Source organism: Chlorocebus sabaeus, chromosome 1, assembly GCF_047675955.1.
Source record: "Chlorocebus sabaeus isolate Y175 chromosome 1, mChlSab1.0.hap1, whole genome shotgun sequence".
Taxonomy (NCBI): domain Eukaryota; kingdom Metazoa; phylum Chordata; class Mammalia; order Primates; family Cercopithecidae; genus Chlorocebus; species Chlorocebus sabaeus.
This window is the reverse complement of record NC_132904.1, coordinates 92,013,387-92,085,475: the sequence shown is the minus strand read 5'-3', so window position 1 is coordinate 92,085,475 and position 72,089 is coordinate 92,013,387.

Below are 72,089 nucleotides of genomic sequence, written 5' to 3'. Positions count from 1 at the left end.
CATACCAAGGAGTTGGCAAGAGCAAAACATGCTACTTCTTGCCTCAGGATGATAGAGTTAGATTTGCCACTGTGGCATCTGGCCAATTCTGTGAAGGATGCCCTTGAAAGTGCTCCTCCCCACAGAGAAGGAATGAAAGAGAACAAAAATAAATAGCACTAGGTGGACTCATAAAACTTGTCAAAATCTCTCAGGCATGGCATATTTGATGATTCATGGGGTTTACAAAGCATTACCAGATTAAAACAAGAAACGTCATGCAGAGCCATCATTCTATGGCTTCAGAACCCTGCATGGCAAAAAAAAAAAAAAAAAAAAAAAAAAAAATCCTAATATTGGAAGTACTGGTTAGGGGAACTGTGTGTACCTTCCTCACCACCCACACCATTCTAAGGCAGGACAATGCTCATCAGCAGAGCAGTGATAGTTACTGGTTCTCCTTTATTCTTTATCCAGAGACAAAGACTTTACATGCTCCCTCTGGAAATTTGTTGAGAAATAATTTGCTCAAATTTCTCTCCCTGAAGATTGAACCCATTTCCTCTCACACAGTCATCAGCGGGAAGGGAGAAGCACAGATTCATCAGCCCACTTATTCTAACCCTTCACAATTTCAGAGACAGTTGTGATAAAGCAATTTTCCTAGGACTGTCTCTTTTCTGTGATTTTAATGTTAACCCCTTTATTCGCACACAGTTAAAATACACTGCGTTTCCACTCTCTGCACATTCGCACTCAATATGATACTGCGCTTTTCTGATCTGTGACCAGCCATTGCACTTAATTAACCAGCAGAAAACAATAGGGCCTTTTCACACCCAGGCGCTGGACTGAGATGATTCCTGGAGAGACAGATTAATCAACCCATGAATTCAGCCTAATCAGCTGCTAGAGAAAGACTTATCACTCTGATGATTCCATGGCTGCCACATGGAGAGTTTATTATTAATTTACAACTGCATCCCTGACTATGAAGTCAGTGGGTGAAGCCTCTTCTGTGATTGCAATGCCTACAGCCAAACCCTTCGACCACAACCATTTTTTACAATGTTATTTTAAAAAGATTTTCTATTTTCCTTTCCTTTTAACAAGTATTTATTGCATATCTACAATATGCCAGACACTGTAGTAGGCACTGGAGAGAAAATGATGAACAAAACAGTCTCTGCCATTGATTATAGCCTACTGAAGGACACAGAGAGTAACCAAAGATCACAAACCTATTATGCATATATACTAGGGGATTAGACCTAGTAAGGACTAGCAGTAGAGTAGAGATCAGGAAAAGCTTTCTTAAAGAAATAATGACTTAGCTGAGCTCTGAAGGAGAAGAAGCTAATTAAGTAAAGGGAACGGGTTTGCTGAAAGATGAAACAAACTGTGTAAAGGTCCTGTGGTGGGCAGTGGCAAGGTGTGACAATACAAGATCACTGAAGTCCACATGCAGAAAGGAAAGGGAGACATTGCAAGGCCTTTGAATCCCTCTTAAGGATTTTGGTCTTAAACCCATGAGTAATGTGAAGCCATTGACATTTTTTAGGCAATAGGAGGCCAGTGGAATGCTTTACACTAAAATAGAAATTGACCACGCCCTTTTTCAACTCCAAACTATTAATAACTTATTATAGCCCACATAATGAACTTTTATTACTGTACTATTAAAATTCTCTGTGTTCTGTCCCCAGACTTTTTCCCTGCCTCGTATTCCCCAGTACTTTCCTACTTGCCTTCATACACAGTGGACCCTAGGTCTTAGCCATATTGTTCGCTGAACTTGCCACATACCTCTGGAACTCTGTACCTTTGCTTACATTGTATCTTCAGCCCAAGATGAATGTACTGCATGCCCTTTGAAGGCAGGAATGATGTCCTATTCACACATATCCTTGGTGCCTAGAACAGAGCCAGACATATAACAGGATCTTAAAAATGTTGGCAGAATGGGTGAATTAATGAATGCCTTTACTGCTTCATTCACCTGTTGATATTCTGCCCATGTTTAAAAAGCCTAACTCCACATTTACCTCTCCCATAAAATCTTATCTTATTCTGTAAGTTGGAATAAATTGGTCCTATCTTGCTGCTACTATAGGTCATTGTTTCTATTGGTTATACCACTGTTTTAACAATTGTGTCCTGTATGAAAGAACAGATGCAGGGAGACACAATCTGCAAAGCCATCTCAAGAACTTTGCAAAGGTGGATACTTTGAATGAGGGTCCTCAGGCAACTAGAGAGAAAGTAATGTGGCTAGAGACTTTGAAACTGTCAGACAGGTCCTTTGATACTAGTGAGGTTCTATCTAATCTCACTAGTCTTCTTAACCTTGACCTAAATTGTGTCTGGTAAGATTAAGACATGTCAAAGTATATTTGGCAGGTTGGATGGATGACTCTGCCAACAATCTATTTGCATGAAAGACTATGAGAGAACTTAGCCCAAGGGAAAAGTCAGACTGACAAACGGCCTCTAAGGCACTACAGGTAGAGAAGAGGGATAATTCTAAGAAGGTGATATTTCTCATAGGATTTATCTCCTGGCACAGTCCTCATGGCTCCTTTCTGAGTTCTATGGGGTGCAGGTTGTGAGGGAGTGTCAGATACTCAGATAATTAGGAAGAGTTGTTTCATGGATGTTTTGCAACGCACAGGGGTATGGAAGCTTGCTGTGTGGCTGGACCAAGAGCTACGGAGGTCTGTACGCCTGAGGTTACTCCTCTCTTAATTGTTCTGATCACCAACAAAAAGAGTCTAGCTCCAGACACGCTGAGGTTGAGGGAACTTTTTAAGTTGGAGTACAGGTAATAAAAGATATGGGACGGCACCTAAATCTGTTTGATTATTACTTTGGGCCTGGTAGGGACCTTAACGTCTCCCATGACAGATGCTTTGTTATAACGTCGTTGAGAAAAAAAAAAATCAATATCTGGTTGGCGCCAGTGTCTGTGTGGAATTTACAGGTTCCCACATTCTCCCCATGTCTGCCTGAATTTTCTCTAAGTACTCCAGTTTCCTACTACATCCCAAAGCTGTGCACATCAGGTTCACTGGTGTGTCTGAATGGTCCCAGTGTGAATGAGTGTGAGTGTGTGTGTGTGCGCCCTGTGAAGGAATGGCATCCTGTCTGAGTTGGTTCCCATCTTGCACCCTGAGCTGCTGGATAGGCTCCAGTCACCTGCTACCCTGAACTGGAAAAATTGGGTAAATAATTGTCTCGCTTGTTTTTATCAATCTTTCTTAAATGTATATATAATTCACATTTATTTCAATGTTTAATATTAGAAGTCTTTTGGTCTTTACTTAGAAGTCCAGTGACGTTTTTGTGACCAAAACTATGTCATAGGAATTAACTCTTGCTTTTATCAATTAGCCTATGATACAATGGGTTTTGTTACATGTCATCTTACTTAAAGTTACAGTTTCCAAGAGCCTGTGGATGACATGAAGTGAGGACTTACTGTAACTGAGAGTCCCTGAAGGAGCTTCCTGCAATTTTCCTTATAAGGATCTGTTAGCTGTAGTTACCACGTGATATCAGCTCAGTCCTTTCTCTTTGGCCCCAGTTCCCTTCTGTCCCCCACTGGCTGCTTGCAAAGCAGGAGGAAAAAGGTTTTCCACACTCATAGCCCGTCTTGAGAATGCCAGTGTCCACATCTGGACTACTTTCTTTACACTCTCCCAAACCTCCTGATCCTCCAGGTGCTAGAGTGTTTCTGGAGTTAATTGTACCTGGGGCCTGAGGTAGTGATATGGGGGTGGGAATGGAGCATACTACTCTTTGTCACAGTGTGTCACTCAGGTCCAGCAACAGCTGTGCTTGAATTCAGTTGCATGATGAAATTTCTCTTGAACAGTTAAATCAGCTGCTTTTCTGACTCCTCTCCACATGAGGTTCAAAACCCCCAAAGTGAGCCAGAGAAACCCCTCCTTTTTGGGAGGGCTGCTATGTTGAGCCTGTGAATAATTACTCCTTACTTAATTTTTTTCTAGACTGTTATAACAATAGAACTATGGATTGTTCTTTATTGCTACATGGCATAAGAATCGAAGGAAAAGGCTCTGTGAGATTTCTTTCCCTAGAAAGGAGGTTTTTGGTCAAGCCATTATTAGGGTTTAATGGCTGAGTTCAACACGTGCTTTTAAGCTTAACAGTGTTATCCACCCTTGTTCATATATTGAAAACACACGTACATGCATGTAAACACACACATATGCGCGTGCACACACACACTATCTGGCTCTGCCTTGTACAGAGGAAGAAGGGACACAATTCTATCCCCTTCATACTCTGCTTTCTTTCACTCCCCTGCCATCCCTGGCACAGCCATAAAGTTCCTTTCTCTTTCTCAGGTATAAAAGAGTGGCTCTTTTTTGCACATGTCTAAATAGTGATAAGTGGAAACTAGGGTAAGTATATGTTGGGTAGTGCTGCTTTTAAGTTCCTACTGATCCATACCAGATGCTCTGCATATACTTGTGTTTATGTGCATGTGTAAGGGGGAGGAGTGTCTATAGATGTTTGTTGAATTATGCATTATGGTTAGGAAATGGGTTAGGATGACTAAGAGTTGGGCAGATGTAGCTCAGTACAAAAGGCAATCTTTCACATCCTTCATAGTGTTTTTGGAGTTATAAAAGATATACTCCATAGGCAAAATCCCAGAACATTACATGGCATAAAGCAGGTGGTCAATAAACATTATTTCCCTTTCCTTTTCTCCTTTTAAATTTCCTCTAACTTCAAGGATCTTGGGGTTTCTTTACCCTCTCAAAAAAAAATAGCTCTCAAGAAAAAATATCTGATATTAATTCACATCTTTGTATGAATATGCACTACCCAGGCTCCCCCACTCTTGGTTTGCATTTTAAGTTTTATATAAAATTGCAGACTAGAGGACTTTATCTGGTGTTAAAGGAATTATAGAAGTCAGAACAAAGCTGGAGAAGTTATTTTGGGAACAGAAGGGCACTTCCTCCATGTTTCTAAATTATGCCAATGTAAGTGTCTCCTTCTTCCCCCATGCATACAAAAAGGAATTCTTCTGATGTGTGATGAATATGAATGTTTATGTATGCATTCCATGTGGGAACAAGACCTAGACACCCGTAGACAGCAGCATGCGGCTTAAAAGCACGTGGTATGCATCTTCCTTTCTGGGCTAATAAATGGCTTGGCCATAATCCTTCTCACTAAGGAAAGAAATCTCACAGAGCCTTTTCTGTCCATCCTGCTGCCAAGTAGAAAGAAGAACAATTCAGAGTTATTTTATATAAATGGTTTCGAAAGCCAAAATAAGAATTTTTCATATTGCTTGCAGATTCAACATGTCAATCCTTGAAAGAGTGAGCTTTCCATGAATTAATTAAAGATTGGAGTCACTTTTCAGTGAACTATCATACCTTTCCAAACATATTTGTAAAGGTTTCAAAACAATTATTATCTTAACAGCTTTCTTATGTATTTTTCTTTGGGAAGGAACTGCTTTTATACAGGAAAATACCTTAGTAAATCACTGGGGTTGAGAGGTTGAAAGTGTGGTCCATGGGCACATAGACTAGCAGGAGACAATCAAAAGGAGAAGAAACAAAGAAAAAAGAAAGAAAGAGAGAACGCATAATAAATCATCCATAGAAGTAGCTAAGATAGGAAAGGGGAAAGGGGAGGGTCTAGCAGCATGGTGGGAAGACAGTGTCCAAGTTGGAGGGTATTTAAAACTTTTTTAAGGGCAGATATAGCTGATAACAAAATTTCAGTTGTTTATGCTGCTTTATATTTATCTCTATGCCTTCACAAACCTTTAAAAAGGCCCACGTAAGCGGATTTTTTTAAAAATTAGAGAAGTTATCTTGCATACATGATTCAGAGTGAGGTCAGCTTAGGATTCATGAACTGAACTGAAATTGAGTGTAAATTGTTCAGCTCAAAGGTGGTCATGAGTGTATAAGGCCCCTGGGGATTTGCAGAAATCGTGGAAAGGCACTGAACTTTTCACAGAACACAGAATGTGGGAATCAAGTCAGTCATATCTAAATTACCTAAGTCATACCGTAAGTCATCATCTGAGTTACAAATCATTTGCGCAAAGTGAGGACCACATTGGTATTCTGAGTTCCTTGACCCTTAATTTGCATTGCCAGACTGACTCTCAATGGTCTTCCAATAAATCTCAAGGAGGCTCTTAGAAGAGCAATTGTGATTTTTAAAAAATAGTCCATCTTATACATACCAGAAAAATGTGCCTTTGAATGAATTTCTCTGATTAAAATTTATTTTCCAAGTCTCCTGAGGTTAGCAAATGGTTCTCTTTCTTTCTGGATCCTTTCAACTTTTACACACCACAAACAAATCAAGATCTGTCTCGTTCACTCCACAGATCCTCACATGAAGATTTTGAAAAAAGTGGGGGAGGAAAGGCAATGAAAAGGGAAGCCGAGACGGACTTATTCCTGCTTGATTTCAAGATGAAAAGACTGTTCATCCCTGAAAATTCCACGGGGAATCAGAGGGAGGGAGAGAAACGAGTCCTTGTTTGTACAGAACTGTTCACAAATGTTATATCACGGGGTCGGATTCACATACTGGATAAACCTTGAAGAAAAATTCCCAAGGGATTCCATAGGATGTGAAAGCAGACAAAAAACTTTGTTACTTGTCTTTTTGTCCCGTGAGACCTACACACCAACAGTTTTCAAACAGAAGAGGAGGATAGTTAGTACCTTTAAAGAGCCACTCCAAATGTCTAGGTTCAACTAAATTTGTCTACAAATCTCTATGGTTATTTATAGCTTCTTTTTCATAGCTTTAGGATCTTAAGTAAGGCTGAGACTTAAGGGGAGGTGTTTCAGATCCAGGAGAAATCACAGAAATGCGTACATGTTCCTACTAGTCTAATCCTATCCCCAAGGCCAAATAGGGTGGTGCAGTTTGAGTGGCTTATTTTTCATAGCTCCAGGAAGGACAAGTGAAGATTCAGGATGAAACAGAACTAAATCTGGCTAGGCTAGTGACAAATACTTAAATTACCTAAGTCGTAGATTAACTAGTAAAAAATGATTTCTGCTTACAGATCATACCTGCCAGAACCAGATGATAATGATGGTGATGATGATAATAATGATGATGATGTCAATATTTTTTGAGTATTTACTATACCAGGCACTACTCAAAAGACTTGACATATATTGTTTTATTAAATTCTCACAGTAATCTTATATGGTAGCCCTTGCTCTTCCTGTTGTAAAGATGAAGAAACAGAGGTTCAGTAAGTTCAATTAACTTATTCAAGGTGTTACAGCTAGTAGATAAGCCTGGAATGTGAATCCAAAAGGGTCTGACTTGACCATTGTCCTACAGTGCCTCTCTATTAGTAACCCAAATCAGGCCTCCTAGTTGAAGTGGAAAGTAAGGCTGGGGATAGAACAGAGGGTAACTCTCAATAAAATGATGCATTACATAAGGGAATAGCCAGCATTTCTCCATTTCATGAAAGTTCTTTCTCACAGTGGAGCAAGGATTCTCTTGTCCTTTCCACCTTTTGCCTGTCACCAAAACTGGCTGTCAAGGAAGAATTTAATATACTCATTCAAAGTAAGCAAACTGTAATAAAAATGGTGAACTGGCTCATGACAAGATTTGGAATCTCCACAGGGAGCAAAATCTTGAGTCCAACAAATTAATCCACAGCAGCAGATTTTCAGATTTGCAGAGTTAAGTGAGTAAAAGAGACATGTTTTCAACTTGGAATACAGGGAGTGGGTATGGGGGTGGTGGCTTTTTCCTCCTCAAATCAACTCAGTAGGTGAGCTCTTCATGCAACTGAAAGTGCACTGTGAGTTGAAAACCTCTAAAATATATCAGTATACCCATTCTGAGCTTCCAGCAGGCTGACTTTAAAAATTGCTCAACTTCTTTGCTAAGAAGGCAAAGAATGATTTGGATATGCCTGGGTACTGTCCTGCCTCACAACCTCTTCAAAGCAGCCTTTGAAATCTATTCGAAAGCATCAAAAAATGCCCTTCGGGGTACTAGGCCTGTTTATCTTGAAAAGTTCCTCTCAGACATCCTGGCAGGGGATGGGAAAATGGTTCAGCCACTCACAGTTCTTATACCCTTGGAATTCTAGCATTTGTATTTGTTTGGGTCTATTCTGCTCTGGATGTCTTCCTTAACTGGGCTTAAAGACCCATTCTCACAAAGCTATCCTTTTTTTCTCCTTCTTTTAGTTTTTACAATGATTTGTTTGGTTTTAGGTCATCAGCCAGAGAAGGGATAAATGCCCTGTAAATTAAATATGCAGAGAATACTTTCTTTCCTCATCTCCTCAATCTCAAGAAAAATCTTCAATCTTGAAAGAAAGAAAGAAAGAAAGAAAGAAAGAAAGAAAGAAAGAAAGAAAGAAAGAAAGAAAGGAAAGAAAGAAAGAAAGAAGAAAGAAAGAAAAAGAAAAGAGCTACTATTTCTGTGGGATCAAAGAAAAATAATTATGATTTCATAATGCCTTAAAGAAAACTTTGGGTCTTATGTATTTGTTCAAAAATTAAAACTCAAAGATCATTGATTGCACAATGCCACTGTTTTGTAAATAGCTTTAAGCCACTTTACAATTCTCCCAGTTCTAAATTTGTGCTCCTATCTTCCAAGACCCATCATTTTCATGAGTCACCAGTCGTGAGGAGTGCAAGTTTTTAAAGACTGAAATTCAGCCAAACAACGCCTGGACTCCTCAGTGTTTATACAGACAGCCCTGCCTACTCTAGTAATCATTGTCTTGTTTCCTTATAGGAAAAGCTAGAAACGTACAGGGTAAAGAGGCAGCAACTAATATACCCTGAGAATCTACTATGTGCTAAGCACACTGCTATGCATTTTAAAATTCAATCTTTGCCACAGTCCTATGTGGTAAATATTATTTCTCACATTTTTCACATGAAGAAACCAAGCTTTAGAGAGATGAGGTAATTCACCTAAGGAAACAAAGGCTAAGGGTAAAGTCAAGGTCACTATTCCTAAGCTTCCCTCATCCTAACCCATCACACTGCTTCCCCACACTGCGGAGCCTCAGCCAAAGATGGCTTTGGGAATAAATGAATCATTCGAAAGGCCTCTGCCTGGCCATGATCCTCATATTTCTGCAAGATCTAACCAGCTAATGATGCCCAGAGCATGTGTCAACTAAGCCCTGGCTCGGGATAATGTTTCTGGGCTTAGTTACAGTATGGAGTTCATTCTTGATTCATGAGCTGATGCTAAGCACTGTGTCCTCCAGGCTGGAGTTACCTCTGGAACCACAAGATCATTGCTCCTTCTTTCATCACTTGGACTCAGTGGTTACTAAATCCTTCTAAATGAAGCAATTAATTGAAGTCTATTAAAAGAAATTTCTAAAACCAGTGATTGCAAAATCCATTTACTGCACAAAATTTGGAGAGAGAGTTTCCTTCCATTACCTAACTGGAGTTCAAGTGGTAGAGACAAAATAATAGTAATAGTAATAATAATAATAAAGAAGAAGAAAGAAATTACAATAACCAAAACCCACTGAGTTATTTTCTTTACTCTACAACTTACAATAACCAAAAATGAATCAGCAACCCCAATATTCAAATCCCTAGAAGAGTGCCCTGTAAGAATCTATACAAAGCACATGTGAGATCTTCAGCTGCTACTAGGAGTGGGGGTGAGATGATATAAAACACTTCAATTTAAAAGACAACCGAGTTATGTCAGCTGCACTCATACTCAGCAGGTGACAAGGGAGAGGAGCAAGAACTGATACCAGTTTACTATGATCTAGGTATTATGCTGGGCAAGTTCATACATTTATGTTATTGTTAAATTCTCATAACAATCATCTAAGGCAGCTGTTAATACCTGCATTTTAGAGGACATGGATGATCACACAATTTTTTTTAAGTAACCTATTCCAGGATGAGTCCAATCACTTCAAGTTTTGTTGGTATCATACAGTTCTGAGCAAAAGAACCTTCCAGTCAATAACCTCATCTAGGTTAACAGAAGAAATAACTGGAGATCTATGTGATTCACATTCTGGATGGTTGAATGTTCCTATGTATCTATTGCCTCTTTTGCAGAGACTCTATTAAGGGTGTATTTTCAAAAAGCAAAACAGCCTCACACAACAAAATGAATAAGAGAGAGCCATGAGGGATTTTAATGCACGTGTAGAATTCAGAAGGTGGAAAGAGTAATGTCAAGTGATGAAGTAGAGGGGAGAAAGACACCACCTTGAAAAGTGGGAACTTCAAGCTTGAATGTGAGCAGGACACTGCAGCATAGGAAGTAGCTGACCTGCCTGGAAAAATGAAGAAGGGCTCTGGATTCAAAAAGGAGGGGAGAGAAAGGTAAGCTGAATTCGAAGATTTATATATAGAAACAGTTGGCCCTAATCACACCTTTCTGTCACCTCTACATGCCATATAAATCCAGGTCCTTGCCCATAAGCAAAATAATTGGAGAGTTCTCTAATGGAACAGAATGTACTGCTTGGGGAAGAACTAGTGTAGCCAATGTGGGTGTTAGTGACCCAGCATAAGGCCCTCCTCATTCATTCCCTGGGGCTCCCCATCATCAAGGCAGGTCCCACAGCACTCAGCTTGGAGAAAGCCTACCAGTGGACACATCTACAGGCATATACAGAGCTCCTGGGCAGTCTGCTTATTGCTCATTTTGATGTCTGGAGAGACAACAAAAAACCACCAGACATTTGAGAAAAACCTACAGCAAGAAAGAGAAATGTACAGATAAGCACACCAGCTATTCCCTAGAGGAAAAAGAGAACTTGGGAAATAGAAGAGAACTTACAGAACAAAATTAATTTAGTGTACTCAGAAGTACTGAAGAATCTGTGGCATGGATAAAACAAGAAGAGAATGTTTTATTTTTAAAAAACTATAATTGAAGAACAAAAAGGATTGCTTTAGAAATTAAAAATATCCTGAAAAAATTGGATATTCAGAGTAGATGGAGTACAAAGCCAAGTTGAGGAAAGCTTCTAGAAAATAGAACAAGGCAAAGTTAGGAAGAAACTATAAACAAAAAATAAGAGGCATTAATGATCAATCCTAGGAGATCTGACATTTTATTAACTATAATTTTAGAGATAACAGAAGGTAGGAAGTGATCAAAAACAAAATAAAAAAGAATTTCCTGGAGATGATGGGAAGGTATCTTTAAATATAAAGAGGTTACACAGTGCCCAGCATGATAAACAATGTATTATTCACAACAGTATGGTAAAATTTCAGAACACCAAAGATTAAGAGAATACCTTACACCTTGTCAGAGACAGAGAGATGGAGGAAAACAGGAGGTAAGTCCTCATAGACCATAGTGTGAAGCTATTAGCTAAAACTCAAAAGTCTACAACAGTTGCGACAACAATATAAGGATAATGAACAGAGGATCTAAAAACAGGCACCATTAAAAATTAGTTTTCTCTGAGGAGCAGGACTTAGGGATGTCAGTGGGCTATAGGGTGGGATTGTGAATTTTTTTTTTTTTTTTTTGAGACGGAGTCTCGTTCTGTCGCCCAGACTGGAGTGCAGTGGCCGGATCTCAGCTCACTGCAAGCTCCGCCTCCCGGGTTTCCGCCATTCTCCTGCCTCAGCCTCCCGAGTAGCTGGGACTACAGGCGCCCGCCACCTCGCCCGGCTAGTTTTTTGTATTTTTTTAGTAGAGATGGGGTTTCACCGTGTTAGCCAGGATGGTCTCGATCTCCTGACCTGGTGATCCGCCTGTCTCGGCCTCCCAAAGTGCTGGGATTACAGGCTTGAGCCGGGATTGTGAATTTTTATCGTCAGTGTGCAAGCATTACTTTGGATAAATATCTATGTCTATGTCATCTATATTTATATCCACACATATAAAATAAATAAAATAAAAATATGTATATAATATGTACCAGAGTTAATATATAATATAACCTATATATTACATAAAATACCATATATAGTTATATATATTACATATTATCTGTGTATGTGTCTTTAAAAGTAGTATTTGCAGGCCGTATGTTTATTACCTGTTGAGAATAAACCCATCAAGCAATGTCTCTTACATCAAACACCTAAACAAGGTTTAGTCCTGCCAATACATATTGCAGGACACTCATAATTTTTGAAGAATTTAATACAGAGTTATAAAATTATATCCTGAGAAGGTCTGCTAGTGGATGAGAAAATAAGCCTCCTACCAATACAACTTTCAAATAATCAGTGGCTCCTAGCACTTTAGGAGGCTGAGGCGGGTGGATTGCTTGAGTTCAGGAGTTCAGGACTAGCCTGGGCAACACAATAAAACCCCATCACTAGTAAAATACAAAAAATTAGTCGGGTGTGGCACTGTGCACCTGTAGTCCCAGCTACTCGGGAGGCTGAGGCACATCAATTGCTTGAACCCAGGAGGTGGAAGTTGCAGTGAGCTGAGATCATACCACTGCACTCCAGCCTGGGTGACAGAGCGAGACTCGGTTTCCAAATACACACACACACACACACACACACACACACACACAGAGTCAGTGGCTTAGGCTGAGCTAATAGACTGTAAAAATAGTTGATTGAAAAGTGAGAATGTCAAGCTGAAAGCACTTGTGATTTTCTGATCTTAACTGGAATGTTTTTAAAAACCTTAATTTCGGCAAACCTGTTTGTGTATATAGGGAGTGAGCCACAGGCACTGTTTGACTCTTCCTACTGCTAACCATGCTGGGAGAGAGAAGCTTCTGGAAGCTGCTTGAATTATTTTAAGCCATGACAAATTCCTTTACAAAAGGAAGGAGAAATAGTTTTCTAGTTGGTCCCTTTGCAGCATAAAGGGTCGGTCTCATATGGGAGATGCCACCAGGTAATGGATCAGAGTCCTTGCTTCACGGTAGAGACTGGAAAATTCTGATCTATGGGATCTAAAACATTTGGCCAAAACTAAAGACTATGATAAAGTGGAAAGAAGAGAGTTAAACAAATGCATGAGAGAGAAAAAAGCAGGAGTAAGAAATATTAGATTCCTTCTCAGTATGTGAGAAATGTAGATGTGCTATATAATCCCAGCGAGCACTGTATTCATTAGGCTGCACCAGCAGCTGTTTGGGGCTTAAGTTGCCATTAGTGTTTTTCTAAGCCTGCTACCTTTTCAACTGACTATGTGAAAAGCATTCCTCGGAGTTAGGGTACAGTGCAGACTATGCTAAATTGCAGAGGGTAATTTACCTGAAGGGAAATGAGCTGCAGAAAGATAAAACCAAGGACTCGTGAGAAAAAAGTATTAATGGAGAAATGAAGAGTACAAGGAGATGGAGTAGGCAGCGCTGGCCAGTAATGTAATAATTCAAAGACCGCAGGTAAAAAACAGCCTCCTGGGATGGTCCAGTTCATCATGCACTCAGTCAAGAAAGGAAAACAAGAAGCCAAATATTGTGGTGAAATTTAAATACAGATGCTTTGGGATAGAAGGAATAAGAGGCAAGAGAGCAAGCCTGGATTCCGAATGAGATGCAGATTCCAGCTCAAAGTATTACTCCCAGGTATTGAAGGGAAAACCACTAAGGCGATGGGAGCTTCTCATATAAATGTCTTCATGTTATAAGATGATTAATTCAAGCTTATGTGTCAGGTAGAATCATAGACTCAGTAATAGCATTGTCTTTTTGGTCTGAAGATTTTTCCCTAGGGGTGGAGGATAAGAATGTAATTAAGAGAAGAACATTACGGGGAGCCACCCCAGGCACAATTCTGAAGGTGGACAGACTTATGATGGCTCCCTAATTCCTGCCCCCTGGTGTTCACACCATGTATAATCCTCATCACTTATGTGTGGGTGGGACATACTCCCACCTGTGACTTGCTTCTAGGCAATAGACTCTGGGAAAGGTGGTGGTGCCACTCCCAGGATTAATTTAGGCTATTTACATAAGACTCCATCTTAGCAGACTGGAGCAAGAGGTTCTCCTTGCTGACTTGTTGAAGTAAGCAGTTGGCTTGTTGAAGGAACTACAGGTGATCTCCAGGAACTGTAAGGAAATTCTAGGACCCGAGGTCATACAGCCACAAGAAAATAAGTTCTGCCATCAAGAAGAATGAGCTTGGATGTGGAGTCCCCAGTTGAATTCCAAATGAGAACCCAGGCTGGTTGAACCCCTTTTCTGCAGCTTTGTGAGACCCTGAACCAGAGGACTCACTTAAGCCATGCCCAAACTCCTGTGTGCTGGTTTAAGTCACTAAATGTGTAGTACTTGGAAGCAGGTGAAAAAGAACGAAGTATGGCATCAGATAACCTCTAAACCACAAATAAGAAAGTGGTTATGATGCCAGGTGTCACTATTAAATTACATTAAGACTTCCCTGATGTTCACGGCCCAAGGCCCACCTAATGTTAAGCTCTTGTCACCTCTGAATGTTCCTACTTTCCTTGAGATAGAATCCGTTTGTTGTACTACTGACCAAAGGATGACAAAATGTGTTCCCAGTTTGTCAGTATGGAAAGTTGCCCTATGTAAAGTTGTGAAGTGGGAAAATTTGTTTTCCTATTCTTTTGATAGTTTCTGTTCTCATGCAGAATCTTTCTCCCAAAGGACATAAATAGCTTCTTCCTACCCCTTACCTGCCCTGCCCTATCCCATGCTCTGTGCTCTTTTGAATTATCTTCTTTAAATCCTGCCTGTTTCTGTATCCTATTTCTCAGATCCTGCCTGACATCAATGAATCCGTGCTTAGAGTAACCACAAGACACCAGCTTAATGAATCATCTCACTCTAATAGCATCTGTATTTTTTCACAGATGTCTTCAAAACTTTAATCATCAAGGAACTCAAGAAACTGATGAGCAGATGTATGGTCTAGGCAAGTCTTCCAGGACTCCACAAACCACACCACACAGGGACAACAGGAAACAGAGCTTTCTACTCTCTTACAGAAATCTGCCTTTCCTTTCCTTTCCTTCCCACTGGAGGCCTCTTGTTGGTTGGAGCCCATGCTAAGTGGCCATTGTGTATATTCCAGAAGCAGTAACAGCAGCATCTGTGTAGCGCCTGGCAGGTATCAGACTTTCCCCCATGTGGAAAGGGCATTGGACAACTTGTCTTATCACAACATATTACTCACATCTGAGTTTTTTTCAGAATTCACTACTAATGCATATAATTTCTGAGCTGCAGTGAAATGTGCCTTCCTTATGGAAACAATGGGAGAGAAGCCAGGCAGTAGTCCCCCATTACCCATGGGGGATACATTTCAAGACACCCCAGTGGATGCTTGAAACAGTTGGTAGTACCAAACCCTTATATATACTGTTTTTTCCTATACACACATACCTATGATCAAGTTGAATTTATAAATTAAGCATAGTACTCTTGTGCTTTGGGGCCATGATTAAGTAAAATAAGGGTGACTTGAACACAAGCACTGCTATACTGCACAATCAGTCTAATAACCAAGATGGCTGCTAAGTGGCTAATGGGCAGGTAGTGTATGTAGTGTGGATACACTGGACAAAGGGATGATTCATGCCCAGAGAGGATGAAGCAGGATGGAATGAGATTTCATCACACTACTCAAAATGGCATGCAATTTAAAATATATGAATTATTTATCTCTGGAACTTTCCATTTCATATTTTTGGGCCACAGTTGACTTTGGGCAATTGAAACCACAGAAAGTGAAACCACAGATAAGGCGAGGACTACTGTACGTGGAGCCCAACCACAGACTTGCCAGGCTTCCAGAAGGAAGTGGAATCTCCATACCAGGGAAAGCCCCCTGCTTCCTTCTCCAGGGAAGACTCAGAGAAGTTTTTTTGTCATACGAGGAGATTCAGAGAAGTTTTCCACGTAGACAATATTCTCTTGGTCTCCAAGCCCTGTGCAACACACTCTATCTGCCTGAAATGTTCTTCCCGTGGTCCTTTTGAATCCAGATTCAATTTAGGTGCATGTACACCCAGACCCTCGCCTTGACTGGCTCCAGGCTGGTTAGGGTGCTTAAATGAACACTCATAGAAGCTACACTAATGATATTTAATACTCTGTCTGAGAAGGACCTGAGTTGCCTTCTTTTTCTACCAAAACAGCAAGATTCTTGAAGATATGATCCATGCCATATTGTTTTTTGTTTTGAGACAGGGTCTTGCTCTGTCACCCAGGCTGGAGTGCAGTGGCAACATCCTAGATTACTGCAACCTAGAACTCCTGGGCTCAAGTGATCCTACTTCCTCAGCCTCCGAAAGTGCTGGGATTGCAGGTGTGAGCTACTATGCCCAGCTTATTGTTTTATCTTCAGAGCCTAGCATGGGCCTGGCACTAAATAAGTGGTTTATAGGTGAGAGAATGAATGGCCAGATAGGAAGTAAGGACCTGATCTCTTCAGACTCTGAAAATGAGGGGGAAAAAGGAAAAAGAAGATAATAATTCCACAACTTTTTTTCCAGAGTTGAAAAAGAGGTAATTTTATTAGGTGTTCTACATTAAAATCAACCCTCAACTCATCTATTCTATCCTGCCCCACATGATTATTGGGCAACTAAGCCATTTTATGACATTTTCCAAAAAGGAATGGGGGAACCAATCAGCTGAGGGCAGGAGGCCTGGATTTTATTCACAGAAATGTGGGCGAGAGAAAGTTTTATTAAATAGTAGTATAAGTGGGTAAAATCCACTTTATTATTATTTCATGGCAGTTTCTGACCTTTTTTACAGTTAAAATATGTTATAAATATTTATCTATTATATGCTTATACTTTGACGTTGGTAAGGCTTAGTTTTCCCCTCCATTTGACTTCGTGTAATATGTTATCATTTATGGCTATTAAATATGATGTTATGTGATCAATTCTATGTGTCTTATGCTACATACCTTTGGCAAATACTAAAGTTGTATTAAAATATAAGTAACTAGTGAGTGGTCACTTACTTTATTAAACAAAAAGAAATTTTCTTTCTCCCTCCTAGTTGCTTTGCCTTCACCGTATTACTGGAATAAGTGCATGGGAAAGGGCTACCCTCATCCCACCCCAGGTGAGCAGGACCCAAAGGCAGGGGGTGGGTGCCCTTCCAAAAATGGCTCTCCACAGCACTCTCCTTCCTTCTCACCTGCATCCTCCTCACACCCCTCCAAAGGACCAGGGCCTCTATCTGCACTAAAGTGTATACCCTATCCTTTCTTCCCAAGAAGTTCCTCCTGTTTGGCAAATATTTTTCTTACTCACAGGGACAGACACGCCTCAAAGGGCAGCACACACCAGCCTTTACATGGAAGATCATCTCTATTTCCCCTGGACACCAGCTCACTTTTCCTAGATCTCCAAGCCTCCTACACCAGTTTAAAGTCTAGAGTCTAAACTTTAGACTCACTGCCCCTGATCTTCTAGTTTATTCTGCAGAATTCTGAAATTTAACTTGTGCTCAAACCATGCATCTAAACCATTCTGTTTAAGGTTCGCAGTGAGCTCCTTCTCACGAAAGGCAGTGGCCAACATTTCCCCATTCGTTATTCTCCTCAATATCTGTCATGTTGAAGTGTGGATACCAGGGATCTGGGCCCCACATGCTCTCTAGGAAGACTGAGGTAGAGTTTTAAAAGTACGTCTATATTAGGAATCTTCCTTTGGTCCAAGCTCCCACTGCTTCTAGATTGGAGCCCTTCCTATCATTTCCAAGCACACTTCTGCCTTAGGGCCTTTGCACCAGCTGCTTCTTCTGTCTGGAATGCCCTTCCTTTAGATATCTGCATAGTTAACCATCTCACCTACTTCAAGTTTTTGCTGGCCCCATTTTCCATGGCAATGCTCTCTACTTGCTGTTGCTCACATCCCGGGGTTCAGTTTCCTGCTCTAATCCAACTTATTGCTTTCCATCTTTCACAAAGTGCTCACTGTTTCTGCTGCACTGAGAGTTACCCTTCTATTTTTTTGTTGTTGTTGTTTTTTGTTTTTTGTTTTTTTTTTTTTGGTCAGAGTCTTGCTCTGTTGCCAAGGCTGGAGTGCAATGGTGTGATCTCAGCTCACCACAACCTCCACCTCCTGGGTTCAAACGATTCTCCTGCCTCAGCCTCTCCAGTAGCTGGGATTACAGGCGCCCGCCACCACACCAGGCTAATTTTTGTATTCTTAGTAGAGACAGGGTTTCACCACGTTGGCCAGGATGGTCTCAAACTCCTGACCTCAAATGATCCACCCGCCTCAGCCTTCCAAAGCACTGGGGTTATAGGCGTATGCCACCGTGCCCGACCCCCTTCTATTTTTGAGAGCAGCGATACACATTTTTATTAATTCAAAAGTACCTCCGCTATAATTTCTATGGACTTAGTGTGAGAAAGAGCTTGTCATCTTGGAAATTGAGAAAAACTTGAAGAGAGGGTTAACTATGTGGATATCTAAAGGAATAACATTCCAGACAGAAGAAACAGCTGGTGCAAAGGCCCTGAGTTAGAACTGTGCTGGATAGGAACAGGCAGGGGCCCAAGGTTGGAACAGAGTCACCAAGGGAGGAAGATGAGCTCAGAGAGGGAAGGAGCCACCAGCTCTGAGGAGGGCTACAGCATGTGGAGTCTTGAGGCCTGTGTGTGTGTGTGTGTGTGTGTGTGTGTGTGTGTGGACTTTGGCTTTTACTCTAAGGAAGATCAGAAGTAATTGGATGATTTTGAGAAGAGAAGTAAGATGCTCTAAGTTAATATTTTCAGATAATAACTCTGACTGGTATGTTGGGAATAGACTCAAAGGAGAAGAATCAGGATGCTCATTCAGAAATCCGGTGTGAGATCTTGGTGGCTCAGACCACAATGGGAGCAACCGCCGAGGTGGGAAGTAGTTGGATTGTGGATTTACTTTGCTGGGGAAAGCAATAGGATTTCCTGACTGTTGGGGGAGGAGGGGGAGAGAAAGAAAGGCGTCCAGGATGATTCCAAGGTTTTTAGTCTGAACACTGGGTCAAGGAATTACAGATAAATTGGAAGTCGCTCTTGACTTTAAGGAAAACATTGGATAAAATATTGGCCATTGGATAAAATGGAGGCATCAATTAAGCAACTTTCCTGCAGCACAGAGTACCTCTATTTTCCCACCTGTAAATTGAGGGCAGGATGAAAAATGCTAAAGCTTTGAGGTCCTTTCAGGAAGGTGTTCTGTAATGCCAAGGTCTTATTAGAGGCCTTAAGAAGAAGGTAGCTTCCTTCTCCTGATTTCTGGGAAGGCGGCTACAAATGACTGGGATTTAATGAGTTAGCAAGACAGTGTGTTATTTAAAAAGCAATGAGATCAGTGCTTCCACATCAATAAATGTGTGTGATTGCCCCAGGAGAGATGTGCCAGCCTACATTCATCAGCCCATAAAGGTGATTATACAGGCACGGGGCTTGAGCTTAGGTCTCCTGACTTTTGACCCTGCTGTCAGAGCTGCAGAGACTGTCTCCTGGCTGCCTGACCTTGGGGCAGGTGGGATGAGCTGGAGTCCCTCCACCAGCATGGGTCCTCCTTCCAAGGCCCATGAATCTCTCCTGTGGGGTAGTGAGGTAATGCTTAGATCAGCGCACCAGGCTTCCTGACATGACCCCAGGCAGTAGGGTTATTCTGTACATAGAGGGCAGACAGCTCACTCTGTTAAAAAGCACTCTGGCTGCTGACTGATGGCTGGTGAGCAGGATGAATTCAATTCCTTGCCTCACACTTTCCACAGCTCCTCCAGCCAAGCTCTTGAGGCGTTGGAAGGAAAGGAGGGTCAACTGAACTAATTATTTTTTAAGAACTGTCTCCATTCTCCTTGCTCAGTGAATTTCAAAACTCAAGGCCACAAGTTCTCTAAGTTCAAGTGTGACTCCAATCAGATTCCTGAAAGGTGGCTACTGCAAGAGAAAACAAGGCAAATAGAACCAATCAGCTCTGGATCTGACAGGAAATCCAACACTCCCATCAAGATGTGGATGGACCTGGCCAACATGGTGAAATCCCATTTCTACTAAAAATACAAAAATTAGCCAAGCATGGTGGCACGCGCCTGTAATCCCAGCTACTGGGGAGGCTGAGGCAGGAAAATCGCTTGAACCCAGGAGGCGGAGGCTACAGTGAGCCAAGATTGCACCACTGCACTCCAGCCTGGGGTACAGAGTGAGACTCCATCTCAAACAAACAAACAAAAAAATCCAACACACAAATATTGATGGAGTAGAGGAATCCTTGTAAGCAAAGTCTCATTGTTAGCAAAAGTTCCACACACAGTCTTCACCCTTCTTATGGCAGCAATATAAGTTTCTATTTTTCTAATAATTGTTGTATAAAGGTCAAAACAAAACAAAACAAAAAAGGTATGGCTTAAGCTCTCAAGAGAATTACAGTGAGTGTCATGGAAGGATTATGAACTGGATGTCCTATGAGATAATTGTAACTTTGCCACTTAATTAGTTAGTTATTCTGGGCAACTTATCTAACCACTCCAAGCCCTGGTTTCTTTATCTGTTCAAAAGTGTGGTTCCTCCTTTATCATTCTTAGGTGTGTGATAGCTATTTATTAAATTATTTGCAGTTGGAGGGAAAAGCTAACTGGAGCATCAGCACTTAGAGGCCACATGCCCAAGATCAAATTGCATGTGGGGGAAAATCCATTTATTCATTCAACAACCATTTTTAGAGCATCTACTCTGTTCTAAGCAATGTGCTCAACATAAGGCATTTAACCACTCCAAGCCCTGGTTTCTTTATCTGCAAAATGTAAAACAATAGTGTATGACCTGGTATCCACCGTTTTCCAATTGACCCCCTACTGAAGGTCTTGATGCATAAGATCAGAACTAAATAGGCTTGTTAATTATCCTACCTATGTCTTTCCTTGTCTTGCATCTCTCTCTCAGTAAGAATGTAAGTTTCATGAGGGTATTAAATTATATAAGCAGTACACTATTAGCCTGAGGCTGTCTCTGTTCTTTGAGCTCCTACATAACGAACTGCAATCTAACTTAGTACATAAACAAACCAAAAGCTAACTTAGGAGTATTAAAAACAGCCAAGGTTCATCCGGTCACAGGCAGCTAACTCAGCACATCATGCCCAAACAAGGCAGATGCTGGCTGCAGACAATCAGGTGATTTCTCTACTGTGTTTCTGTATCTGGCCTATGAAAGCTCATCACTCATACTGCTGGGTGGAGCTGTCTGAACCTCTCCTGGTTCTGAGTGTTGCCTAATTCATGGATTGTTCTCTGCAGAAATAAATTCTTCTAAATTTAATTTATCTGAAGTTTCTCTTTTAACAAGGGCAAGGACTTGGCATGATTCACCTCCTTATCCTCAGCAACCAGAAAAGTAATACCTCCTCTTATTTTACTATTTAAAAATAATTTTAGTTAAATATTTTCCTCTTAATTAGAAAGAAAACCAAGGTATAGATGTTTATCAGTCATTTGTCTATCACTACAAATTACACAATAAAATAATTTGACACTCAGTAGATGTTAGCCAGTGGGGATATAGATATGTTGAGGGAGTGGAAGAAGGGACAAACTTTTGAACATGGATCAATTAAAGAGGAAAGGTAGGACTTTAAGCTGTAAAGGGCAGCATCAGTTTCTCAGATGACGAAAGAGAGGATGACTCAGGACACAGGATGGGGGCACTGAAAAGAGATAAATGGAGCCCAAAGATTCACCTTTTCTCCTTTGCTATTTTACTGGAAGTCCTGATAATGGTACATGGATGCCAACCAAATCATCCCATGTGCTTCCTTCAAAAGTGTGGTTCCTCCTTTATCATTCTTAGGTGCGTGACAGCTATTTATTAAATTATTTGCAGTTGGAGGGAAAAGCTAACTGGAGCATCATCACTGAGAGGCCACATGCTCAAGATTAAATTGCATGTGGGGGAAAATCCATTTATTCATTCAACAACCATTTTTAGAGCACCTACTCTGTTCTAAGCAATGTGCTCAACATAAGGCATGAGCAAATAAAGCCCAGTCCCAGCTTTTAAGGAACTCAGAGTCTGGAGAGGGGAAAAATGACAGATAAAATGAGTCATTGCAATGGTAGTACACACTCCTCTTCAACACCTTGTTCTTGGGCAGATTTATCACATCCTGTAAACATCCTACTCAACATTCCAAAGCAAAGCAAGCACTTTAACAAGGGCATCCAGGAAGGTAAGAAATCCAGATATTTGTTCTTAATGATTAAGGAATTAGGCATGACAGAGAGACTTGGCTTCAAATCCCAGTTCTGCTACTTGCCAGTTGTGTGATCTTGGGCAAATCACCACTTCTTACAACCTGTTTCGCCATCTGTAATAATATGTATGTTCTTGTGAGGTGCAAATGAAATAATGCAGATAGAGAAATGAGGATAGGGACTGACTTACAGACAGGCCCCGGAAGTGTCTGGTGCTGCTGTCCTGTGTTCCTCAGCTCTGATGAGCTAACCAATATGGGAAACCTGCTGAAAGCCTCTGAGACAGCCAAAGTCATCCACATTTAGAAGGTATTTTGTAGTCAGGGAATTGAGGAAACAATGGGAGGAGGGCAGTGGGCAGAGTGTGCTGATCTGGGATCTGAAGAATGCAGCACAGCTGGGCACAGTGGGAGCTCAGGCATCAGGAGTGCAGATTGACAAGCAGCTTCAGGAGGCAGGGAGAATACATCCTGGGACAATGTGGACAACCTGGAGACCATGAGCTGAGCTTCAACAGCAATCAACATGGGCTAGGTGCTGGCAATCAAAAGGTAAAGAGGACCCCACCCAAGTTCACCAGCTCCTTGTTCACTGGAAATGATGAGCACATATACAGGTTTGTTTACATAGTATGGTAAGTGTAGTGATATAGTGTACACAAGTTTACTCAACTCATTTTTAATGCCTGCAAAATGAGTAGCGATAATACCACTTACCCTAGAGAGTTGTCGTGAGAACTAAATAAGAGATACAATGCATACGAATATGTGTGCATAATAAATATACATACACACATATAAATGCAATTTGTAAATTATGCACTGCTGAAGAAACATTAGTTCATTTCATAATTAATCATTCATGTTTGTGTAGGCTCTCAGGAAAATCATGGGAATTATATTTCTCTTTATCCTAGAATAGTGCTGAGCCCAGCTTTAAGCACATAGTGTGTCCCCAATAAATATTTGTTAAAATAAATATAAAGTCCAGACTCTCAAACCATTAAAAGTACCCCCTTTTTTCTGTTAATTCTAGTTTGCACAACCCTTTCCTCTTGAGAGTTATTCTTTGCAAAAAAAAATCTTCTGGTTTTCTATGTGCATGAATAGGTACCTTTCCTACTGGCTTTAGCAAAAGCAGCAAGTCCATCCAAAGACAGAATTTGGCCTGGGGCAATTGCAGTGGGCCAAGAGCTCTGCTCCAAAGATCAGCTGTGACCAGAGGATTACCTCTGGTATTAATTGGGATTAATAATTGGCTGTGAGAAGTTGACAACCAGACCCAGCCTAAGAAATGCAGGGCACTGCACTTCTCACTCACATTGTATCCTGAAAAGAAAAGCCATCTAAAATGGTAATATGTTTCCCCCTTGAATTGGTTAATGGAGGAATCAGAACACATATATAAAAACAATCCATATGACTGGCTCAGGTTTCTGGAAATAAGTTAGAAGAATTTCTTTAAAATAAGCTCTGCTTTCTATACAGTCTGCATGTGGGCAAAAATAGCTTTATAATCAGTTTGTTTTGACTACAGAGTTAATAGTAATATAGAAAGCAAAAGTGCTTTCACTTAGAACTAATCATTATAATTATATTACAATCAGGTTCTGATTATCTGCTCCAAGATTTTTAAAGGTATGTATAATGAGATCATTTTGTGGATGCTGAGACCCTATTTTCCATCTGTGGCTCTGTGGCTACTTTCATCAATCTTTTAAGTCAAAGCTTTTATGACCCACTCAATTTGCCTCAAGTAATGGGAATTTTTCTGTAAGGATATATCTTCATGGGCCCTAAGGAAAGATGACAACTTAGTTTCAGGAAAAATAGGTGCACTTGATTCAACTGAGCTCATAGGAACAAGAACAGAGAAGCCATCCATACTGTGGAGATCTTTTGAGACTGACTTTTCCATCTCCATGATATCTCTGGTCTCTCATTCTTCAACTTGATTATCATGGAGCCATCTGTAATCCATGGTATCACACCCAGTTTCAAACATCCCTAACCAACCTCCTTGTTCTTCTGAGAGAATCTGATCAAGTGGACTTGTCTTGTATCACATAGGACACTGGCTAGTTTACTGGTTGGTGGCCTTTGGGTCAGGTGCTCATCCCTGAAAACAGAGATATAGTGGGTCAAAATACGGTAAGCAAACTGAGTTACATGGTCAAAGCCTGCCTTTTCAGGAAGGACTATATACAGGCTTCTCAGAAAGTTTCAGTGGGATTGAGCCCCACATGCCCCAAGAAGTAATACACTCATTTACTCGCACTGTAGTGATTTCTTTCCTTTCCCTCTTTTACTTTCCCCACTTCCTCACTTATGCTTCCTGAGGTCACCTCCAAAATAACCAATCTAAAATCATGTCTTTGTCTCAGAATCTGCTTTTGGAATAACCCAAACTAAAACAAAAAGACTCCAAATATGGGAGACAATCTACCCTAAACTAGCTTGTCTTCAGCTTCACTGTAAGAGCTTCAAAAAAGTACAGAATACTGGCCTCCACAGCATGAGTCGGAACCTTTGGATCCCAGAGATCTCCATTTGTAAAAGCATTTAAGGGAATTCTGATACTAAGCCAGCCTGAGAACTACAGTAATATGTAATAATAACATCCAAAAGTTTTTTAAAAATTGCATCATTCTATATCAGTAAACTAGCCATCATTTATACATATCAAAGCCTAGAGATGCCTTTTGATAAAAAGTAAGTTGATGGTGGTGGTGGTTGGTTGGTATACCTGAATATTTTCCTTGCCTCCTTAGGAAGTCATGACCCAAAAATAAAGATAAGGAATTAAAATAATGTTACTTAGAAAGCAAGTTATAAGAAAACCTTGGACGTGCATCCTATGTGAGGTTCTTCTGAAACCATATCCTGCTTAAATTTCAAGACATAACTTGAAGGTCATTTTCTACCATCTCTACCCTGTGTGCCAAAATGAAATTTCCCTTCCTTAATTCTCCCAGAGCACTCTTCTTGGATATTCATTTACAGCCTTTACACGGAGTTTTGTTAGTTATTTGTTATATGCAGTAAGACTAATCTGCTTGATTATGAAATATCTGAGGATACTGTTCTCGCTATTTTAAAATTTATCTTGGAAACCTCACTTCCTGGCATACAGTGCAAGTCCAGTAAATGTTAAACATGTGATTTTAAAAAATATAAATCCAGACCAATCAATCCTCTGCTTAAACCTTTCTTTGGTTTCCTATTGCATTTGGGATAAAATATAAACTCTTTAACATGGCTTAAAAGTTCTACATGAGAAGGCTTCTGGCTTCTATGTAGCAAGTAGAAATCGGAGAGTCACTCCCACACTTACAAGAAGAAAAAACGATGTAATCTACAGAACCATAAACCCTCTTGAACTCATCAAAGAACTGAACTCATCAAAGTCACAGGGCAATGAACTGTCCTGAAATCTAAGAAAAGACGGGAGAAAGAACCATGGAGAGATGAGATGGGAGCTCTTGCTTACCACACAAGCTAGTGAGAAAAAATTGGTTAAGTTGAAAATTTTAACAAGTTAAAAAAGGCCAAGTATGAGCTAACATTATTATTTTTATTTTTAACAACAACCTCTAGTCCAAATGAGCTAACATTAGATTACAGATCTCCTAGTAGCTGTAGACACAAGTGGAATTTGCAGCCATTTGCAGTTTTTTCCCCACAGCTCTCACTGAGTGTTCATGTGAGAGATGAGGTCAAGGCAAAAACTAGAGAAAGCTTCCCTTCTGAAGGTTTAGGGAAGGAAAACAGCAGACACTGTGAGAAAAGCACAAGACCACTCCTAGATTGTTCTTCCCTGTCTCCCCATGTCACAAAAAAACCCTTAAGCTTTTGGTGGAAGCGTAACAAACTCTGTCACCCTGTCACCCTCAGGACACAGATGAAGACCCTTTGCAGCTGGAGTAAGAACACAGAAAAAAAAGTTACCTCTCAAGTAAGCATAGGAAAATATCCTGGGCCCAGAACAGGGCCTTAGACATCCTTTACCAATGAAAAGGGGCAGGATAACCAAGAAGCCCCAACCACTGAGACCCAGGAACACAGTGTCTGCCTAAGACTGAGGCTAAACCAAGACAAGAGAAAACACCTACATCCTAGCCCCTAAACAAGACTAGAAAGCAGTAAAAAAAAAAAAGCAAATAACAGAAGCCTACTGCTGGGTGTGAGGCCAGAGCATAGAGAAAAGCTTTCTCTTCAAAGCACAGGGTCACAGAGAAAATCTAAAGCTATACATAGAAAAATCCTCCAGAAACTAATCCCTGACCCTAAACACAAAATAATGCTAGATGAATTTGAAGCCTGTGATACACCAAGGGTAAACACATCAGCAACGAAGCCAACTTAACTCCTGATTAGATTGATTCAAACCTCCACACTTATACTTAGCAAAAGATGAGTTATGCCTATTTCCAAGGATAAATAGGATTGCCACACTCTCTACTGTCCTACATAAGATATCAGGCTTTCACCCAGATTATGATTCACACAAAGAAGGAAGAAAAAATATACTGTCAAGAGACAGAGTTATTAATAGAACTAGACTCAGATATGGTTCAGATACCTGAACTATCAGACAGGATAACAAAACTAAATATGACTGATATGATAAACACTGTAGTGTAAAAGGTAGACAACAAGCATGAACAGATAGGTAAAATCAACCAATAGCTAGAAATTGAAAAAATAAATGAAACGGAAATGCTAAAAATGGTAAACTTGGTAACATATATGAAGAAAGCCTTTGATGGTCTAATCAGTTGCCTGGAAAAATCAAGAAAACAATCAGTGAACTTGAAGACAGATCATTAGAAATTACCCAAGTGAAATACAAATGGAAAAAATATTTTTTAAAAATAGAGTGTTCAGGAGCTGTGGTACAATATCAGTCTATGTAACTGGAATCCTAGAAGGAAAGGAAAAAAAGAAAAAGCAACATTTGAAGATATATTGATAATTTTCAAAACTTAATCAAAGATACCAAACCACAAATCCAAGAAGTTCAGAGAACACCAAGCAAGATACATTAAACACACACATATACTCACACATACACATACACGCACACACACGCACACTCTAGACATATCATATTAAAGTTTCTTAAAAAACAAAGAAAAAGGATTAGCCTTGAAATCCGCCAGCAAATAAACATGAGTGCACATGTGCACACACACATGCACACACATACACACACACTAACATATTACATACTGAGGAACAAATAAAAAAATTGCAGATTTTTTTGTCAGATCTATTCAAGCCAGAAGACAGTGGAATGGCATCTTTAAAGTGTATTTAAAAATTGACAACCAGGACAATTTTATACACAGCAAAAATATCTTTAAAAAATGAAGGAGCAGTAAAGATATTTTCCCAACAAAATATAAGATATTTGTTGCAAGAAGACCTGCACTAAAAGAAATACTGAAAGTTCTTAAGTCAGAAGAAATATGATACTAGACAGCAACTTTAGTCTACACAAAGAAAAAAAAGTAATGTAAGTGGCACTAATGAAACTAAACATGAAATTATTTTAATTGCTCTGAAAAATTTTTGACTGTTCAAAGTAAAAATAATGATAATATATAGCGTATTTATAGGACAGTTGGCCCTCTGTATCCATGGGTTCCATATCCATAAATTTAACCAATTGTGGATTTAAATATTTAAAAAATACAACAATAAACATTAATGCAAATAGAAAACAATATAGTATAACAACAATTTATATAGCATTTACATTGTATTAGGTATTATAAGTAATCTAGAGATGATTTAAACTATATGAGAGGATGTGAGTGGGTTATATGCAAATACTACACCATTTTGTACAAAGGAACTTGAGCATCCACGGATTTTGATATCCGTGGGAGGTCCAGAAACCAATCACCCATGGATACCAAATAACAACTGTATGTACAAACTTAAAATATATTATCGTATATCTAAAGTAGCACAAAGGACGGGAGGGAAAAATTAGAAGTATATGGCTGTAACATTCAAACACTATACTTGAAGTGGTAAAGTGTTAGGTAGACTGTGATTAATTAAATTTGGATATCATAAACCCTATGGCAATCACTAAAAAGATTATTGAAAGATATAAGACAATAGTGGAAATAAAAAAATTATAACAACATTCAATTCAAAGGAAGACATTATAAGAGAAATAATTTTTAAAAATAGAAATAGTCCATCTTGTTTCAAACATATTAATAATTGCATTAAATATATATGGTCTAAACACACCAATTAAAAGAGATTGCCAAATTGGATTAAAAAGCAAGACCCAAAACTATACAACGTCTGTAAGAAACTGCCTTTAAAGAATCATGTTAAATATAAAAGATGAAAATATACATACATATAAACCTATATACATATACTATAAAAATCTCTAGTCAAAAGAAAGTTGAAGTGGCCATATTAATATCAGACAAAGTAGACTTCAAAGAATTTTAGGAGAGATAAAGAAGATGATTACATGATGTTAAAAAAGCTCACTTCACCAAAAAGACATAATAATTACATTTGTGCATATGCCTAACAAGGAACTTCAAACAACATTAAGTAAAAACCAATAAAATGAGGAGAAATAGACAAATTCACAATTTTAGTCGGAGACTTTAAGATTGTTTTCACAATAATTGATAGAAAAAGTAGGAAGGAAATTATTAGTAGGAATACAGAAGACCTGAACAACACTATCAAATAAATACCTGAAAAGATGCTCAACATAGGAAAATCTTGATTAGGAAAATGGAGATTAAAATTACAATGAGATATCACTACATATCTATTTCAATGGCTACAGTTTTATTTGTTTTTTGACAATAACTGGCTAGGCATGATGGCTCATGCCTGTAATTCCAGCACTTTGGGAGGCCAAGGCAGGCAGATCGCTTGACCCCAGGAGTTCAAGACCAGCCTGGGCAACATAGCAAAACCCCATCTCTACAAAAAATATACAAATTTGCTGGGTGTGGTGGCAGATGCCTGCAGTCCCAGCTAATCAGGAGACTGACGTGGGAGGCTCACCTGAGCCCAGGAGGTTGCAGTGAGCCGAGATTGCACCACTGCACTCCAGCCTGGGTGACAGAGTGAAACTTTGTTGTAAAAACAAACAAACAAACAAAGAAACAAACACACTTTTATCAGTTGCTGGTGGGAGTGCAAAACGTACAGCCACTTTGAAAAATCTTTGCCAAGTACGTACATTTACCACATGGTCCAGAAATTTCATTTCTAGGTATTTACCCAAGTGAAATGAACATTTATATTCACACATAAATCTGAATTTGAATGTTTATAGTGGTTTTATTTATAATTGCTACAAAGTAGAAATAATCCAAATGTCTTTCACCTGCTGCATGAATAAATAAACTGAGGTACATCCACACCACAGAATACTACTCAGCAATAAAAAGCAACAAGTTACTGAGGCACACAACATGAATTTCAAAAGCATTAGGATGCCCACTCTCACCATTCCTGTTCAACATAGTACTGGAAGTACTAGCCCAAACGATCAGGCAAGAGAAAGAAATCAATAGGAAAAAAAAGAAGTCAAACTAGCTCTCTTTGCTGATGATATGATTCTGTACATGGAAAACTGTAAAGACTCCACCAAAAGGCTCCTGGAACTGATAAACAACTTCAGTAAAGTTTCAAGATACGAATTCACAAAATGTACAAAAATCAGTAGCATTTCTATACACTAATAACATTCTAGCTGAGAGCCCATCAAGAACACAATCTCATTTACAGTAGCCACACATATAAGAAAAGAAATACCTAGGAATCCATCTAAGTAAAGGCGTATTCCAAGGAGATGTATAACCAAGGATCTTTTCAAGGAGAACTATAAAACATGGTTGAAAGAAATCAGAAATAACAAAATAAATGGAAAAATATTCCATGCTCATGGGCTGGAGGAATCAATATTGTTAAAATGGCCATGTTACCCAAAGCAATTTATAGATTCGGTGCTATCTCTATCAAAATACCAACATCATTTTTCACAGAATTGGAAGAAAACTATTCTCAAATTCATACAGAAGTGAAAAAGAGTCCAAATAGCCAAAGCAATTCTAAGCAAAAAGAACAAGGCTGGAGGCAACACATTATGTGACTTCAAATTATACTGTAAGGTTACAATAACCAGAATAGCGTAGTAATGGTACAAAAACAGACACATAGACCAATGGAATAGAATAGAGAACCCAAAAATAAATTGCACACCTACAACCATTTGATCTTTGAAAAAGTCGACAGAAACAAGCAATGAAGAAAGGACTCTCTATTCAATAAATGGTGCTAGAATAGCTGGCTAGCCGTATGCAGAAGAATCACACTGGACTCCTACCTTTCACCATATAAAAAATTAACTCAAGCTGGATTAAAGATTTAAATGTAAGACCTCAAACTATAAAAATCCTCAAAGAAAATTTAGAAAATATCCTCTTTACATCAACTTTGGCAAAGAATTTATGGCTAAGTCCCCAAAAACAATTGCAGCAAGAACAAAGATTGACAAGTGGGACCTAATTAAACTAAAAAGCTTCTGCACAGTAACAGAAATTAACCAAGAGCATACACAGGCAGCCTACAGACTGGGAGAAAATATTTACAAACTGTGCATCCAACAAAGATCTAATAACCAAAATCTACAAAGAACTTAAACAAACCAACGAGCAAAAACTAAATAATCCAGCTTAAAAATGGGCAAAGGGCATGAACAGACACTCCTCAAAAGAAGACATACAAATGGCCAAAACATATGAATAAATGCTCAACATCATTAATCATCAGAGAATTGCAAATCAAAACCACAATGAGATACCATCTCACATCAGTCAGCATGGCTAAATAATCAAAAAATGACAGATGCCGGCAAGGCTGCAGAGAAAAAGGAACACTTACACATTGTTGGTATAAGCATTTTATACCAACAAATGCAAATTAGTTCAGCCACCATGGATAGCAGTTTGGAGATTTCTCAAAGAACTTAGAACTACCATTTGACCCAGCAATCCCATTACTAGGTGTATACCTAAAGGAGAATAAATCATTCTACCAAAAAAGACACATACATTCGTATGGTGCATTGCCATGCTATTCACAATAGCAAAGACATGGAATCAGCCTATTTGTCCATCAGCAGTAGTTTGATAAAGAAAATGTGGTGTTTATATACCAAGGAGTACTACTCAGCCATAAAAAAAGAATGAAGAAATCATGTCCTTTGCAGCAACATAGATGCAACTGGTGGCCATTATCCTAAGCAAATTAACATAGAAACAGAAAACCAAGTACCACATGTTGTCATTTATAAGTGGGAGCTAAATATTGAATACACATGGACATGAATATGGGAACAATAGATACTACTAGTGTCAGGAGGGAAAGGAGCATGCATTGAAAAACTACCTACTTGGGGCCGAGCATGGTGGCTCATGCCTGTAATCCCAGCACTTTGGGAGGCCGAGGTGGGGAGATCACGAGGTCAGGAGTTCAAGACCAGCCTGGCCAAAATGGTGAAACCCCATCTCTACTAAAAACACACACACAAAAAAAAAAATTAGCCAGGCATGGTGGCGTGTGCCTATAGTCACAGCTGCTCAAGAGGCTGAGGCAGGAGAATCTCTTGAACCCAGCAGATGGAGGTTGCAGTAAGCCGAGATCATGCCACTATACTATAGCTTGGGCAACAGAGTGAGACTGTCTCAAAAAAAAAAAAAAAAAGGAAAGAAAGAAAAAAGAAAAAAAGAAAAGAAAAGAAAAACAACCTATTTGGTACTATGCTCACTACCAAAGTGAGTGATGGGACCATTCATACCTCAAACCTCAGCATCACACATGTAGCCATGTAACAAACCTGCACATGTACCCTCTGAATCCAAAAAACAAACAAAACAAAAAACAAAAAATGCATTGTACCAAGTGGAAGAAGGCAAACTCAAAAGGCTACATATTATATATCCCTTTTCTATAACATTTTTGTAAAGGCCAATCATAGTGTCAGAAGACACATAAGAGGATGTGAAGGGGGGTTTTGTTAAGAAAAGGGCACTAAATGATTTTCTGAGGTTCTCAAACTTTTCTATATCTTAATTGTAGTGGTGGTTACAGGACTATGCAGACATATAGAAGCTCACAAAGCTATACACTAAAAATGTGACTCTGACTCTATATGTAAATTATAATTTTTAAAAGTAGAAAAAAGTTACATGATCTGACCCCAGTTTACCTCTTGTCCTGTGATTGTCCTCTTGGTCACTACAATCGCTGGCCTTCTTCACCTCCTAAAATGCCCCATGCTATCACTGCCTCCTTCACATATGCTGTTCTCTTCGTCTGAAAAACTACACACTCTTCATTTGGTTCAATCTGACCCATTCTTAAGCCTCAAATTCTGGGTTCAAATCCAGGATCTACCATTTACTGGCTGTGTGACCTTGGGCTTATTAATTAACATCTTTGTAGGTTTCCTCATCTGTAAAATGGAGATATTAATAGTATGTATGTTATAAGGTTTTCTTGAGGATTACATGAGTAAATATGTATGCCTAGTTCATAGGAACATTATATAAGTATAAGGTAGCATAATAATTCATCAGGGAGGTCTACTCTAACTTCCTTTTTATACTATCTCCTGTTATTTTCCTTCGTAAGCATCATAAAATCTGTATGAATATATTTATCTGTGTGTTTGTTTAATATCCAGCTCCAGGGAAAGTAAAGTATTTGCTTTGTATACTATGGCCATCTACTGTATGCTGTTTTGGCATGTTTAGGCTGCTACAGGAAAAATACCACAGGTTGGTGGCTGATAAAAAAAAAAGAAATACATTTATCATAGTTCTGGAGGCTGGGAAGTCCAAGATCAAGATACCAGCAGAGTCAGTGTCTAGCGAGGGCTTGCTTCATGGTTCAGGGATGGCTGTCTTTTTGCTGTGCCCTTACATGGCAGAAGGGGACCAAGTGAGTTCTCTGGGGTCTCTTTTATAAGGGTTGTGGTCCTATTATCTAATCCTATGCAGAGCTCTCATGATCTAATTACCTCCCCAAAATCCCATCTCCAAATACAGTCACATTAGAGAATTATATTTCAACATATGTATTGGGGGTTTAGTGGGAGAGAGGGGGATAAAACATTCAGTCTATAGCATATATATATATCTACATATACTCTATATATTCACACTATGTATGTCCCTTGCAGGGATTCGACCCATAGACCCTGACCCAGCGACGGACGAGAGACATACACTGACACAGATATTTTGCCTGTCTGGCTGAGGGTCCGGGCCACTCACAGACACCAAGGAGGGTGCTGTGAAGAGTCACAGCTGCAGCCACAACTAGCTGGCCCTGCTGGCACTTATTCAGCACACACTAAAAAACAAAGGCTTTGAGTCAACACCACTAGAGCATAATAACCTGCTTGCCCTCCATGCCGCCCTAGACAGCCATCCTGCCTGCAAATGATCAAAGGTTAGTTTTAGGACCATGTGAGTAAACAAGTTATTTAGATAAACTTCCTTACATCCCTTTGTACCTACTTTAAACTATTTACTTAAGGTAAAGATTAGGCTACCTTCAGCCCGATCTATTACTGGAGTTTAAGCAAACCCCTCGACCTTCCAAGAAGGTTTGTGTCTATTTCCTATAACTATCTTTACAATTTTTTCCCACTAGCCTGACTGGACTCTCACAGTCCCTGACGCAATGTAGACATTTAATAAATACTAGCTAAAGGAATGAATGAATGGTTAGAAGAATGGCATCCTAGATGAGCATGTTTCTCATAACTTAATCTCTTGCTGGGATGCAAATGCCATTGTCATCCTGACTACATTCACAAAGTGAATGAATGATGAATACCAGTGCAACTTGGTGGCTCTTTTGAGTCAAAGTTCAAACTCAGCTGCCATTGCCTCACTCTTCTGCTCCCCACAAGCCATGCCTCACTGCTCTCCTAGTTTCACCTATGACTGGGTAGAGAAGTCAGGCGACCTCTAACTTGCAGGCTCAGTCATCTTCAGTTCAACAAGGAGAGAGTAGGAAGCCACATACTGTCCTCGGTGGTTCAATTCAGTAGGGAATTGAAGTTTGGATACTGTATGAGGCTGTGCTCTGTGAAGGAGAAGAGTTGCTAAATAGAAGAGAAACTTGTCAGTCAGAGCCCTACACGTCTCTGGTCTGGGATTGTTCCCTGAGAGAGAGAGAAACATGAGAAAGAGAAGCCAGCTCTCTCACTGGGTGGGAAAAAAAAAAAAAAAAAAAAGATCACCAGAAACCCAGATGGAAGAAGCCCAGAGGTAGGTGGCTCAGAGGAGGCTGGCGGCTGCATGGACCATTGTGTATTGCAACAGGGAGGCAGGGCTCTGGGCAGGCGCAAATGAACAATAGACAAGAGCAATGCTAGGGGTTGGAGGGAGCAGTGGATGGGTGGGCAACGCTAGAGGTTGGAGGGAGCAGTGGATGGGTAGGCAATGCCAGGGGTTGGGGGGTCGGGCAGTAGGTGGGTGGCAGCAATTTCCCAAAGCAGAAGATCTTGAATGAATGCTATAAGCAGTGGTTCTTCTTCAAGGTAAGGCAGGCTACTCCTTCTCCCATAAAGATTCTTGAGGAAAGAGTGAACATTCCCAGGACTATACAATTTAGGGGACTAAGGGATTTTCCAGCTACTCATATAAATCTCCTTAAAAAAACTCAGAAATATCTAGAGATGGGCACCTCTGAAATGAACTTGACTACCCATGTGAACATGTTGGGGGTGGGGGACCAGAGCTGTGGAAATGTAGGAAACATTATTGTAAATGTTAATACTTCTTCTCACCCACCAGCTGGCGAAGCTGGATGGATGTCAGTTATGCCCGCTGATTGACTGAGCTGCGATCCCGTCATCGTGACCACTGCACCTCTCCATCTGGCATTTAGTCTCTGTGATTGGGATAGTTTGGGAAAGTGGCCAAAATGATCATATCCTGCTCTCCGCAGTCTGCTTCAGCAGCTGCATGTACACCCAGCCTATGCCCCAAAATATATTAATCTAGACAAAATAAGTTTTACTTTGGATTTGATTTAGAAGAGATAATATTAAAGATGAGAACATTTTCCATGAATAAGTGAACATAATCAGAGTGCTCAATTGTAAAATTCAACTTATGCTATTTAATAGAAGTCTGTTTAAAGTTATCGAAACTCTACATGATATCTCATGATTATCATACAAAAATATAAAACCAAATTGCAGTTCACACTAATAAATGCTGGGTTAGGTAAAGATGCTCTAAGGTCGTGAAATTTAGCAATGTGTAAAATTTGCCAAGGCTAAGATGAGATGGTGGACTTCTTTTTGTTTCTTGTAAAAAAGAGCTTTTATAGACCATGTCACCAAAGGAGCAATTAATAAGAGAAAACACATCATTAAACTCTGCTCTCAGGTAATTTATATGCCACAGCGTTCATTGTTCATAACCCAGGCTCTTAGTGAATCATAACATTGTCTTAATTACCACTACCATTCTCCAGTAACTGGTTTCCTTCCCTCTCATCCAGTAATGGGCTTTAAACTAAACTTTTGAACTCTTTTGCAAAGCATATACCTTAGATTTCACATGGATTGTCATCTTAGGAGCAAATTAACTGAAGTTTTTCCTCAAAATGTGGTTAGGTCATAGAGTCCCAAATGCCCGGAACAAAGAAAAAAATGACTTCTACCACAATTACCACAAAATCTTCAGACACTCAGCAATCCACAGCTTTTTGTTCTGGGTTTTGTAAAGAAGTAATTCAAAGTTAACATTTCTGGAATCCCTAGAGACACAGAGTCTCATAAATATGATCTATTCTGGAATTGTCTCCTTAGGCAAACAAGCTACAACCCATTGATGCAAGTCTGACTTCATGCTGAGTTAACCTTACAGTGGGAGAAGGCAAGACAGGCATGGAGTCATCCTCTGGTCTATTCTTTAAGAAAGATGCTGGTTGTTGCTATTCACACAACTACTGTGAATTATGTGCTTTATTTGGAAATGTAGACTTTTTCTTAAAAGAGTCTTTTTGGACCACTATGATACAAGACAACTGGCTTGCCTGAATTGTGCACTTTTCAACCAGTTGTTTTGATATCATATACTCTCAGTCCAGTCAGAGAAAGAAATGAATAAATTTTGCCTTAGCTAATCCTTCCTCAAAGCTGTGACATTATCTCAGACAATGAGTTAACTACTGCTTTTATACCAAATGGTTATATTTGAAAGGTATCTGGACAGAGAAGATGAATACAATATAAAACAGTTCTTCTCGGACCTTAATGGGTATACAAATTGCCTGGGGAACTTGTTAAAATGCAAATTCTGATTCAGTGGGTGTGGAGTGAAGCCTGGGATGCTTCATTTCTGACAAGTTCCCAAGTGGTACTAATGCTGCCACACCAAGGCCCTAGACATGGGCCCAGTTATCCATTTAAATGAGAATTCCACATGACCTTGAGACAGGTGAGAAACACTGGAGAGTGGTTTGGAGCACAGGTTCATGCTGGAAATACCTGAGTTTCAATCCCAACTCAACTGCTCAATGACTGAAGTAACTTAAGACACTTCAACCCTTAGAGCCTCATCTGTAACATGGAGCTAATTATACCTCCCACTCAGAGGGCTAGTGTTGTACAAATGAAATGTATACATAATTTAACATGCTGCTTTTCATAATTTTCAGATGCTAAAACGTTCATGCAGTCACAAAATAAATGAACTTTATGTTGACATATATGTGTTCTCATAAATATACTTTTAGAGATTATGAGTTACAACAATTTCTATGTATCATTCTATGAATATCTTCATGCCCAAAAGAGCTCAGTGCATTTGGAGCACAGCATGTTTGGAGGCCCATGTCTCATATACGTAGCTGAACACGTGAGCCCTCATTCTTGCTCCCAGATGCAGCTGTCCTACTCTGTGCACCGAGGTCTCCTCTATTGCTTTTCAGAAGTACTCTGCTGGTGCCACTGCTGATCCTCCACATCTGTTGAACTCCCATATTTTTGCTGGACCTCCCACCCAATGCTCTGAGCTCTTATAGTGCCAGGACTGTATTGTGGGTTGGGGGTGGTGGGGGTAGGGAAGACAGGGAGGGGGACATGGGATGGGTTGTTTGGAAGAGAAAAAGTGACTTTAATCTTCTTGTGCCACAGTCTGCTGAAAGTGACCTCAAGGAGCATGCCCATCTCCAAATGAGTTATAGAATTTAGTGAAAAACAATTTCTGCTTTTTAATATGCCCTTTGCTGTAGGACTCAGATATTACTAGGAAACAAAACAAAACCAAACTGTGATCTACATTTACTGTAAAAACTTCCCCCGGGATGATGTACTCTGTGCCTGGAGGTGTCTCAGCGTCGGACTGCTGTTGTCCAAGCCACCAAGCACCTTGGACCTGTTCAGTGGTGTCTGATCCCATCGGCACAGAGCTTGGCTTCTCAGGAGGCTCCTCAGAGTCGTGTAAATAGGGTTTCCGAGGCCCGGCCTCACCGGCTTACAGATGTGTCTGAATCTCCTTTCACTCAGGCCACACTTATGTTCACTCTTCCCTCCCGAACATTTGTTAGTTAAAACAAAAAGCATTTGACGTTCTCAGAATTTCTAATGAGGAAAATCAGGGGAAAGGAAAGAGGGGAAAATGGCATGTATTAATAAGTGAAGGCACATTGCTCTTTACCTATAAATTTTATCTAAACAATAATCTGTTGAATGAGTTTGGTTTCATAGATGAAGAAATTGAAGTTTAGAGGCCTCAAGTAAACTGACCAGAGTGTTACCGACTTAGTAAGTGTCCAAGTTGTGATTTCAGCCCATGTTTAGCCTCTACTAAAGACATGCTATTTCTACTACCCTACAAACACTATAAATTAAGAACAGAAGTGCTCACAGAAGGACAATCTACTAATGTGTTGAATACTAATGAATATTAGTCAGTTGATGGACATTAGCTGTGTCACATTTTCCGGGAATATGACCCTCTTTTTGCAAGGAGTGCTTGCTATTTCTGGAGCATTTTAAAATTGCTTCATTGAGTTCTGGCCGCAGGATGTGTTAATCACATTTTGACACAACATTGCTAGTCACTAAATTCTAATGTTATAATGTCCTACATGCATAATGCCACACTACTGGTTAGAACATGAAATAATGAAGACATTTAAACTAGTGTTTACCCTTATGTGAGTGTTAAAAGGTTTAACATGACTAAATTTTTTACAGAATTGATTTTTTAAAAAATAAATAGATTAAATCAACTGGCTGATTTAGCCTTTGAAATTCCAAGAACCCAAGCTCTTCTCAGTGCGTATGAAGCATAAAAAAGACAAAGATCTACGTCGGTGGCTGACACTTATGAAAGAAAGAGGATTTCTTAAAATTTTATTTTTAAAAAAATCAAAATAATACAAGTACATGGTGTTTTAAGAAAATCAATGGAAGCTGGAAGAAAATGGGAAGATGTAGTTCAAAGGATATAAAGTAGCAGATATGCAGGATGAACAAGTTTAGACATCTAATACATAATATGATGACTATAGTTAATAATATCATATTGTGTTCAGGATTTTTGCCAAATGAGTAGATTTTGGCTGTGCTTGCCATAAAATATAGATAACTATGTGAGATGATGAATATGTTAATTTGTTTTATTATAGTAACCCTTTGACTGTCTCATAACATTGTGTTGTATACCTCAAATATATACAATAGACTTTATTTTTTTAAAGTTGGTTGGAAAAGATTATAATGCAAATTAGTAGTCTCCCATCTCACTTTTTACGATTAGAGTACATTTGGCTTTAAGTGTAAGACACACAATTAAAACTGGCTTAAACTATTAAGAAATGTGTTATTAAACATACCAAAGTCCACACACAGGGCAGCTTCCAGGTGTGTGTCTTGGGACTGTGACTCTGGTGCTCCGGAGCCCCTGGGCGTGGAGCTTCCTCTTCTCCTAGTCACAAGATGGCTGCAAGCGCCATCTGTTGAGAGTAGTGTGAGAATGAGATGGTGTCCCCACTTACAGAACAGATACCCTTCCTTCAGTTTTATTAGGTTATCTTAGATAACCTCCCCACCATGACTAACAGTAGCCAATGAAACGTCAGGCGTTGATTGACCAAATCAATGATACTCTATCAAATCAAATGCCCCTCAACCTTTTGTTTTTTTTGAGATGGAATCTCACTCTGTTGCCCAGGCTGGGGTGCAGTGGTGCAAACTCAGCTCATTGCAACCTCTGCCTCTGGCCAATGCTCCTTTTATGAACAAGTTTTTCATAGTCTCCTCTGTCTTAGCCTGATAACATGTGATGGGCACCATAATCCATTCACACACTGCAATTTCAGGAAGAACTTACTTTTACAAAGTTTCCCAGACAAGCTCAGTTACGTCTAGACCTTTGGACAAAAGATGAATAAAATATGCTTCTTCCCAAACCCAGATCTACCTGGAATAGATAAGCTTATGAACTGAATATCTTAACTATTTGCCTCAACTTTTACCTTGCTTTCTGTATTTTGAACAATATTGGGAGGTCTGTGTTGCCATCCTTGTTCACTGCTGCTGCCTAAGCCTTAGGGGAAGGGATATCCTTTTGGAGGAATGATCTTGAGCTCCTAACCCTCTCTTCTTTTTTGTAAGACTTGTTAGTACTAACTGATTCTTACTCATTTAAATTCAGGCCATTGCCATGGTTCAAGACATTGTTATTCAAGTGAGTGGAAGATCTCCAGGATCTCAGGCCCAGGAAAGGAAATACAATATAGACAATGTAGAGGAATGTCAACATTGTTTCCCATATGAAGTTACTTCTCAGAGGCCATTCTTAGAGATTCCATAGCTTTGGATTTTCTAAAGCCAGCTTTTCCCTGGGTCACATTTCTCTATATCGCTAAAAGAGAGAAAGGGGAAGAATGTTAACAATTATTAAACTTATCTGTGTTAGGACAATTTCCATGAGATATATCACTAAGGCCGGGCGCGGTGGCTCAAGCCTGTAATCCCAGCACTTTGGGAGGCCGAGACGGGCGGATCACGAGATCAGGAGATCGAGACCATCCTGGCTAACACGGTGAAACCCCATCTCTACTAAAAATACAAAAAACTAGCCGGGCGAGGTGGCGGGCGCCTGTAGTCCCAGCTACTCCGGAGGCTGAGGCAGGAGAATGGCGTAAACCCGGGAGGCGGAGCTTGCAGTGAGCTGAGATCTGGCCACTGCAGTCCAGCCCGGGCTACAGAGCAAGACTCCGTCTCAAAAAAAAAAAAAAAAAAAAGAGATATATCACTTAATGTTCACTGGAACATCTTAGGGTAGCTGTGACTGCACTGTTTTATAGACAGAGAAGAGACTGAGTCCCAGAGAGTGTAGAAAACAGCGAAGTCCCTCAGCAAGTAAGTGCAGAGCTGCAGTTTGAGCCAGGATCCGTATCTGTGTGGGTACAAAACCCAGCCTCTTCCTGCCACTTAGTGTTTGTTTGTTTGATTTTTGATATGGAGTCTTGCTCTGTCACCCAGGCTGGAGTACAGGGGCGCGAGCTCAGCTCATTGCAACCTCCGCCTCCGGGGTTCAAGCGATTCTCCTGCCTCAGCCTCCCGAGTAACTAGGATTACAAGCGGCTGCCAACACGCCCGGCTAATTTTTGTATTTTTAGTAGAGATGGGGTTTCACCATGTTGGCCAGGCTGGTCTTGAACTCCTGACCTCAGGTGATCCACCTACCTCTGCCTCCCAAAGTGCTGGGATTACAGGCATGAGCCACCATGCCTGGCCTAGTTTTCATTCTTATATTAAACTAGAGAGCTCTTGAGTTCTCCTGGTCTCAGAAAAATATAGATTACTATAATCTCCAAGTCTCCAAGTCTAACCTCCACATTTGTTGCTTACATTCCTTTCCCAGTGGAGCCCTAACTCTACTTGGACAATTTCAGCATTGGGAAATTCTCTGCTCCTAAGGCAGCCAGCTCATCTTCAGATGCAGTGATTGTTAGAAAGCTCTTTCAGATACTGTGCCAAAGTTTGCCTCCCTGAAGCTTGGCATGCTGGTGCCAGTTCTGCTCTCGAAGCCTCCTTAGAAAAGACTGATTCCTCTTTCACATAGTGGCTTACAAATATTTGAGCCAGTCTATTTGTCTTTTTTTAGGTACAATGCATGTGTCTATTTCAGATCAAGTAATCAACACTTAAGGTATTATCTTATTCCTTGGTGCTCAGGTCTCTGCACTTTCTTCCTTAACTTTACTAGCTTTGGCTCACATACTCCTTTGCAAATGGTTCCTATTTTCTAACTTCCTGTGACCTACTTCATCCTTATCCTGGCCTCTGACTAATTATTTCTTGTATATGAAGGTATTATTTTTCTTCCCATTAGTGTTAAACTCTACACTGGCTCTTGTCCATTTACACATTTCCATTTATCAACAGGAACATTTCACTGAATATACAAGAAGCAAGACCTGATAGCAGCAGAAAAATATTCACAAAAACCAGTTTGATTCTCTCTTCCTGCCCCCAAGTTTATTTAGTAGAGATAATAGATAACCATGGACATGCTGTATCCAGGGCGTCTTTTCTAGATACTTCTCTATTTAAGCCTTACATGGTGCCCTGTAGCCTGGGTATTGCTTCCCAGGTTGTGGCAAACAATGAATTTCAGAGCTGGAATACCTGGGAATGTTGGCAGCTCCAATTCTGAGACTCTTGTCCCGCAGAGCAGTTCTGATTAATTTCACCCAGCAGCATGCACAGAAGACTCACTGGGCTGAGAGCTGAAGATGCTGGAAGACAAGGCAGGCTCCTCTCATGTGTTGGCCCCCTGCCCAGGGCATCAGGGCTACTGCCTGAGTGATATCACTAAAAATGGGGCAGGATAACCCCATCTGTCTCTAAATACATCACTCACTGGACTTGTCTCTTTATAACTCATTACTCAAATGAGATAATGACATAATGCATGTAATATCCATGACATAATTTATATAAAATTTTAGCAGTGTCTGGCACACAGTGAGAAGTCAATACATTTATCTCTTACGAATATCATGGATAGTTGCTTATATGAGGTGAGGCATTGAACCTACTTCAAACAAGGAGTAACATATTGTGCCATAAACACTACTGGCTCTTTAGATTCAATATTAAGTCTGGCTAGGACCCCTGGGAATAGGACATGGAGGAAAGGGGAGGGGGTCTGATTTGAAAGATGAAGGGGGCTGATAAGTGCTGGCAAGATCAGTAGGGCATTGTAATAAGGACCAGATAAGGATATCAGGGTCCTGTTGGAGAACTATCTAAAAGAAAAAGAAAAAGATGAAAACCACACAGGGCAATAGAAAGATTCCTGCTTAAAGAACCAAGAAACATAGTCCTCATCCAAGCTCAGGCCTTAGCTGTGTGGCTTTCACAAGTCACTCACCCTCTCTAGGTATTTATTCAATATAAAGTGATAGGCTGGGATTAGATCACCCCTTAGGGCTCATCCAGGAGTGTCAAAGACAAAGGTATCCTAACTTTCCTTAAACCAGCCTGTATATGTAATAAGTTTATAATATAAGGAGAAACTTTGACAAGTTCTACAAGTGTAAACATCATCAGAGCTGCATAGGGTGACTTGCAAATAAGCAAAGATAAAAAAAATCTATATTTTGTAAACCCATGCGCAGTGTCTGTTGTCCCAAGGCACCAGTAAATCATACCTGTATTCTGCATTATTTTGTAGTTCAAAACCAGGAAAGATACCTTGCACATAATCCTTTAAAATCCGTGTGTTTCAACTGGTAGGAAAGGGGCCTGTCAGAACTTTTGTGAGTACTCAGAGTTTGAAAAATATATATATTTTTAACCATTGTATGGTTTGTTTTTATTCACAGTATATAATTTATTTTAAAATGTTGAATCATGTTAAGGAAGGACATGAAATTTTGTTTATCAAAATCAGAAGGTGAGTTACTAAAAAGAAAGAAAAGAACTGGATGTTTAATGTAAGAGTGTTTTTATTTTTTCTTTTATTGTTATCTAAGGAAATTAAAAACTTTCTATCAATTTCCCTGCTTTAGTAAAATAGTAAGCTTCAAGCTGAAAATTTTGGATTGTTCATACACACACAAAAAAAGATGCAAAGAGGAATTTGGAAGTTCTCCCAAGCTCAACCTAATAATTTATGAAGATAGATACACAGAGGGCAAAACAAAACATGATATAGAATTATGAGGACCCTAGCTAAATTCTTGAGCCATTACCAAAATGTTGGGATGGAAAAACTGAGCAGCTGATGAAAAACTTGTATAAATGAGTACCCTCAGAATTCATTTGAGCTTCAAATATATATATACAGGTTGAGTATCCCTAATGTGAAAATCTGAAATCTGAAATGCTCCAGAATTTGAAACTTTTTGATCACCCGCATGACCCTACACGTGGAAAATAAGACCTGACCTTATGTGATGGGTTGCAGTCAAAATGCAGGCATGCAGCACATCATTTATTTAGCATCTGTAAGGGAAAAAAGACTCTTCAAGCCCCTATCTTTTCTGATGATGCCCAGATTCGCCCATGCAATCATGCCCACAAAGGATAATAAAATGGCATTGTGATAATCAGGCACACCAAGGGTAGGTTCCCCACAATACCCCACATGGGGCCAAGACCAACATGCATTTCTCACTGTCTTTTTGCCTGTTCTCTGATATGTATTGTAAAATATTGTTGAAAATGTCAAAAAGCCCTGTAGACACCCCTGTGGGTAACAATAATTTTAAAAAGAGGAAGGATTTTTATTTATCTATGACACTGAAAGTTAAACTGGGAGAAACTGGACAGTGACATAAGTATGAAATGTCTTACAGAAAAGTATGGTGTTGAAATGACCACCACATATGACCTGAAGAAACAGAAGGATAAAATGTTGAAGTTTACACAGAAAGTGATAAACAGACATTAATGAAAAATAGAAAAACACTGCAAAAAGCTAAAAATGAAGATTTCAATTGTGTATGAAAAGAGTTGATCCATCAGTGCTGCAAGGAACACATGCCACTTAAGGGTGTGCTGATCATAAAACAAGTGAAGATCTGTCATGATGAACTGAAAATTGAAGGGAACTGTGAATATTCAACAGCCTGGTTGCAGATATTTTTTAGATATAGTATTACATTTTTAAAGATTTGTAATAATAAAGCATGTGCTGATCATGAAGCAGTGAAGAAATTCATTAACAAACTTGCCAAGGTCATCATCAGTGATGATGACCTTCATCATCACTGATGAAAATCTTATGCCAGAACAAGCCTATGATGCTGATGAAGCATCACTGTTTTGGCATTATTGCCCTGGAACTACACTGAGTACAACTGATGATACAGTTTGTACAGAGAATAAGGATGCCAAATGCAGAATAACTGAGCTGGGATGTGCTAATGCAGCAGGCACACTTAAGTGTAAACACACTGTGATAAGCAGCAACTTGCATCTTCACTATTTTTAAGGAGTGAATTTCTTACCAGTCCATTATTATGCTAACAAAAAGGCATGGATCACCAGGAACATCTTTCTGATTCGTTTCACAAACATTTTGTACCAGCCGCTCAGGCTCACTGCAGGGAAACTGGACTGAATGACCATTGAAAGATGTTGTTATTCCCTGACAACTTTCTGCTAATTCTTCAGCTGGAATTCTCATTAAAAATAATGTTTATGGGCCGGGTGCAGTGGCTCATGCCTGTAATCCCAGCACTTTGGGAGGCCAAGGTGGGCGGACCACAAGGTCAGGAGATCGAGACCATCCTGGCTAACATGGTGAAACCCCATCTCTATTAAAATGCAAAAAAAAAAAAAAAAAAAAATTAGCCAGGCGTGGTGGCAGGCACCTGTAATCCCAGCTACTCAGGAGGCTGAGGCAGGAGAATGGCGTGAACCCAGGAGGCAGAGCTTGCAGTGAGCTGAGATTGCACCACTGCACTCCAGCCTGGGCGACAGAGCCAGACTCCGTCTCAAAAATAAATAAATAAATAAATAAATAAATAAATAATGTTTATGCCATATACTTTCCCCCAAATATGACTTCATTAATTTAGCCATGTGATCAGAGCATCCTTCGATCAATGAAAAGTAAATATAAAAACACTTTTTGAAAAGCATGCTAGCAACAGTGAATAGAGGTATGAATATGGAAGGTTTTCAAAAGGAGTTTAACATGAGGGATGTCATATATACTATTGCCAGGTGCTTGGTACACAGACTAAAGACACAGTTGTGTATGCCTGGCACAACCTCCAGCCTGTGACTGTGTTCAGTGATGATGAAGATGGTGACTTTAAAAACTTTATATGTCAAGTGAGAAAAAATAAAACCCAACCTCCTTACTTTTGCAAAAAATATACCTTCAAAGTCTATTAGCAAGTTGGAAGAAGTGGATATCAAAGAAATTATTCACATCAATAATGAGGCTACAGTTGTTCATTCATTGACTGATGGGTTCTGAATCAAGGTGATTGTAATAATAGTAATGATGAAGATGACGTTGACATTGAAGAAAAAGGGTCATAGACAACATGGTGAAAATGTGTAATGAGATTATTGAAGGACTAGACAGTGTGTATTCACAAGAGAACAAGAAATAATGTCAGTTTATAAAATCAAAGAGAGACTTCTAAGGCAAAAACCATTGTTAATGAGGCAAATGACTCCGGAGAAAACAACTTAAAAAGCCATCTAGCAAAATACCTCCTCTTCCTTAGAGGGCCCACTTCCTGGTCCCTCAACTGTTTCTGATGTTTTTTCTTACCTTAGCAATAAAATTCAGTGTATGTTAAACCTTTTAATCAAAACATATCATAGGTGGAGACTGAAAACCTGCTGTTGTTTGCTGTTGCTGTTGTTGAGCAGCAGATACAGGTATTCTGGTGATGCTGCTGTGCTGCAGAGTTACCCTGAACACATTGAGTTTTCACTGCATTAATGGTTTTCACTGCATTAATGGTATATCACTATATTAATGGCAAGTCATATTTTTTGCTGTTAAATACTTATGTGTGAATAATTATAAGACAGTGATTGCTTATTGGTAGCATATAAATTCAGAGGCAGGAATGATGCTAATGCCAAACAACCACAGATCATCCATATGGGTGGCTGAGATAGTGACACCTGTGCTTTCTAATGGCTCAAGGTAACAAACTTTGTTTCATGCACAAAAATTATTAAAAATATTGTGTAAAATTACCTCTAGGCTATGTGTATAAAGTGTATCTGAGACATAAATAAATTTTGCATTTAGACTTGGATCCCATCCCCAAGATATCTCATTATGTATATACAAATATTCAAAAATTCTAAGGACATCTGAAGTTTGAAAATCTTCTGGTCCTAAGCATTTTAGATAAGGGATATTAACCTGTAGTCCCTCATACACATACACTTCACCACTACCAACTTATGTGCAAATGAGCTTTGGCACTGAGTGCAGTTTAACAGGAGTGTTCAACCGATCTGCTGAAGGGGACACTACTGTGCTTCCATTCCTAGAGTATCTGCTTTGAGTTGTGTTGCTATTCTGAGTGATGGATGGGTCTGCAACCAGTCATCCACATTCTTTGGTCCAAGAGCTAATATGATGGACTATGAGCACTAATGTATAGGCAGCTACCACAGGTTAGAACTATGATCTGTTGTTATGCCTCAGGGTAAGGCTCATGTATCCTCATGGCATGCATCTAATCAATATGTCAGTGAGCAATTCTTGTGCTCAGTTTTTTCTGAAATACCTCTTTGATCATTTCATTGCACTAGTCAAAACTCTTCCATGGTCATAGGATAACAGATCAATATACAGTGGTAAAATGTATTCCTATATGCTGCAGCAAAGAATTAAAAAATGGAATTTACAAAATACTACCTATAGTAACATCAAAAAAGCATGAAATACTTGGGAGTAAATTTTTAAAAAGACATTCAAGACTTAAAAATTGTAAAATATTTCCTAGAGAAATTAAAGGGAACCTAAATATGTGGAGTAATATGTCATGTTTGTGACTTAGAAGATTCAGTATTGTTAAGATGCCAGTTCTCTCAGAACTGCTCTACAGACTCAATGCAATTCCAGTAAAAATTTAGAATTGAGGCTGGTCTGAAAATAGTGAGTTATCTCAACTGATTGTTCACAGTCAATCACAGATCGAATTCCTTGTTCCCCCTTCTTACTAATATACTTGACTACTCTGAAAAATAAAAGAAATATTAGAGTTAATTCCAGAGTTTGTACAGAAGTGTGATATAAATACACTCGGTAAATGTTTGGATGTGAATAGCCAAAAGATTTTTGAAAATTGGTGACAAGTTTTGGGACTCACATTACCTGAATCCAAGATAAATTACAGTGCTATAAAAATCAAGCCAGTTTGGAAGTGGTGTAAAGCTAGATAAAATATATCAGTAGGATAGAATTCAGAGTGTAGAGATAGATCCAAACATATACAGCCAATTGACTTTCAACAAAATATGCGAGTGATTCAATGGGAAAAGGTAAGTCTTTTTAACAAATAATGCTGGAATGACTAGATAACCCCATGGAAGAAGAAAACAACAACAAACAATAAACCTCTACCCCCTACCTTATACCACACACAGAAGTTAACTACATGAATCACAAATGTAAGCATAAAGCTAAAACTATAAAACTTCCAGAAGAAAACCTAGGAGAACATCTCTGAACTTGGGGGTAGGTAAAGATTACACAGGATCCAAAAATCTATACTCTTACAAAAGTAATATTGCACTTCATCAAAATTAAAATTTCTGTTCACCCAAAGTCACCATTATAGAAATTAAGAGGCAAACCAAACTGGTTAATACTATTTGCTTTACATATATATCTGATAAAGAATTTGAAACCAGAATATGTAAAGAACTCCTACAACTCAATTGGAAAAGACAAATAACCCAGTAAAAATGACCACAAGTCTTAGACACTTAACAACAGCAACAAATTCTATGTGAATGACTAATAAGCCCATGAAAAGATACACATTGCCATTAATCATGAGGGTAATGAAAACTAAAAGCATGATGAAATACCACTTCTCACCCACTAAAGTGACTAAAATTAAAAAGACTGACAACACCAAATGTTAGCAAGGATGTGAAGCAATAAGAACTCCATACTGCTGTTGGGAGTGTACAGGAGTTCAACCACTTTGGGAAAAATTGCGGTTTCTTTACAAATTACACCTAATCTTTGGCCAATAATTCCATTTTTGAGTTATTTATCCAAGAGAAATAAAAGCATATGTTCACAGAAAGATTACACAAGAATGTTTATGCCAGTTTTATAACTAACAGCTCCAAACTAGAAACAACTTAGATGTTCATCAACATCAGAGAGAATAAATAAATCATGGTACGGTCTTACAATGAAATACTAGTCAGCAATTAAAAAAACAAACTACTGGCACATGCAAAACATGAATGACCCTCAAAAGAATCATGCTGAATGAAAAAAGGCTGACATAGAAGAATATTTACTCTATTTGCATGAAGTTCCAGAACTGACAAAACTTATTTATGGTAATGGAAACACAGTACTGGTTCTCTGTTGGGAGGTGATGATTGACTGGAAGAGGTATGAGGTGATAGAAAAAATGCTCTCTGTTTTGTTTGGAGAGGTGGTTACATGGGCATATACCTTTGTCAAAACTCAGAATTGTATATTTCAGATCTGTGCTTTTGACTGTTCACAAATTTTTCCTCCAGTTAAAAGCATAGTCTTTGAAATCAGACAGACCTCAGTTCAAATTCTGAATTTGTCACTGACTAGCTGTGTGATCTTGGACAGATTCCTTAATCCCTCTAAGTATTAGTTTCCTCACCTGTAAAACGAAAATAATTTTAATTTCACAGGAAATAGATAAGTATAAAAATGGGAGTATGTTTTAAAGAGATGAGCACAGTGTGCACATTCAATACATTCTATCTATAGCTATTTTTACATACGATAAAAATCAAACTTTTCAGCCTTGCATTTAAGAGCTTCATAAATATGGCCTCCTTCCATCTTGCCACTCTTTCTCCCACTATTCTACTAACTTCATTGTATTTAGCTACTTTGTATTATTCTTAATTTTTTGCCCAACCAAACTACAAAGTAGTAGAGGATAGAATACATCTCCCCAATTCCTTCAGTGCTTCTCTTATTAATACTAGAAAAATAATTTAAACTCTCTGAATTTCAGAGCTCTCACTTTTAAATTAGGGTCATAATTCCAACCCCATAGATTTGTTATGGGGATTAAATTAGAATATATATATATATATATGTATATCTCATACACACACATATGATTTGATTATTTAAAGAACAAATCATCTGAGCATGACTCATTAGCTATTGACTTCATGTAGGTGTCTGAGAATCTAATTAAACGTTTAATATATTAATGTACATGTCCCTGTATGTGAATGTGACTGTATGTGAATGTTATATATATATATTTATATATATATTTATATATATATTTTTATATATATATATTTATATATAAAAATATATATATTTCACATATCCAATAAAAGCAAACATTACTTGGGCAAAGCTGAAAAATGTTTTTATTAATAAAATAATCCAACTTTCTGTTTGAAAATATGAAGCAGGCCTGTCTAGGTACTTCAACATTGTAGTAAATAGTGTACTAATGGAACGCAAATAAAACATTCCTCTTTGTTTAACACAAATAAGAATCACCCAAGAGATATATGTGCTTTATTGGGTGTGTGAAGTTTATATATAGTGATATATACTTTATATATATATGTTTGTTTAAAACATATAAGAGTATTTTAGATTGTCCTGGAGGTGATAACCCTGGTAAAAAGAACACTGGTGGGAAGTTAAGAAACCTTTTTCAATGTTCTGGCCCTGCTACTAATAATAGTAACTTAAGCCCCTCACTCTCCCTGGACATCAGTTTCTTTAGAGGTTGCATGAATTGGGCTTCGACCCTTAACATTTTCATGATAGAACTTCCACTTCACTGATTAAAAATAAATGTTGAAGGATCGATGTAAATTAGACCAAGCTTTTTTATTACAGCAAAATTAAGTAAGAAATTATAACACATTACTAGAGAAAGACTATACATTTGGAAATTAAGTAATGCATAGGCCAAAGAAGAAATAAAGAGGTAAAATTTTTAAATATTTAGAATGAAACACTAAGTAAAATATTATTTTTAAGCATAATGAGATGTAGATAAAGTGATTTGGGGAGAAATTTATAGATTAAACTTATTCATTATAAAGCCAACTGTTCAAAAATTAATGAGCTAAACATTGAAATTAAGAATTAGAAAAATAAAATCAGTGAAGACAAAGAAAACAGAAGAAAGAAAATTATAAAGAGCAGAAATGAAGGGAGAATCTACAAAGCAAAAATTTAGTACTTGAAAAGACTAACAAAATCAACAAATCCTCTGGAAGACTGATCAACAAAAAAGAGAGAAAGTACATAAATGAGCCAAAGCATTTATCTGATAGAGATTAAAAAGATAAGAAGACATGAAGAACTTTTTGTATCAAAAATTTGACAACTTAGATAAAATGGACAAATCCCTAAAAATATATAATTTACCAAAACCTACTTAAGAGAAATAAAAAACCTGAGCCAATAACCACAAAAATCATCTTTAAAAAAATCTTCCCATGCAGATAAAGCAAGCTGAAAAAGTTCTACTAAACATTAAAAGAAAAAAATTATTAGAAACATATGCAAACTAGTTGAGAGCACAGAAAAGAGGAAATATGCCCTAACTCAGTTTACAAGCCAAGCATAATCTTGAGAGTTAACTGATGACAATATGAGAAAAAAAAAATTATGGGTCAGTCTCATTCACGCAATTAATTCCAAGAAATCCTAAGTAAAACATTGAAAATACTGGCAAACTAAATTTAGCCCTGTATAACAATGCTTAAAAAGATGATACATTAAGATCAAGTCTGGTTTTTCCTATTTACTGGATAGGGTCGGCTAACTGCTGCAACTAAATTCTAAAATGTATACTGACTCACATGATAAAAGTTTACTACTTGCTCATGAAAAGTCCAAAATGGGTGAGCCGTATGGAGAGACCGAGAAACTCAGGTTATCTCTCATCTTCTGGCTTTATTACCTTCAGTAAGTAGCATCCAAGTCCTGTGCTCATGCACATCCGCTGTGGAAGAAGAACAAGGAGCTAGGACTGCTCATAAGAGGTAATTAGCCCAAGCCTAGAAGTGGAGCACATCGCTCTCATTCCCCCTACCTGAACTCAGTTGCATGTGTCACTTGATGCAAGACCAGCCAGGAAGTATAACTTTGCTGTGTGCCCAGGGGAAAACAGAATGGATTGGGAGAATAGCTAGCCAGTATTTGCAGCATCCCAATAACAGGGTGTAATTTCTCACATTAGCTTGTGAAAGGAGAGAATGCATCAATCATCTCAACAGATACAGAAAACAATCATGTAAGATTTATCACACACTCATGAAAAAAATTTATCAAACTAGGAAGAAAACTGTCTTAACCTGATATAGAGTGACAGCAACAAAACTAATTACAAACATAATACTTAATGGTAAAACACGAAAACTTTCCCTGTAGGATCAGGAGGACCAAGCCAAGATAAGAATTACTATTACTATTTACATTCAATGCTATATTGGAGGTCATAGTTGATATGCAAATAACATAAAATTAAGTAAATGTAAAACATGTAAAAGATTAGAAAGTAATTTCACATTTGATGTAACTGGCTATATATAAAAAAAAAAACCCAAGGGAAACTAGAGAAAAACATTATAATGAATAAGAAAATTTAGCAGACTTTATAGATAAAAAACTAATATAAAAAATCAATTGTATTTTATATACCTGGCTATTCAGATCAAAATACATAACTTAAAATGCAATTTGTAAAATCTTCAAATATAAAAAGTACCTAGGGATAAATCTAATGATGTAAGAACTTTGTGGAAAAAAAATATAAACTTTATTAAAAGCTTAATAATTAGATCAGGAAGACTCACTGTGACAAAGATGTCATTTCTCCTAGTGCATCTGTATAGATTTAATGCAATTCCAGTTAAAATCCCAATAGGATTTTCATAAACCTTGAGAATATGATTGTAAAATTTAAATGGAAATACAAAAGGCCAAGAAGTTCCAGAAAGTCCTATGGAAGAAGAATGTGGTATGGAGAGGGATTGCCCTGCTCTATAAAGGTATAAATTGTATAAATGTATGAAATTTAAGACAGGGTGGTATTGACTAAGCAAGAGACAAACAGTTCAATGGAGAGGGCCCAGAAGCAGCCTTGCATGTATATGTCCTCCTTACATATAACAGAAGGGTCACTGTAAACCAGTAAGGAAAGGAGAGACTAGTCAGTAAATGGTGCAGAGACAGTGAATTACACTTATGGAAAAGAATGCAACTGAATTACTACCTAAGCTAATCAGTTCTAAATTGATTAATGCATGAAGGTAAATGGCAAGTGCATTTAAAGCCAAATTGATAAATGCTTTAGGCAAAATATAAAGGCAAAATGTAAAATTTTAGAGTAATATATAAGTGAATATACCTTCAGTTTAGAGAAGGACTTCCTATAATACATACCAATTGTAAAAGCAGATTGATAATTTCAATTATATTAAAGTTAAGAATTTTGTTTCTTAGTGAAAAGAATATCTTTTCTGTTCATGAAAAGACAACACAAAAAGAATGAAAAGAAAATTCAGAAGCAGCAACATATCACCAATGAAGGATGACTACTCACAAAATATATAAGGAATTGTTCAATTTCTTGCATCAGAATTAAACAAATTATGCAATGAAAATAGGAGAAAACAAATGGTAAATAGGCATACAAATATTTTCATCCTCCTCAGTAAAACCACAATGAAATATCATTTTATTCCCACCAGTTTGGAAAATATTAAGAAGCCTGAGAGTACACAATTGGCAAGATCAAGGAACAATGGCAACCCCTACACACTGTTGTAAGAGTTTAAATTGGCACTATCATCCTTTAACCTACCTGGCATTATCCAGTAAAGTTGAGCACGTCCTACTGAAGCGTGACAGTGTCACTACCAGGACTAAGACCTAGAAAAACTCCTGCTCATATGCATCAGAAGACATGAAGAAGAATGTTCAATACAGCACTGTTTATAATGGAAAATATGGAAAACAACCCAAAGTTTTACCAACAGAAGGACAGTAACCAAACTGTGGTCATACAATGCAATGCTATGCAGAATCGAAAATATCTGGAGTGAGATGATGTGCATCCATATATATAAATCTCACAAATGTAAAACTGGACCAAACAAGCAGGTTGCAGAATAACACACTCAGCATCAGTCCACTTATAACAAGTCAAATAATATTATCATATGTGGCTTTAAAAAAAAGCCCTGGGAAAGACAAACACAATATTCACCAGAGAGGTTAACTCTGGGAAGGGACAGGAATGAATCAGGGAGGGCTTAATAACCTACTGCTAAATATTTCATTCTTACCCTGTGGTGGTGTGTTCAGATGTTCATTTTTGTCTTTTTAAAAAATACTTTACTTACATGCTATTAATATTCTTTTGTATGTGTAAATACTTAATTTAAATATTTTTAAAATTCTCTATTTTTCTATGCTTATTAAGAGCCAGAGATGTAAAAGAGGTCACTGAGGTCCTGCTCTATAGTTTTATAATAAAAAAGTATTCCTCTCAGCGTATCTCTCTGATAATTAAATTTCTTTTCCTTTCCCTTCCTGCTTTACAAGGGATAAAATAAATATCCTTTAGGGAAAACAAAAACTCAATCTGAATATCACCTCTATATTTTGAGGCATATTTGCTCTTTATTTAAATAACAAATCAGCAGTAACTATTGGGCCTTTCTTTGATCTAAAAGAAAGTAGATTGCAAAAAGAAGAATCAAGTCCCAGCCATGAAAGCAAAGACCAGCTATAAAATATCTCTTACTTTTGCAAGAGCTTTCACCTCATTAAGGCAACTATTATTATGTACGTTTTACCAATTTGAGGTATATGAGAAACAGGGAAGAGAAGTGACATGGAGAGAATTAACAGATTTTTATGAGAGCATCAAGGCGAGGATTTGATTTTCTGATTGCCAATCGTGCATCCTGGGTATTTTTTTTTCATTACCACATTTATTGGTACAAGAAGGATAAATTCTCCAGCGTAAAACAATTTTGGGCAGCTGACAGGCCAATGAGAGATATTTTTGGATGAGGGATATTTGCCAAGAGCACTCATATGTAATCATTCTCATTATCTCCTTCCCTCCACCTCTTCCTTCTACACACCCCCTCCACCTGTTCTCTCTCTCTCACACACACACACCCACACACCCACACACACATGAGGTATCTATCTGTTCACACATCATTTTGGCATAGAAAAATTAAACTTTAACTAGACATAGGGGTTTTTTTAAATTTCCAGAACTAAAAAACTGGCGCAGCATGGCCCATGAAGGTCCTTGTGATTGGACCCCTGCTTACATCAGCCCTAAGAAGATCAGATCCACCTTATCTCAGCAGACCTTTCCAACACGGTTTCATAATCTTTTACTCTAGTCTTCTCTCCCAGCTAATGCTTTTCTCCTCTCCTTCCCTGGAAAATTTGGTATAAGCCTCAGTTTCATCTTCAGAAAAATAAAAATATTACCTACTAATGTCAAAATTTTGTCAAAAATGTTAAAGGACATTGAGTGTCTCCACAGGAGCAACTAGAGATCATAGACAAAAAAAACTGAAAAGAGAGTTTGGGATGAGGTACAAGGGAAATATCAAGGGTGAAGAAAATGTCCTATATGTTGAGTATGGTGGTAGCTACAGAGTCACATAAATTTTCAAATGCATACGTAAATACATACTTAAAGTGTGTTCATTGGATTGCATATAAATTGCACCTAAATGAAGCTAAATGAGATTTGAAGGGTATACCTCTAATTATTGAAGTAATCCATCACTCTTTCTCCCCTAACTCCTAGCTCTCTAAAGAGAAGCAGGACTGGCATAGGAAAATCTAACCGTTAGCATTGTATCTCATTATCCCCCTTGGTTCTATGCAAAGAGGATGAGGGAAAAGGAAGAGAAAAGAGAGGGAGAGTCAAGTCTGTGGCCTTGTGTGCAATCAGTGGTTAGGAACAGGGAAGGGTAGAGAGGTGTACTTCCCCCAAAGGCAAGGGAAACATTGATGTTGTAAGAGAATCACTCATGGATATGAGAGTACCTACAAAAAGAGGAAGCTGGTATCTTACCACCTTGCTAAATTTTTGCTGAAATACAAAATCTGCAGTCCACCTGGTATTGCCACAAGAACTAAGCAGAGCACAATGAGGAAGTTCTTGGAAGGGTTTGCCATGTATACCCTGAAGTGTTGAGATCTAAATAAACATAGAAACTGGTGCTGTTTCTTTCTGGAAATTTCTGAAGGACATAGACTTGCTGGAGAGCCTGCCTCAGCAAGGTAAGAAGGGACCTTGGTTTACTACACCAGGGAAGAAAATGGAGGACACCTTCAATCTACCCTGTTTGACCACTGGAGCATGGGAATGATGACCGCTGTGGTTCTCGAGACCTACTAGAAGGGGTCCATGGCTTAGAGGAGAACAAAGGAGTCATACTGTGGCCAAATAAGGCAAAGCCCTACATGGAGAAAGGGTTGGGAATGTGGACATACGGGAAGGGCAGATAGGAAGCATGGGTCCCCTCTCCGAAGGGTCCTTCATCATGAATAGCCAAGGTGAAGTGTTTACACTGGCCCATCCCACCCTCATATTGTTACTCTACAGCAGAGTCAGCAGGAGCAGACAGAACCAGAACAAACACCACAGGGCGTGGGACACCTGGCCACCACCCTATGACCAGTTACAGAAGATCACATCTCAATTTCTCTCATCTTCTGCCCCCATTCCTGCCAGAAGAGCTAGCCCTTGAAAGGGAGGTGGTGGGGAAGCATCTTAGAGCTGCGCCATACGCTGCCTGCCCCACCTTATCCCCAAGTAGCCTATACCAGAAGAAAAGGAGAAAGTGAGCTTCAAACTGAGTTTGAGGTTTGAAACTAGACAAAGATTTTAATAACAAAGAGCAACCCAAAAATATACCTTGTGCCCAAAATATCATTGAAGAATTGGAAGAAATGGCCAACAAAGTCCTGTTGAAATAGTGATTTTTAAATAATAATAAATTCATTTCATGTTTATAGCCTACTGAGATGAGATGAGATTATTACATAAGGAGAAGAGATAATGCTTGGCAAGTCCTTAACCAAGCACCTGGTATGTCGGTAATAACCAGCATTTACCCAGGTACAGAAGAGTCATCAAAAGTGATTACTTATTAATTTTTTTATTAAGTAGTTGTCAAAATGTTTTCATATTTTTATTATCTTGTTCATGAATTTAAGACCCATTTATTCTTCCATCTATCCAGCAAGTATTTAGTGAGTACACAGTGGATTCTGGGACAATAAGGTGATGTGGCCCCGTCCTCGGGGAGGAGGCTTTGTCTCTGGCCCCATGAGGACTCGTGCTGACAGTTTACAGCAGCATCATTTGCACCCTTGTGGCACCTCTCAGACCCTTGCCCTCCTTCTTCCTACCCTGCCCCTGGGATTCCTTCTAAGCCACTTTCCTTTGCCCAGTAAAAGTCTCAGCTTTCTCAGTAAGACAATTCTCTTCTCATTTTATTGTATTTACTTTTTATTTTTATTTCTTTTTTAGTGGCAGGGTCTCACTATGCTTCTCAGGCTGATCTCAAACTTTTGGTCTCAAGCAGTCCTCCTGCCTTCGCCTCCAAGAGTGCTGGGATTACAGGCACGAACCACCACGCTCAGCCTTTCTCGTTTTTAAACAATGCTTTGGAAACATACATCTTCCCCCATGTATTGAGACAGGTACAAAATTTCAAGTTACACTGGGCTTTGAGCAGGGACTCTGAGTTCTTGCCCCTGCTCCAACTCTTCCCAGCTGGTGACTTGGCTGTGGGCAGGCACCTCCGCTCAGAACCTCATGTTCCTGGGGAGAACATCTCCACCTCATGGGCAGCTGTGAGCATTAAATGGGATAATGTATATAGAGCACTTAAGCACTGCATAAATGATACTATTATCATAATACAGGTAAATTTGAGCAAATCACTTAACCTCACTGAACCCTAGTGCCCTTGCTTTTAAAACAAAGTTATTAATAACAGACTTGTCTACCTCATAAGGTTGGTGTCAGATCCATTGAGATAACAGATGTGAAAGATGTTTTAAATGTTACAAAGCGCTATTCAACGGTAAGCTATTGTTAGTATTTTCAATCATACACTGAGCTGAAAGCATCTTTTAAAAAAGACTTAAAAGAAAAATGAAAAAAAAGAAAAAGAGGGATTAGAGCCATGTTGTTGCCTCTGCCTTTCTATGACATTTATAAGCAATCTGGAAACCATCCAACTCCGTGAGTTAATTTGATTCTGCTTTGAATCACACAATTGTGGGTTGGCACATTCTGGCTTGCCCTTCACTTCTCCGTCCTTACTTGACATGCCCAGAGTTCATCAAGACGGTGTCATGTTTGCAGGGGGCTTGAGCCCCTCCATTTATGCCTTGCAGCAGGACCTGTGTTGGCTTTCTTTGGACCTCACCCTAAAAAGTTCCATCTTCTTCCAAGAGTTTTGAACTTTCTCATGGGAGAACATCAGCTCTCATGAAATGAAGCCAGAGTGTAAGTATTGTTCTACTGGATGCGGGAACTGATCCCACAGAAGCAGCCTCATACTCTCAGTCTGGAAATTGTCATGTGGTTGATTGCTTGAGACAGAAGTGATTATCTGCTATGGGAAAATACTCTTCCCTGGCTGGGCCTCCTGTCTACTGGAAACATGTATTTCAGGAGGTGGCAGGAGGTGCTCAGCCTTGTTCCATTCCCGAAGGCTCCGGGAAATGAGGCTCCTGTTGCTTATTTACCCAGGCACTGCCAAGGTCTAAACTTGTTGATTCCCAGATTAACAGACCAATCCTTTAGCCTCTGTGGTTCCAGCGTGAGTGGAGGTAATATTTGCCCTATGTATAAGGTGTCACTATCAAAAGATATGTCAAGTGCTCAGAACAATGCCTGATGCGTTATATTTAGGGCGATCACATAATTTATCGTCTACTATGATTTTTTTTTTTTTTTTTTTTTTTTTTTTTTTTTTGAGACAGGGTCTCACTCTGTAGCCCAGGCGGGAGTGTAGTGGTACAATCATGGCTCACTGCAGCCTCAAGCTCCTGGGCTCAAGGGATCCTCCCACCTCAGCCTCCCAGTAGCTGCGACTATAGGCACATGCCACCATGCCTGGCTAATTTTTTTTTCTGCTAGCTAGATATGGGGTCTCACTTGTTGCCCAGACTCATCTCAAACTTCTGGCCTCAAGCAATCCCCCCACCTCAGCCTCCCAAAATGCTGGAATTACAGGCGTGAGCTGCTGTACCCAGCCACATCTTCTATAATTTAATAGAAAACTTTTTAAAGTGAAAAAGGCACTACCAAGATGAATGGCACTGTAAGGACATGATATTAGCTAATATTGCTCAGCAGTTGGATATGCAGACATCAATGACAGGGAATCTCTTGCTGTTGGCATGCCTGGGACCGGTTCCCTGTGTCACCAGAGCCAGTGAGCACTGCCTGAGACACATGTGGAGGTGGGTCTCTGCTGAGCCTCCTGGCCCCACAGGAACAGTGGAAAGAACAGTTTGAAGTGTGGGCTGTTTCTGTGGTTGTATGGGAGTCATCCTGCAGCCTGAGCTCCATCACAGGCATTCCTAAAGACTGGAGCTTAGTGAGCCTCAGCATCACAGAGTTCCTCTTCCCCGCACTGGTATTCCACAAGGAGAGGCCAGAGAAAATATTCTCTTCTGCCTAGCCCATTTGTCAACTGGTTGGGGTGAGCATGAGAAATAAATACATCCTGATCCAGATATGGCATCTTCCCCTACTCATTCTATCCCACCAAATTGGGAAGCTGGTGTGAGGAGCAGGTGAGAAGGCCACCTTCTATGTCTCCCAAACCACCCTCCATGATAGTCACACCCTTGAAAGGGCACTAAAGCATTTAGCATGGACACCTCCTCTTGCAATCTACTGCCCTCCTGCCCTCCATATTCATTCATTCTTTCAGCAAGTAAGTATTTAAGAATTTCTAAATGCTAGCATCTATTCCAGGCACTGGGGATATAGTAGTGAACAAGATTTTTTTGTTTAAGTTCTCACTGTATGGGACTTACAACCTAAAGTTGTGCTGTCCAGTATGGTAGCTACTAGCTAATGTAGGTATTTAAATTTCAAATAATTAAAATTAAATAAAATTAAAAACTCAGTTTTCTCAGTTGCCATAGCCACATCCCAGGTGCTCAATAGTCACGTGTGGCCATGGCTACCCTATTGAGCAGCTCAGAAATAGAACATTTCCATCATTACAGACACTTTCTTTGGATAGCAGTCTTCTAGAAAGAGAAGTATAGAAAACTAATGAGAAAATAAATAGAAAAATATATTATAAGCTGAATGGCAATAAAAAGTGCTTTAGAGAAATATTAAGTAGAATAAGGGACCCAGAGAGTACTCTGGGATAAGGGGGATGAGGCCAGGGTGGTGCAGACACCACCCTGATCATTAGAGCTGATCACCACACTTACGGTTGAAATATTAAAATATATCTTTACAGATTGTTAGATAAGCATGGCCTGAAGCCCCTCTACTGCTGCTGTCTCCAACATGTTGACTGTCCTGGCTCACGTTTTGGAATACTTCCCCCAGCTCAGCCATGAAAAGATAAATTCCTGGCTCAGGAGGGGACAGCCAGGTCCCTGATCCTGCTCTGTACCCTTGGCTGTTGTGATTGGTCAGTCCTCATGCCAAAATTTTAAAAGATACTGCAAATATCACTCTTGCTGGCATGTCATTTAAGCAGATCTCCAAGGAAATGAGGCCAGAGGGTATGTGGTGCAAAGTATTCCAGGCAGAGGAAACAGCAAATACAATGGCCCAGAGGCTGGAGTGTGCTTGGTATAGTCCAGGAAGAGCAAGAAGCCGCTATGGCTGCAGCATGGTGACCAAGCCTTCTGAATGTAGCAGATAAAGTCAGAGTTGTAAGGGGAGTTGTGGATCACATAAAGCCTTGTAGGCCATTTATATCCGTTATTTCTTGCTACAATAGTTTCGTATTAAAAATATCAACAACAACAAAACCAAGAGTCTGAAATCAATAAGCATCTTCTACTGCTCATGAGTCTACCTATGGTTCAGCTGAACTCTGATGATCTTGACAAGGCTCAGCTTACCTCAGCTGGTCTTGCGCATTGAGGATCAGGTGTTGGCTTGACTCAAGGCTGGCTAGTCTGGAGTGGCCTCATTCCCCTATCTGACTGTTAACTGGCTGCCCGCTAGAACATGTGACTAGACCACATGTCTCTCATCATCCTGAAGGCTAGCCCAGGCTTGTTTACATGGCGATGGCAGGGTTCCAAGGCGCCCAGACTCAGAGGTGGCACATTGTCATTTATGCTGCATTCTGCAGGTCAGAGAAAATCACAGGGCCTGCCCAGAATGAAGAGGTGAGGAATAGACTCCACCTTTTGCTGGGAGGGACTGTACAGTGGCTTTGCAAGGGAGGCAGATACAGGGAGGGGCGGATAATTTCAGCCATTTATGCAATCAATTTACTCTACTGTTGTAAAGACTTTGACTTTTATCTCAAGTATTAAAGGATGCCATTAAAATTTGGAGGAAGAGTGGGTTGTCATATGATTCAATTTATATGTAAAGTGATTCCTCTGGCAATTGTGTTGAGCATAGACTATAGGGGTTAGGGACAGAGGCAGGGGGACACAGGTTAGGAAGTGTTGTGGCAAACTGGGAGAGAGAACGGTGACCTGGGAAGTGATGCTAGTGGTGGAGTTGATAAGGAGTAGCAGATTTTCGATTAGGTTACAGTTGAGCCAATGACTTCTGTGTGAATCAGAGAAAGAGAGGTGTTAAGGATGGCTCTAGGGCTTTTGGCCTGAGCAGCTAGTAAAGTAGAGTGGCCCGTCGACTGAAATGGAGAAAGTGATGGGCAAAGTGGGCTTGTGAGGAAAAACTCAGAGCTTCTTTTGGACATACAGAACTTCCTATATCTATTAAACATCAAAGTGGTAATGATGGTTACACAGTTAGACGTACTAGCCTGGATTTGGGATGAAGAAATAAATGTGGGAGTTGTTGGCATGTGGGTGGTGTTTAAAGGCATGAGAGCAAATGAAATCACCGAGGGAGAGAGGGTAGAAGAAAGGAAGACAAAGGACTGAGCCTGGGAGCCCTCCAATGTGAAGAAGAAAAAGCTTCAAAGGCCCTGAGCAGCAACAACCAATGAGATTGAGGGAAAAGCAAGAGGTGTGGTATTGTGGACGCCACATGTGGAAGGCACATGAAAGAGGAATAGCTGCATGGCCACCACATTCAGCTTCCGGCTGAGGAATTCTTGGAAGACGGAGGACTCTGGGTGCTTCTCTGGAGTGAAGATACGTCTTTCCTCAATCTTATGTGTATTAATAGAAAAACATATGGTCCTAATCTTTGCCTGAGGATGTCCATGAAAAACAGGGAGGTTGACCTGCTGCAGAGGAGGGGCCCTTTCACCTCCTGTTGCTAGAATTCTCCACGAGGCTGTCTCCAGCTCCCAGGACAGGAACCTCAGCCCCATGGCTGTGCAGTGGCCTGTACTTTTCCACAGAGTCAAGGAAAGAGAAGCACCACTGCTTGGAACGTTATAGACACCAGGAAATGTTGAGTAAAGAGCAAGGGAATGAATGAAGGAATGAATGAGTAAATCAAGAGTAACTGTGGTTAGAAGCTATGGTTCATGAAAGAGAACATGAAAGAAAACAGGCAAATATTGGGGCCTGACAAAGAAAAAAAATATGGTGGCTTGAAGTAAAAAGTTTTCTGTAAGATTTGCATTGTTCACCGCCCAGGCCTCTACCTGCTGAGAACTTCTCACCCTCTACCCCACCCTCAGAGACCCAGTTCCCCATTCCCTGTCCTCACCCTGCAAGAGTTCCTGGTTCTTCCTGAGAGGTAGATGGTCATTAAACATGGGGGAAAACAACCTAGATTTAAAGTGCAGAAATTAGCTGGATTGTAATCTGAGTTTCATGAGATTGTTGTGAAGATTTTTCTACAATGAGGTTTATGAAAACATCTTGTAAACTGCAAAGTGCAATCCAAATGGAAGGACGTGTATTTGTTTTCCAGAGGTTAGCGTGGGAAATACTCACTGTCAAATATTGTCAGAAGGGAAAAGAGAGAGTTAAAAGATAGCTTCACACTAATGGAAATGCAAGAAGGTGGAGGCATAGACTTAGAGAAAGGTAGCAAAGTGGAAGGAGAAGAACTAGTTGCAAGATTGCAGTTGTAAATTGTGTTGGGATAATGTCTTTACTCCCAACTCTTTAGTGAACTCACTGCATTGGTGAGATTTGTGGCTCAAGTGGATTTTATTTACCCCTAAGTAAATTGGCAGCTTTGAGGTAGATATCATGCAGTAAGGGAGGCCACACAATCTCAGGAGTGGAAGCCCTGAGAATCCTTAGGAAGTGAGGTTGGGAGACACAGAGTACAGCAAAGAGCTTTTGATGGGCACTCACTGTGGAGTAGAATTCAGTTCAAAGAATAGGAGACTCTCTGAGGCGAAAGCAAGCCTAGAGCAGACTTTAAGTCACACACACCTGTATACAGTAGGGAGTGAAAGATTTGGTGTATATAATAGATGCTATAGGACCTCAAATGAGATGACTGGAGTAATATCTAGAAGGAATTCATTGAAGAAACACTTTCCCATTTTCTACCTTCTCTCCTACGCCCCTGAATCTATTACCATCTTTGTTTCCCTGTCATCCTCTCTCTTTTCCTTTTGCCCTGCCTGTGCCTGAAGGTGTCTACGATTTTAAAGACTGAGTCTAAACAGCGGTCTCACCAACGCCCTCCCTAGGTGGCTCCCCTCCTTTGCCAGGGCCGGCATTGGCACTGCTGGGAAAGAACCCTGCGCAATGCAAGGCAGACTGCGTGGACTCGTGCCTGACCCTATCCCCACCCCATTCCCAAGCCATACTATTCACCATGTCAGACAAAAAGGAAAAATGCTGGCACCATGTAGATGATCCAGTACAATGTCCACAGTTTCCAATATAAACTGTGCAGCTCAGGGCTCCCACCCTGCCGAGCGTCCAATAACTTTTGCTGAGCCATCCAAGCCCAAGGGAAAATAACCCACTGTGAAAGAACAAAGGCAGCCTTAGCTCAGGCCTGTCCCCACCAGTCAGGAGAGGCAGGCGACAGCACCTCTGGGCCAGTGTGGTCCCTGGAGGGCGGCCAAACAGGCTGTTCTGAGCATGACAAGGCAAGGGAGGGGCCCAACAGGCCCCAGTCAATGAGAAACAGATCTGCCTGAGAAATAATAATGAATGAAAAGGCACAGTGACAAAGCCTTGCCTCCGAGCTGATTTGGCACACCCTCAGATCTAATGATATGTTCACAAGGAAAAATCCACGGGCAGGATTTGGAATCCTTTAAGCCAACTAGCCATCCGCAAACAAGCCCAATGAACTTGGTTTTACCAGCAGGCATTCCAAGAAAGGGCTCTTGGGCCTGACAGCTGTCCTTCTTCAACAGGCTCAGCACTTGTCAGTGCTGGAATGTGAAGTAGCCTATTTGGGAGCAGAGGGGTGGACTAGATGAACCTCTGAGCTCACATAATTCCAGGTCAAACAGGCAGTGAGAATGAGACTAGTACCTGTGACTGCGAAAAGACTACTGGTGAGGGAATGGAAGCAAAGATCAGAAGGAGAAGGCAGGAGGAGCAGGGTCTTTTTCAGTTCTCAAATATTTTCTGAGCTTTCCTTGAGACTTGAGGGCTGAGCACAGTGAGGTTAGGGGACAAAAGTAACAGATGCCACCCCACCCTGAGTGCTTATCAGATTATCTATCTAAAAGTGCCTTAAAAAACGTTTTAAGGGTGTCAGAGATTATTATTGTTACCAAAGATGCCTGGAGATCATCTGACTCTGGAGCCAAGTCTGATAGCTCGGTGGAGCTGCCTGGAAGTGGGTATTGAGTTTGTGAAGGCTTGCGTGGGTTCAGGCTCAGCAAAACGAATGCGTTGATTCATTAGTGCTGTTTGTAATGGATGGAAGGGAATGCTACATATCCAGTGACCCGAGTTCCAATCTAATTTGGCCTATTTTACAAATAAAACAGCTGAGTTCCGGGAAGAGGAGGTGGCAAAGTTGAACAGAATGGGCACCACATTGCCACAGCTGAGCCTTCGCTCACCCTGCCCTGGGAGAGCGGGACAGATGAGCACACTCCAGGAGACGCTGGCAATGCCGCACAATCGCACAATCGTAGGGAGGAAGAGAGAAAGGAAGGGAAGGGCTGGGAAGGCTTCTAGAGGCCACAAAGCAGCACCATGTAAACACATACGTGGTTTCCAGTGAAACAACAGCTCCCACTTAACCCTCTCTTTTCCTGACCATGGAAAGTTGCGGTTGGGTTGCCAGGAAAGTGGCAAAACTTTCCCATAGATCCTACCCTGGGTTGAACTTTGAACGAGTATTACAGAGTTCTTAAGAAGAGAAGTGTTACAGGCCACAGCTTATGATGATTAGGTTGAGAGTTAAAACACACATTTTATTCTACATCATAATAGAGCTAGTTGGATACCAGTCTCTCTTTGTGAAATTAAAGATTTCATGAAGATATTATTCCTGCATTACCCAGCACCTAATAAAACTATGTAAAGAGTAGGCATACAGTGAATATTTATGAATTAAACAAATAAATGAAGACATTATTAATTTCTTTTTTAGGGAATCCAAAGATTAGGAGTCAATCTTCCAGCCAGGAGAGAAAACAAAAACGCACTTGTAGTATTAAGTTTATTAAATTATGGAACTGCTCACTCAGCCATTCCAGCCAGGGAGCAAATAATCATAATCATAATCGCTAATATTTATTGAAGAATTACCATGTGTTTTTTGAGAATAAATACATCAGGACAGATTAACTGTTCAACAAACAATTCTAAAATATCAGTAGTTAAACCATAATCCAATACAGATTGAGAGGGGCAGAGCAGGGAGTGCTATGCTCCAGTCATTCAAGGACCCAGGCTCCTTCCATAGAGTGGCTCTGCCTTCTCTGAACCCTAGAGTTCTCTTCTGGATCCTCTGAATCTACCAATAGATGAGGAAAGAGAGGGTATAGAGGATTATAAGGAAGGTTTTGGGGATAAGGTTTCGATAATGTAGCCTATATCTCTTCTATCCACATTCCATTGATCAGAGTTTAGTCACAAAGCTTCACCTAGATGCAAGGAAGCTGGGAAATGTAGTCTATTGGTGACTCATGAAGATGAGGGAAAAGATTTGTTGGGTATCTAGCAAATCTCAGCCACAAAGCATTATCTCATTTAGTGCTCAAGACGGCCTGATAAGGCAGATATTATTTTTATTCCCATTTTGCAGATGAGAAACCTGAGGCTCAGAAATTAAAATAATTCCCAATATCACACATCTAATAAATGACAGAATTGAGAGCTGGTCTTAGATCTGACTCTGAAGCATATGTTCTAGACCCACAAAGTTATGTACCTTCGTAACTGAGGTTTTTTCTCTTTTCCTTCCTATTTTTCTCTTTTCCTTCCACAATATACAGAGTCTCACCATGTTGATTTTGGCTCTCCTGGATCTAAACGGCTGATAATACTTAGCTATTTGGCATCAGAATATACATTATCTTATCTATTTTCCATTGCACTTCCATGTGGTAGGTATTATTAGCTCTATTTTACCAGAGAGGAAGCTGAGATTAGATGGGTTACATAACTTGGCCAAGATCAAACAGCTAATGAGAGGCACATTTGAACATAGTTGAATGCTATACTGTGTCTTGCTCTTTGGCCTGGAACTTTGGAAGGCCTTTCCCTAAAAAAAAATTTTAATGACAAAAAATAAAATTGAATCCTAAAAAATGCAGCAATCTATTTTCCCACAGAGCATCCCAGAGTGGTTGGCATCTGCAAGGTCAGAGGCCCCAACACTGAGGTCAGACAAGCTCTGTATTCTTCAGGTCTGAATCCGTCTACAAAGTGTGAATATCAAATACATTTTTCAGCTTCTGACCTTATTAATTGTAATTAGACTGGCATATCAATGTTTAAAGAAGTTCTTCCCAGCTGAAACCATCCAGGAAATGAAGAGTCAGATAAATAACAAGGCTGACACAAGGCTAGGGAAACACTCCAGACTCAACCAGGGGGTGGTCTCTCCAAGCCAACAGCATTATTCATGGTTGGGTCACTGGGTGCTGATGTGGAAGCAACAGCTAGAACAAGATTTGCCTGCTGGGCTCTCTTCTTTCCTCTCCCATCCTCACCCCTATCCTGACCTGGCTACCCTCTTCTCTCCTTGAACTATCCACTCACAGTATTTCTTTATCACACCCTCCGCAGGCATTCAGGAGCCATCAGACATCATGTACTGGTCCCTGAGAGGGGAAAACAGGAAACGAATCTAATTAAAACTGCTGCACTGTAAGGAAGGAATTAATGATAAGAACAATAATGCAATCTGAGGACTTGGGCAAATTGGGCAGATAAAAGAAAAAACAACAAGAACAGTAGATTATGGTCTTTGAGGCAATTGACTTTACAATATCTTTAATCATGCAAGCTGCACTGCTCATAGGAGCACACTGCAGAGTCCCAGAGCCTTGGAACACTAGCTCCGTTCCTTCCCAATACCATCCCACGTGGAATTTTTCTCTTGATTACAGCCTCAGATCTTTCTTCCTAAGGATCTTGAACCCCACCATTTACTTTCAGGCCAGTCTTCATGAGACTGACTGTCACCAGCAATGACAATCTATGAAGATGTAATAATCCTCCCTGTTGGAACCTGTGAGATCATCTATTCCCATACCCAGGGAGCCAACCAGGGCCAGACACTTTAAGTGACTGGCCTAAAGGCAAACTGCTGGTTAGGAAGCGAGCCAGGACACTCAGACCTATAGCCTTCAAGCTTGGAGAGTCTTTTTGCTAGACCACACTTGGGTGTGCAACTCCAGGTGCATGAAATGGTAAAGGATTCTACTCTATTATTCATTTTTTAAAAAAATCCTACGAAGATGTCTTGGTCAAAATTTCCCTTTACTGCTTCTTGCTGGATGCCCAAGAAGCTGGTGGTATCTTTTTCTGTATTGGATGAGCTATAAATCTGTTCTCCTTCCCTTTTGGCTCCTTTAGGAATGTGGATTTTGTAATTTCCCTTTCTCCCAATCTAAACAGAGCTTATTTGCCACCTGCCTAAAGAGTCTGTCTTCCGACCTAATTTACACAGTAATGAACTCACTTTACCTCCCTCTGTATCTTTTACATGCCCTGCCAAGGATCCATGGTCCTTATATTTCCTGGCCTTTCATGGCCTTTCCCCATTTTAAATTCTTCTAACGGAGACAGAAAATTGTCCTTTATCCATACATTTAAGTTTTCAGAATAAAAATAAAGTCACAGGTGATTTCTGAGGTCCTCCACTGCCAAGCTCTTTCTTCCCCACTATCCCTTGCTGCTCCTACCACACTGGCCTCTGTCTATTTTTTAGAAAACACCAAGTTCTTTCTTATCTCATCATCTTGAGGATGCCATTTCCTCTGGCAGAATCTTACCACAGAGCCCATTCTCCCACTCCCACTGCCATCCTGGCAAGCTCCTTCTTATCCTTCAAGACTCACCTTCTGTATTATTTGCTCTAGGTAATCATCCCTGACTCCCCTACTTAGGTAAGGTCCCCCCCTACTAACTGCTCTCAGATAATTCTGTGTTTACTTTTATATCCCTTATCATAAATGGGATTATACAATTGTTTTTATGATTGCAACTTAATGTCAATGTCCTCCAACAGACTGTAACTTCCATGGGTAAATGTCCAGAAGGGATTGATGTGTTGTACGCATATATTCTAAACACAGTCATCCCTTGGCATCCAAGGACGACTGGTTCCAGGACCTCTCACAGATTCCAAAATGTATGGATGCCCAAGTCCCTGGTATAACATGGTGTAGAATTTGCATACAGCCTACACACATCCTCCCATATACTTTAAATCATCTCTAGATTACTATACCTAATACAATGTAAATGCTATGCAAATAGGTGTTTTACCACATTGTTTTGGAAATAATGACGAGAAAAAATGTCTATACATATTTAGTACAGATGCCTTTTTAAAAAAATATTTTTGACCTGTGAGTTGTCGAATCCACAAATGCGGAACCCACAGATACGAAGCACTCACCAGGAGTATAAATCCCATTGTGGCATAAACCCCTACACTGATGGATGTATAATAAATGTTCATTGAATGAATGGAGGGATCGAAGTCAATAAAGCTCTTATAAACCTTGAGGATTGAGGGAGTGGTGTTAGTTTGCTAGTGAAATATTGACAAAAGACATGAAAGACTGTCAGTGTGTAAGTGTTGTAAGTGTACAGCTCTCTGTTATTTCTCTTTATCACATCTCCATTTTTGTTTCTCCTTCTTTCCAAGAGTCTCTGTAGTAGTGCTTCCTACTCCCAGCTACTGAAATCTGTGTTAGTTTCCTATTGCTGTGTAATAATTTGCAACAAATTTAGCAGCCTACAGCAATGCATATTTATTATCTCGCAGTTTTTGTGGGCCAGGAATGTGAGCACCCCTTAGCTGGGTCCTTAGCTGGTCCAGGAATGTGACAATCAAGGTGTCACCCAGGACTCGGTTTTCATCAGAGGCTCAAATAGGAAAGGATCTATTTTCCACCTTCCTTGGATTGCTGGCAGAACTTATTTCCTTGCAGCTATAGGTTTCATGGCAGCTTACTTCTTCAAAGTCAGCAACTGAGAGAGAGAGGGCCTAGCAAGATGGGTGCTAGGGGATTATGTAATTCCGCACACATAGTCACGTGCATCTCTTTACCTTTGCCACATTCCACTCATTGGGGCAAGTCATAGGTAACACTCAAGGGGAGGGGATTATACAAAGGTATGAATATCAGAAGTCGCAGATCATGGGATACCTTAGAGTTTATCCACTGCAACCTTCTAAGACAAAGGGACATGGATATGGATATGGATGTGGATATATCTCCATCCATCCATGAAGTGGATCATTTCTTGGTACTGTAGGTTTTCCACGCAGGTTCATAGGCTAGCATCGCTCTCCAAAACCTAACTTAAAACCAAGAGTCATTTGGTAAGAAGAAGCACATATACATATTTACATTTGTATGTATTTGTGTTTTGAGGGGGCTAGTAAGGGACAGGTGATGGGAGGGAGGAGAATCATTTAAATCAAAGGGAAGAAAAGAGCCAGCGATATTTTAGAGAGGGAGACGGCTTCTGTTGGAAGGAAAAAGGAAGAGGCAGTTCCCAGCAGAGAGAAGCCCAAGACAGAATTTTTTACACAGTAGGGTTCCCATCCTACAACATCTCTGGTACTGTTCAAGATTTCCCCAAGCCCCTTTCACCTGCATTCCACAAGAAGCTTAGAATGAGTGCTTCCCCTGAACCAACCTTAAAAGTACTCATCCAGCCTGATTTGTACCCTCTGCACCTGTCCTCCATCCCCAAGGCTGCCTTAGGGTCCCATCTATACCTTGACCCAAGCAAGTAAAGTACTGGCCCATGTAGCCAACTCAGGCCCAAGTCTTCATTCCCACAAAGCACATCCTATGTACTACTGATGGCAGCAGTGACTGCCATGACACTGGCTGCAGTGGGGAAGATGTGACCCAGGCCATGCACTCCATGGAGCTGGTGGGGGCTGGAAGCAGGCAGGAGACCCACCTTCCTGGGCACAGCTGCAGCCGGCCAAGCCATGGCTGTTGGCCTGGCATCTCTGCACTCCTCGGGGGTCAGGAAGGCGACCCCCACCCCCACAGCCCCTGCAGGCTCAGAGGTGTCTGCTCCCTGCTTCTGGTACCCACTCCAATATCACAGCAAGGTTGGGGCCAAGCACAGGCCCTGTCACAGCCCAGATGGGTGTGTGCCAGCCCCCTGCCACCTTGGTCCCCTCTGGACTTTGGGTGCCAATGAGTATGGGAAGGAGGCCGAGGTGGGAGTTGAGGGCAACTTAGTGCTGGCCTGCAGGTACCCCTCAGCATGAACAGACTGGGTGCCATGCAAACAGGCTCCTGGGTGGAAAGGGGACAGGTCCCTGCTGAAGCCCTACTTGCAAGCTGGGGAGGGCCTGAAGCATGCGGACTACAGTGGGGGAGGTGTGGCCTCGCTGTGTATTCCACAGAGCCTGGTGACTCCCAAAGGCCAGAGTGGGAACTTGTGGTCCTTTTTCTGGGTCATCCCATGGCCACCCATGGACCAATCAGCACACACTTCCTCTCCTCTAAGACCCATAAAAGTCCTGGACTCAGCCAAAGTTGAGGAGATGATGGGATGACCAGCTGTGGAGAGGAGCTACCCACTCCAGGGTCTCCTCTCTGCTGAGAGCTGAACACTCATCAGGATACCTGCCCATGGAGAGGAACTACCCAATGTGGGTCTCCTCTGAACTGCTCTGTTGCTCAGTAAAGCTCCTCTTCACCTTCCTCACCTTCCACTTGTCTGTGAAACTTATTCTTCCTGGAATCAGGACAGGAACTTGGGACCTGCCAAATGGCAGAGCTGAAAGAGTTGTAGCACAAACAGGGCTGAAACACACCCCTGGCTCCCCATGTTGCAGGTGCCAAGAAGGAGAGCAAAGAGAAGGAGAGAAGAGCGGTTGCCCTTCAGGGACCCCAGAGCTAGGAGCTCCCTGACTGAACCAGGGCAGTGAGACATCCTCTTTGGGGCTCTGAAGTTCCTGGCATCTCCACCCTTCCAAGTGTCACTGCATTCCCTGGTGTCAGCTGTGGAAACTGCTTACAGTACGCCTGGTCCAGCTGCAGCCTCTCAGGGAGCCAGTGCCTGTGCCAGCACCTGAAGCTGCCTTCCCTCCCATCACCAGCATGCCTGGCTATGCACAGTGGCTGGACCCTACACTTGCTCACACACCCCTTGCTGCTCTGCACCTGGCTCCCCCTTGGCAGGCATGGGGTCCAGGCTGGTAGCGTGAGCCAAACACAGCCAGCTAGGCCGAGTAGGCAGAACGAGCCCAGTGGGCCTGAGCAAAACTTGGACAAGGGCGCCACTGGCCACAAAAGTTTCTAGCTGGTGAAGTGACGGTCTAAGAATCCCATGACACTGGGACCTCTCTCCTTCCTGACCAGGAAGGCCAGATTCCAACCCCCTCCAGAGCTACCTGCTGTGGCTTTAAGAGAATGACTCTGAGTTAAACAGTGAAAACAGGACATTCAGCAAGAAGAAGCCCAGAATCCTTCTCAGGCCTGGGAAGCTCCATCTCTATGATTAAGGGATGAGGTCTCTGGGTACTTAATTTAGGCAACTTGCTGCAAGCCAGATGGATAATGCCAAAGACCAGATGTAGCCTCGACTAGAGCTTCCTCAGCACAGCCTTAATTCATTTTTGGTAGTTTTTTTTTTTTTTTAATACTTCAAAATTTCACTCTTTTAAAACTGTCACGATTAGTGACTATTTCCAAGGACAGACCTTGAATTACCATTATTGCCCATATTAAATCTTCATTATATTTTCCTTATTTATTTTGATATACAAGAATTGATAAGTGTACATGTCTAAACTTCTATACTAGATGGTACACTTTTGAGGATGGGATTCCCTTTTTTAATTAATTCAGCTCTCTCCCCAAACTCCCAAAATACAGT